The sequence below is a fragment of the Alligator mississippiensis genome, chromosome 11 (genome assembly GCF_030867095.1).
Source record: "Alligator mississippiensis isolate rAllMis1 chromosome 11, rAllMis1, whole genome shotgun sequence".
Taxonomy (NCBI): Eukaryota; Metazoa; Chordata; order Crocodylia; family Alligatoridae; genus Alligator; species Alligator mississippiensis.
The window spans coordinates 50296701-50367722 of record NC_081834.1 but is presented as its reverse complement, the minus strand read 5'-3'; the positions used below and the strand labels follow the sequence as shown (position 1 = coordinate 50367722).

The 71022-nt window shown below is 45.6% G+C and overlaps 1 protein-coding gene across 14 annotated transcripts; it reads right to left on the bottom strand.

The window, feature by feature from the left end:
* Nucleotides 1–11160: 11160 nt before the first annotated feature.
* On the bottom strand, nucleotides 11161–56849 carry LOC109280857 (butyrophilin subfamily 1 member A1-like). 14 transcript variants are annotated; one of them, XR_009455674.1, is made up of 13 exons: nucleotides 56180–56849; nucleotides 52309–52459; nucleotides 51662–51779; nucleotides 51229–51576; nucleotides 48290–48571; nucleotides 45531–45635; nucleotides 43940–43960; nucleotides 43127–43153; nucleotides 41545–41577; nucleotides 34232–35997; nucleotides 20921–21049; nucleotides 12527–12753; nucleotides 11161–11692 (listed from the first exon to the last, which is right to left on the bottom strand). XR_009455674.1 is itself a non-coding variant. In XM_059715024.1 (10 exons), exons 6-10 carry the CDS (start codon nucleotides 45604–45606, stop codon nucleotides 35477–35479), a joined length of 678 nt encoding a protein of 225 aa, XP_059571007.1. In that variant the 5' UTR covers nucleotides 45607–45635; nucleotides 48290–48571; nucleotides 51229–51576; nucleotides 51662–51779; nucleotides 52309–52459; nucleotides 56180–56849; the 3' UTR covers nucleotides 29684–35476. The 14 variants fall into 14 exon arrangements, 1 of the variants encoding a protein (XP_059571007.1); XR_009455668.1 differs by lacking the exons at nucleotides 11161–11692; nucleotides 12527–12753; nucleotides 20921–21049 and adding exons at nucleotides 29684–29882; nucleotides 30407–33914 and having other exon boundaries at nucleotides 34232–34305; nucleotides 34999–35997; XR_009455670.1 differs by lacking the exons at nucleotides 11161–11692; nucleotides 12527–12753; nucleotides 20921–21049 and adding exons at nucleotides 29684–29882; nucleotides 30407–33616 and having other exon boundaries at nucleotides 34232–34305; nucleotides 34999–35997.
* Between the last annotated feature and the right edge of the window lie 14173 nt (nucleotides 56850–71022).

The following is a 71022-nucleotide window of genomic DNA, read 5'->3' as shown; positions in this document are numbered from 1 at the left end:
CTTACCTTCCAACCTAAGAGAAAATGCACAGTGTTTTGAGTGTGCCCAGCCCTTGTAAAGTCCTCATTCTTTGGTTGAGATGATTTATATTTCAAAGGGATATTTCAGTTTCTCAAGTTGCACATCTAAGTCTGGCCATAGAAAACCAAAACAGTTTGCTTGTAGCCTTTCCACACAGCATTTAATGCAATTCTCTTTGTGTTGCAAACTGAAAAATGTCTTTTCCTCTCTCACCAGTTCCGCATTTCAAAAGCGAACATCACTGAGTCACTGAAAAGTTGAAGTCTTTTCAAATTATGTCATGTGAGGAGGGCAGGGTATATCTCAAAGCAACACTCATCTTGCTGATAAACTGAAACTGTTACCAGGAGACTCATGTATTGTGATGCCCTATAACAATCCTGAGGGTTTTTTACTTAAAATGCAAATAATAAAGTTGCCATTTGGCCCAAGCAGTAGAACAAAATTTCACATCCTGCCAGGTTGCTTTGTTGTGGGGGAAGAAAATTCACGATGGGAGCTAAGTATTTCCTGTTTCTTAAGAAGAATCCCAACGTTAGCTTTCCAGCTGCTTAAGCAGCACTTTTAGAATTGATGCACAAATTGCAACTACCCGTGTTACCCCTGTGGTGCAGACAAGTACTCGTGAGTGACTAGACTGAACATGCACAGCTGGCTCTGAACTAGACAAGCATGGCTGCAAATGCATGTCCGTTCCAGTGGTGTAAGTCCAGCTAAGTCAGGAGACTGTCGTCATCCAGAAAACCATGACTAGGGGTTGTGAAAAGCTGGAAGAGGCAGAGGGCCCTGCTGTGTTTTAGCTGTGATGGCCGGAAAAATGTGAGACAAGGGTTTTTGTGTGTGGTGGATTTTACTGTACAGCTGGGAGGGGCAGAATCATAAAAAGTGGGTGTTGGAAGGGACCTCGGGAGGGCACATCTAGTCCAAGCCCCCTGCTCAAAGCAGGACCATCCCCAACTAGAGCATCCCAGTCAAGCCTTTATCTAGCTGGGTCTTAAAAGCCTCAGAGAACATAGACAAGCTTTGTGGTATGAAGTAGCCTTCCTCAGGAAAGCGTGGTCATTTATGAGGTCCTCTCTGGTACGTTCCCGAACTGTTTCAGTGGCACAGCTGGAGCGCAGTCAGGGTATCTTCCAGCTAGAGCCAGGGGTAGCTTCTCTCCCGGGTGAATGAGGCCTGTGGGAAACTGAGCATCAGGGCATCAGTATCACCAGTGAAAAATGCCACCCGCCCCTCGTCGCAGTCCAGACAGACCCAGCTCTTTCTGGGTACCTGGCCCAGGAGAATCCAGTCAGCAATGGTGTAAGCCCGGCACTCCCCCCGCCAGTGATCCACAACCCAGATCCCATCCTCAGGACATTTCTTAGGCCATTCCTTCCTCTCCACAGACTCTCTGGCACCCCGGAGCCCACCGTTCTCCCACGTCCACCACCTCCACTTCCCAGCAATGCCTCCTTGACATGAATCCCTCAAGGCCCAGCACAAAGGGAAGATTATCAAATCTCTCAGGATCCTTGGGCAGAGAGGAATCCTTGGGCTATCATTTATGCAAACTGGTCTTTTTAAAATCAGGTCAAGGGCTGACTAATTAAAAGACATATGGCTACAAATGAACTACTTTTATACCTCTTTTTAAATGATGAGTCATTCTGGAGATGCCATTTTTACTTCTGGCTATGCTGCAGCCATTTGGCGAGTCTTTCCAGCATTTTTAGAGATCAGTCTTCCTGCTGATTATATTAAAGCCTCGCACCCTTCTCCAGTTGCCTGCTGATAGGTTTGTCACAAATGGGAAACCAAATCAAATACAGTACTAGTAAACTAAGTCTGAGGATGAGGCTGGGATTTATCAACATTTAAATTATTGATCCATGTGCAAATCTAGGGCCATAATCCTGCACACTGTTACAGTAACATGGATGATTGGTGTGAGGTATGTGACATCACAAACTGTGCAATGCACCATGAGATTTGGCCTCGTTAGTCATTCATTTCCAGACACACAGAAAGCTGAATAAATGGGCATGACAAATGTGTTTCTTCTTCATCCGTACTTAACAACATGTTGCATTTCTGTGAAGCGAGCAGAATTATCAGAGAAGCTGACAGCACGAACGCCCGCCCCAATGGTCACGTGCCCTGTGACTACAAGACACTCACTTCTCAGTGCTTTCGTGATCGGAGGTGCATCAAGTTCCTTCCTGAGAGAAAGGAAGTGCTCTGGGCCGCCCCTGCAGCAGAACCAAATCTGTCTTGTGTGCCAAGACTCATTTTCTGGCTAGGTGGCCCCATAACCTTCGATGTCTAAGGCCCCTGGGAGATGTTAATTTAGTCACACAATTGGGAGCTGACAAATGTTTTCTGGGATCCCAAAAAGCACACATCCTGCCATGGCAGACCTGTATGGCAGAACACACAAGTTTTGGGATTTCGGATAAAATCATTCAGATCACATTGCATGCACAGAAATCTTTAAAACTATGTTACGAAGCCCAGGATCATACTTTAAACTTTCTGGGGCACTGGGAGCTGATGGGCCTGTTCGCTCCCCACACCCCAGCACTTTACGAAAGGACAGCTAGAAGGGACCTCAGGAGGTCACCAAGACCAACCCTGTTCAAGGAAGGATCGTTGATCTACATAAACCATTCCAGACAAGGGTTGATCTAGCCTGCTCTGAAAAATTTCCAAGGAGAGACATGCTACAGTCTCTCTAGGTAACCTGTTCCAGGGCTTAACCACCCTCGTAGTGAGAAGGTTTCCTAATATCCAGCCAAAATTTTCCTTGCTACAGCTTTATATTGCCTTGTCCCCTGCAGCCACCATCCTCTTTATAACTGACTTTCAAGTGGCTATACATCTCCCCTTCTGTCCTTCCTTCCCTAGGTTTTCCAATCATGCCTTGTAAGGCTTTCTTCCTAGACTTTTAATAATTTTTCGTGTTCTCTGGGAGACTTGATATAATTTGTCCACATTTCTTGAAGTATGGTTCCTACAGCTGGACACAGGACTCCAAATGAAGCCTTCCTAGAGCTGAAAATGAAGCTCCAGTGAGGCTGGTCAACCCCTCCCACATCTCCATGGACATTTGCTAAGTCAGTGCAATACAGTGATCCCCACCCACTGGAGACCCTGGTGCTAATTCAGCCTGTATGTCTTTCTGCACTCATCAACATTTAAATGTACTTAATTCCCACTAATTTCACAAATAATAAAAGGTACCATTTTTCAATTTGATTCATTTTGGAACTATTATTTTGGAACTATTATTATTATTACCCAAATGATCCGGGGACTGCAGGGCAGACCCTACAATGAGAGGTTATGGGACTTGAACCTGTTCAGCCTTCACAAGAGAAGGCTGAGGGGGGACCTGGTGACCCTCTATAAACTCACTAGGGGGGACCAAAACAGTTTGGGGGAGACCTTGTTTCCCCTAGTGCCCCCCCAGGATAACAAGGAATAACGGCCACAAGTTGTTGGAGAGTAGGTTTAGATTAGACATCCATAGGAACTACTTCACAGTTAGGGCGGCTAGGATCTGGAGCCAACTTCCAAGGGAAGTGGTGCTGGCTCCTACCCTGGGGGTCTTTAAGATGAGGCTCGATGCCTACCTGGCTGGGGTGATTTGAGCCCAGTTTTCTTCCTGCCCAGGCAGGGGGTTGGACTTGAAGATGTGCAAGGTCCCTTCTAACCCGACTTCTATGATTCTATGATTCTGTGATATGATTTATTCTGCTACCTTCACGGAAAACTTTCGCTGTGTTTAGCTTTACAATCAGAATTTTAAAAGTGCAATGAACAATGCAAGATAAAAATGAACAATTGGCAGTAGAGTTTGAAACAGTCTGCTCCTTCCCGTATTCCAGATAGAGGGTGCTCTTTTGTTACAAAGCTCCTTCTAACTTTTCTGAAAACAGGATTGGGTTTTCTTTGTCTGCTTCATAGAAAGAAAACCCAATCAACCAACTATTTTTTAAATACATTTTGAATATAGAAATAACATAGATTTTTCATAGAAGTGGAAAAATGACCACAAAATCATCTAGACTTTCTTTCCACTGTTAAATTACATGGTAAAAATTATGTCTATTCAAAGGGGAAAATGGACCGTTCAGCTGAATTTCTGGCAAGCAGCTGAAATTCAATTCTCTGACTGAGCCTGCTCAAAAGTGTGGTGTGTCCTGGGTCCTTTTTTCTTAAAATAGATTGAAATATAAAATCAGAAAAATAGAATATCAAGTTCCCTGACCAATTCCAGCTATAAAGCAGCTGCAGGGTTTAATTATTCCCTTTCCTTCTAGGCAGGCATGGGAATTAACTAGTTAACTAACTAGTTAAAAAGTTAAAGAAATGGCTAACTTTTAACTTTACTTACAAACAAAAAGGTTAACTTTAACTTTTAAAAAGTATAAGCTAAAACTTGTTTTTGAAAAATTGAAATCTGGCTTTCCCAGAGTTTTTCCTGACATAACCACTCTCTGGGACTTGCATGGCATGATATTTCTTTACTGAAACTCTAGGACTTCTTATTTGAGAGACAGAGAGTAGTGTGCCTTCCTATGAGATAGGGTCTCCTAAGAACTACAAGTCCCAGAGTACCTCAGTTCATGTGGGCATTTTCTGTGCCTTTCCAGAAGTCACCGGGGCAGCCAGTTGGCTCCAGGAGTGGGAGCAAGCACTCTCTCATCGGCCCATGTACAGCGACTGTTCAGTAGTGGGGGCTTAGTTTTGCAAGACAGAAGAGGAAAATTGTCAGATGTAAATTTTGAAATGCAGTTTTTGCTGAAGTTCAACAAGCTTGTTTAAACAGTTTCTTCTATGCAAATGAACAGTCCTTTTCTCATTTAAACTGATTTTCTCATTTCAGTCTAATTTTGATTTTCAGACATTTTCATTATTTCTAATTCAGATGTATTTCATACCTTTTTGTTACCTTTTGAGCACTAAAAATTGTAACAACAGGGGTTTTCTGTGGAAACCACTTTCATTTGCCCTCTGGCTATGAATATCTCCTTTCTGTTATTCTGGTATACCTATATGATGCATTGACTTTTACAAAGTACTTCTCATGGAGAGGGTGAGAAGGATCTAACATTACATAGGTGTTGGTAAATTGTTAGTCTGAAAACTGTATGACAAGTATAACACTGTTTTCAGGTGAAGCAGCGTGAGTTGTAACTAAATTAGTGTGCTTCTGTGGGCATATGGAAAAGAAACCCACTCATTGTATTTGAAAATGAAAAATGATGCTAAGCTGCAATTCATCGTGTTTCACACGTTTCTCATGAATCGACTTAACTTTTAATGAGTTACTCTCTTTTTAACTGACCTTTTAATTAGTTGAAAGTGGAAATATTTAACTTTTAACTTAAGATAATTTTGAAGGCTGCTAAATTTTAACTTGAACTAGTTACATTTTTTATAATCTTTTCCCATGACTGCTTCTAGGTTTTACATATTTCTTTTTTTCCTTCCAGACTATGGTCTGTGCTTTCCTCTTGCAGTATTTGCTGAGTTGTAAAATGAAGCAATCAGCAATGAGGAAGCTGGACCCATTCCAAGCCCTGCCACATTGCAGTCAGCTCTTAAAGAAACAAATACATTTCAAATACACTGCGAGTCAGGGTACTTAGAAACACAGGGCTGGTAGAGCTGTTGGCTCTCTAGCCCAGTCCACTACATTCCCAGCACCTCTTTACCCACAATATACTAAAAATCACACATGTCAAACACACATTCATATAACTCACATGCAAGGCAAAAAAACCAGAATCATTAAGGATATCCTAAACATGTTTAGCCTTTTAGTGGGCTGAGGGGAAGACAGTTGGAAAGCAGGTCCTCTGCCTTTCTGAGATGTACCGTAGCTATTTAACTGTCGGTGGCAAGACAATAATTCTCCCTCTTACCATGCTGATTAGTCCAAGTTCCAGTAGTCATTGGTATTTGTTGACTGTATTTTCAGACCTTGGAGGCCATTGCATGTCCGGAAAGGACATACATACATGCCTGGCCAGTGCCTTTTGCATCCCCAGAGTGTGTAGACAGAAATAGATTTCCTACCTGTTCATAAGTGCAATTTTGGCACTTTTACAGCTAAAAATACCACGTAGACAAAAAGATATGAATGCTCAGGTAAGCAGGAGGAGAGGCAGTCAGTTGATACCCCTTATGTTTTGCTGTATTATTCTTCCAGCAGGTAGCAAGGAGCTTTTTTAAGAACACACCTGGATCCTGCTGATTATAATTGAACTTGATTATACATGGTCTTTTAACTACACAGATGGATCTTATCCTAAAAGAATTTACTTTCTTGCCATTCATGTTAAGAGCTATGAACCTGTTCAGACCCTGGGCTCCTTTTCTTCCCTTAAGTTTTGGCCATGTCTTAGATTCATAGATGATAGGGTCGGAAGGGACCTCAATAGATCATCGAGTCCGACCTCCTGCATAGGCAGGAAAGAGTGCTGGGTCTAGATGACCCGAGCTAGATGGCTATCTAACCTCCTCTTGAAGACCCCCAGGGTAGGGGAGAGCACCACCTCCCTTGGGAGCCCGTTCCAGACCTTGGCCACTCGAACTGTGAAGAAGTTCTTCCTAATGTCCAGTCTAAATCTGCTCTCTGCTAGCTTGTGGCCATTATTTCTTGTAATCCCTGGAGGCGCCCAGGTGAATAAAACCTCACCAATTCCCTTCTGTGGCCCCGTGATGAACTTATAGGCAGCCACAAGGTCGCCTCTCAACCTTCTCTTGCGGAGGCTGAAAAGGTCCAGGTTCTCTAGTCTCTCCTCGTAGGGCTTGGCCTGCAAGCCCTTAACCATACGAGTGGCCCTTCTCTGGATCCTCTCCAGGTTATCCGCATCCCTCTTGAACTGCAGCGCCCAAAATTGCACGCAGTATTCCAACTGCGGTCTGACCAGCGCCTGATAGAGGGGAAGTATCACCTCCTTGGATCTGTTCATCATGCATCTGCTGATGCATGATAAAGTGCCATTAGCTTTTCTGATGGCTTCGTCACACTGTCAACTCATGTTCATCTTGGAGTCCACTAGGACTCCAAGATCCCTTTCCACTTCCGTGCCACCCAGCAGGTCATTTCCTAGGCAGTAGGTTGCTGGACATTTTTCCTCCCTAGGTGCAGCACTTTGCAATTGCATTCTGTTGTATTCTGCCCATATGTCCAACCTGTCCAGGTCTGCTTGTAGTTGTTCCCTGCCCTCCGGCGTGTCCACTTCTCCCCACAGTTTTGTGTCATCCGCAAACTTGGACAGAGTACACTTCACTCCCTCGTCTAAGTCTCTGATGAAGACATTAAGGAGTATCAGTCCAAGGACCGAGCCCTGCAGGACCCCACTGCCCACACCCTTCCAGGTCGAAACTGACCCATCCACTACGACTCTGTGGGTGCGACCCTCCAGCCAATTCACCACCCACCAGACTGTGTAGTCATCCAAGTCACAGCCTCTTAACTTGTTCACCAGTATGGGGTGGGATACCGTATCGAAGGCCTTCCTGAAGTCTGAGTATATGACATCCATGACATCCATCTTCACCATCACTTACCATTCCAGATAGCACAGAAAGTATTATCCAACTGTTGTTGCCATGCCAGTCAAAGTAATGGCCTTCAAAAGAGTTGTCAAACCAGATGGGGCCATGTGAATTAAGAGTTCACTCCTCTTTGCTCCTTCCCCAGGTGTCAATGGGAGAGGGATTCTGGGACGACATTTTCAGCAAAAGGTATTGAATTGTGAAACTCACTTTCCTCCTTGGCCTGACTGACTGCAAACCTGCTATCCAACAGGCTGAACTGCACAGGTGTTTGAGAAAAGAGCAAGCAAAAGAAAAGTCAACTGATTTAAGGAAGACACTCAGATATGATGGTGCTGGCAGTCAGATACAGATATGCTTAGTGAGATGTGTTTTCATGCATTTAAGTCTCTTTTAAAAAGGAGCTCCTCTGAAGTGTGCATCAGCTGTTCTGCTGCACCTGGTTTGCCAGCATGACTTGGTAGAGAGACAAATGAGCTAAACCACTCTAACTTTGACCTCGTATGAAGTTGGATTCTTTTTTTCCTACACTTTTACTGATGCAAAATTAGGCAGTTGCATCATAATGGTTGTATCCATGTCCCTTGATATTGATATCATTATTATATCCCTATATACACTTAAACTACTGGGATAGGTCAGCAGCCATTAATCCTGCAGGACATGGTAGTCCTAGGATTGTTTTAAGCAATTTTGACTCAATCTGAAGATTGCTGTAGGACTTGGTTTGTGTTTTTTTTTGGTTTTTGGTTTTTCAGAACAAAGAGAAGAGGTACAATTCAAATGAAAAAGCAAACAGAGCAGGCCTGCTGAGACCAGTGCTTCTCAACTAGGATTCTGTGGCGCCCTGATGTTACGTCTCAGCTCTGTGTTCTTGGGAACCCTGGCACAGAATGCAGCCTGTCTGACTCACAAAGAATTCCCCCTCCCCTCCTCTACCTAAATGAAACTGATTAAGATGCAGTGAGAAACACACCTAAGACCCTCCAGATAAGGGTGACAAGAGTGAAACAACTGCCCTAAGTCTCATTGGCATCCGAGATGGAACCAGATGACCATTCATTTACATGGGAGATGGAGAACAGAAAGCCTGAAGCAGAGACTGCAGTGAATTCTGGGACCAGAGAAGCAGGGGAGCACTGCATGATGAGGAATCGGTGCTCCAAATGCTAATCAACCCATGTTCACACACACCCAGCTCAGCATTTATCAGACCAGTTCTAATCTGGATTTACAAAGGACCTTCCCCTTCCCCCACCAGACACACACACACGTATAAGTAGGCATCTCGGGCCGTACATTCCCCGGTCCCACTATGAGAGGCCTATTTCAACTTGATTGACTAAAACTCGGATGCCGGGTTAGGGAATGCTGAGGCAAAGAGACCGAGTCAGACGGGGTATGGGCAACATTTGAACAATGGTTAAGGGTTTATCACAGTGTCCAGCCTGTTGGAGCCCTAATCCCAGGTGTTGCCATACTTTTCCCAGGATGACTGGTGGAAGTCCTGCTGCCCAAAGGTTATGAGCACTCCAATAGTTGCCTTAAGTCTATTAAAAGACTATAGTAAGATCTGGAAAAGTCATGCTAAGCTGAGGCTTGTTCACAACGAGTAAAAATCCAAAATCCTGATGCTACAAGCTATCTATTTTTTCTGAAGAAACCATGAGATAACCCATCAGTATATCTGCTATCCATAGGAATTTCAAGCTGGCTCCTAAGTGTCTGGGTACTCCCTAACCTTATGTGTTTCCTGATTATAAGTCAATTTCTTGAGATGTTCCAAACCAGATAACCCCTTGTCAAGAGAAAAGACAATGATTTACACTATTGAGAATGCTTCGAAGCAGCTGAACTGAGGGTATAAATATCTGTAAAAAGCAGCAGCGTGTGTGCTTCAAGAAGAAAAATCATGTGCTGACACCACCCGCTGTTGTTCTTGGGACGCTGGAAGAACAGATCGTTTCCCTTCAAGGATTGTGCTAGGAACTTTACCTGTCAGCTTTGAGACCCAAGTGCCTTGGACTGGTGAGATCCCAGCACTCTCTCTCTAGGCATAAATTTCTGAACTTGAACTGTATTACTTAAGCTTGAGCTAAGTTTCCCCAAACACTTAGTGAAACCAGGGTAGTATTGTAATTGTTTGTATTTGTCTTTCCTTTGCATGTCTATTACTACTAGTACCATTATATATTTCATATACTTAGCAATAAATAAATTTATAGTCAAACTGGTAGTAACTGGGTACATTGTACCTTCTCTGCTTCTCCTTCCTCACGTGCTCTGCAGCAATGCTTCTTTTACCTAAGCTAAAGATTCCTGTGAAGCCGTAAAATACTGTGGGGTCTGCTCATCAAGACTCCAAAGATTGGGACATGCTGAGTTTGAAACACATAAGGGGATCAGCTTGTACAGGCTGATTGACCCACTTTGGCTTAGATGTGCCCTAATGAACTGAACGCTGGCCCGTGAGGGTGTCAGCTGGACACCCAGCCGGATTCAGAGGGATTCTGTTCACCTGTGTGCTTGTGTCTGACTGCAGTTTATTGTTGCTGTAATGAACTGATTTTTGGCATATGAGGGTGTCAGCCTGTCCATGCTGAGCAACCCGGCCGGGTCAGGTGTGTCACGTTAATCTGTGCATGTTTGTGTGTATGACTGATTTGGTGACTGGAGGAACTCAGCCCCATTGAAACTGAGTTCTGCAAGATAGCTCCACTGGGTGGGGTGAGGACTTGCAGAAGGCAGATGTACAGCTCCGTATAGAAACACAAGTAACACAATCAGCACATTGACAGAATTACCAAGACCCTAGAAACGTATCCCTAATAAATGAGCACACCCCAAAGTAATGGGCAAATCTGGTAACACTGAGGTGCCTTGAGAGCCTTTGAAATCCTTTGAGATCCCTTGAAAATAGTCTGCCCGGTTTGGGTCTTTCTGAGTTTTTTGCAACATAAAAAAAACTGCTTTATTATTTTTCCTTAGTCAAAAAATGTATGAAAACTTAGAGCTGGCACTTTCGGAGGGGTGCCTCGAGTTCAATAAAGGGTGCCTGAAATTTAAAAAGGTTGAGAACTACTGGCTTAGACAGATTAGATTATTAATAATGAAACTGCTGGCCCTTCCTGGTCCCTGTGCTTGTACAACCCAGCCAGCAGAGCACTCCACAAGCCTGGTAGCAATGGAGAGGCACCTGGTGAGGGTGGTGATAGTGAATTTGCCTCAGGAAAGATCTGGAAACTGCAAAGCAGCAAGTTGGAAGCTTGACCCTTGTAGCAATGCATGGAGGGATAGCTGGGCAGTTCAGGAGAAGGGACTGAGCAGCTAGGAACCAGACAGGGAGGTCTCCAGCTATGGGCGAAGCCCAGCAGTAGTTGCAAAAGGCGGTTGCCATGACGGGCCATCCAAGACAATGGTTACCAGCACCATTGACATGTCTGCTCTTCATCCTTTGCCTATAGTCTTTGAAATATTTCCCTATAATAATGCAGGTTGAATGCAAGGAAATGCTTCTGATGGATTTTTCCCCCATCAGCACACATAAATCCATCATTTAAAAGAAAGACGCTTTGAAAATGTAAATGTTTTGATCTTGGAGAGGACCATATTGTATTTAAAAGTACCTGAAATGGCTCTATTCATCGTGAAACAGAGGAACAGTGCAATGTATATCAGTGCCAGTTTCAGCAGCATTTCCTAGCCTCGCTGTCCCCTGGCTTGGACCTTCCCTGTACACTACCCTTCACCCCACCCTCCCTGGGTTCTCATCAGTCAGTTTCTGACCCTACAGTCCACCAGGATCTTCCTGGGTCACAGATAATCTGACTGACAGGCCAGTCCCTTCCCCCTTTGTATCTCAGTCCTCTCCTGCTTTCTATGGTTGGACAATCCAGCAACCCAACACTGCACGTCCAGGTTCACGATTGAAAGTCTTCAGGCAGAGAGGAGTCATGCAGGATCATGGATGGAAATATAACTGAGGGTGGAGGAGCTGTTTATGAGCTACTCTCTGCTAGACTTTCACCCCGTCTCAATGGCACAGTCGAAAATCAATTTTGTCATCATACAACTCCAGCCAGACCCAGCGGTAGATTCTCTCTCCAGCAAACGAGGCCTGTTCAAAGTTGAACAACAGGTCATCAGTATCACCATGGAAAAATGCCATCCATCTCTCATAGAATCATAGGGCTGGAAGGGACCAAAAAGGTACATCGGGTCCAGTCCCCTGCATGAGCAGGAAAGACATCTGGGGTCAGATGACCCCAGCCAGGTAACCGTTCAGTCTTCTCTTGAAGACCTCTAGGTTAGATGATTGCACCACTAGTGGGGGGAGCTTGCTCCATAGTCTGGACACCCTAGTTGTAAAGACATTTTTCCTAATGTCCAGCCTGAAACTATCTTTCAGGAGTTTTTCACCAAGCCCCGATGTATGCCTCTGATATAATAGTAAGCTGCAATCAGGACCCCTCTCAGCCTTCTTTTCTTTAAGCTGAAATGTCTGATATGCCTCAGCCTCTCCTCATATGGCTCACCATGCAAGTCCCTGATCATGTGGGTGGCCCTTTTCTGGACCCTCTCAAGCTTTAGCATGTCCTTGTTGAAATGCCTTGCCTTTGGGGCCCAGTCAGTTCCACGAACAGTTAGTGTTATCATTTTGGTTAAACTTATGACAGACAAGTTACATTTGCGGGTTACAAACTTACAAGCTTTATATTAGCTAATATTGCCTATTAGGCAAAATACCAAATGCCTCCAAGAAGCACGTATTTATTGCTTATTAATCCCTCTGGTTCTGGCCATCACAGGTCTGCCTGTATATGCAGCCTATCTGTGCGTGTCTGCACAACCCCATATCTTGGTGTCAGCCGTGAACTTGGCCAATGGGCTTTTCACCCCCTCATCCAGGTTGTTGATGAAGATATTGAACAGCACTGGGCCAAGTACCAACCCTTGGGGTATGCTGCTGTTCACATCTTGCCACGATGACACCGATTCATTCATTTGGACTCTGTGTCCTACTCTGCAAGCAGTTTTTAATCCACTTGACAGTCCTGCAGTTGAGCCCGATACCTTCCAGTTTTCTGATCAGTACCTCATGGGATACCAGGTCAAAGGCTTTTTGGAAGTTGAGGTATATGATGTCAACCACTCTCTCTTGTCCAGGTGATGAGTCACCTGATCATAGAAAGAAATGAGATTGGTCAGACAATACCTGCCTATGACGAAGCCATGCTGGCTGTCATTCAGTATCATACCTTCTGCAAGTTTGTCACAGATAGCCCCTTTGATGAATGTTTCTAGGATTTTCCCTGGAATCGAAGTGAAACTAATTGGCCTGTAGTTTCCTGGATTGTCATGCTTCTGCTTCTTGAAGATGGGCACAACATGGCCCTCTTCCAGTCCTCTGGGCTTTCTCCAGAGGCCCATGATTTTTGAAAGACCTTTGCCAGGGGCTCTGCAATTACTTCAGCCAACTTTTGCAGCACGCTTGGGTGGAGTTTGTCCTGTCCTGCTGATTTATATACATCTAATTTGATGTGTTGATATTTAAGGGCATTGTAGCTGTATCTTTATTCCATGTCTAAGCTTGCAAAATAGGTCCTAATCATAGAGAAGCTAAAATCTTTTCACTCTAGAGGTCAAATAATTCTGAGATTTTCCTAAGAATGGCTGTTCATGCACAATAATCTTGGGAAGTGACTGACTACAAATTGACAGGGTTAAATTAAATGGAAAAAAAAATCAGGATTGTAACTGAGGTTTGGGATTTCAAAGGAGCAAAAAGTGATTTTAACAAAATGAATTAGTTGCTAAAGTCAACTGAGGATATCAGAGATTGTATGCAGAAAAGTGCTGAGGCATCTTTAAGCTCAAGGCTTAGTTTAGAAGAATAGCTAGGCTTTTCTCAGTCTAGTAGCAAAACAGGCTGGAAGGGATATCTATGTTATCTATAAATATATTTGGGGAATAAAGATGATGAAGGGAAAGGCACTATTTTGGACTAATAGACAATTTTGAGGCAAGAAAAAAATAATATAACTTGGATACAAATAAGTTTAGGCTGGAAATTAGAAGGTCCTAAGCACTAAGAAATCAGGAGTTAAATAACTAACTACTTTAGAGATGTAGCTTAAAATTATTAAAACACGGACAAAAATTGACCACAAATTTAGAGGGTATAAGCTGTTGTAAAAATCATTTAACTAGGTTAGATTCCAAGCGCCGGATGCTTGGAAAAAAAATGCACCTACGCAAGTCATTTTAAAGCAAACTAAGTTAAAGAGTGGTAAAGAACAAAATATCTCATAAGAAAAGATCTCATAAGATTTCATAAGAAAGCTAACATCAGCAAAAGACATAGAAGCATACAGTTTACCACCACCAAAGGAAATTACTAATTTACAGGCAAAGGAAATAATTAATGAGGCATATGACGGCCTTCAAGTAGCTTATAAAGGGCCGTTAAAGGCTGCTGATTACAAAAGTGCCTTCTTAACGATGGCGCGAGCATTCATTGGCTGCCTATGTTTAGCCGAGTGACTGGAGGGTGAAAAGAATACATTATTAGAGGGACTAAAATTGGAAAGCGAAGAGAAGCAAAGGGAATCCCTCCCTTCTTCCGCAGCAGTAACAGAATATGCCAACCCGCTTCCATTTAATCCAGGGACGTGCACACCCACACCCTATACTGAGTTGAAAAATGAATTAAAGGAGTTGGAATTAGAAGAAGATAGGTCATTAGGAGACCCGGACACTCCTATAACAGCATACCCAATTGTGATTAGTAGCTGGAAACAAACAGGAACAGGGGCACCCCAAAGACAAAATGTGTATAGGGAAAGAATTCAAGAAGAGTGTGCAGAACTCGTCACCCGAACCAGCAGAAAAAATGGAGAGACTTGTTATGTATGGTTGGGACGAGTGATAGAGGAACTTAATGCTATGGGAGAAAGCGTCAGCAGTTTGGAAGCCCAGCAAATAATTAGGAACCCAGGCTGGTCCAGAGGAGTTCTGAGCACCAATGTACTAAACATATTAAGGGGGAATTGGCCCACCTCCCTGGTTGCGGTATTTGCGGTAGGAGTTAAAGATAACCTGGGGGCATTAGAATTCCCAACAACAGCAAAGAGCCCTGAGGACCTCAGGCACATAGTCTGGGGAATAAGCTTTCAACATTGGCAAGTGGGTCAAACTCTCCAATTAACCCCGCAGCAGAGAGGGTTGTGAAATGACTGTGTATTCACCAGTGACCCAGAGAGAATAACAGCTCATCCACTGGCTATGGAGGTATTGTCTAAAGTGTTTAATATACCCGGAACCAAAGCCTGGCTGCTTCCACTGGCAGACAGTGGGGTCTATGAGGTCTTTGATGTACTTAGTGATTTAGATAGCTACACAGGGGGAAGGAGAGGACCAAACGCACACACGGCACATGTAGCTGTCATAGACAGAACCCAAAAATTGAAACATAAAAGGGAACCTACCAAAAAGCAAACAGCGATCTCTGGATTCCTGTTAGGGAAAGGATTTGACAGAGAAAAATTCAAAGAGAATACACATAAGGAGAACTAAGATCTGGGGCATCCAATTAAGGTGGTTACCCTGGGAGAAATATAAAGGACAAAAAAGCTTTAGAAGCGAGACTGCTGAATCTCCTTGCAGAAAACGGGGAGGAGGGGAGAGGTGCTGAGAAATAAATTATGGAACACCCCTCCCCCTTCCCCCCCCATACAACCAATTGGTAAATCACAGATTGATTAACAGAGATTTTAGGCCATATATAACAATCACATGTAAAAATCCACATATAAAAGAATCAGAAAATGTCCAATTCTTAATAGATTCTGGGCCTCAAGTAAACATGATTCATAAAAAATATAACCCCCTGGTGTGTGGGTCTAATACCTCCACCAAAGTAATAGGAATAAATAACGTGCAGGAAACTTACAAGAAGGGTACATTGAAATGACCGATGGATTCCAGTTAAGGGTTCTTGTAGGAAGTCATAACATATTAGGATTCCCAAGTGTGAAGGCGGCGCGCTGCTGTCACAGGCATGAGGAGAGGCAAGGAGAGGATGCGGGGCAGACAAAACCACAGAACAGAATCCTGGGGGGGGTGGTGGTAACTTACCTCCTGGAGACCCGGCGGTGCCTGAGTTGAGACTGCGGCGGCAGCTGCAGCCGCAATTACAGCCGCACGAGCCAGCATTATGCCAGCTATTTAAGCAGATGTTCCCAGTAAGGGAAACAGCTGGGCCAATTGCAGCAGCCAATATGGCTGCGACGGGAAGGTTTAAAATTCCCAGCAGCACCCGAGGGGAGGGGGAGCCAGAGAGAAAGAGAGAGAGCGAGCGAGCGAGCGAGCGAGCAGACAGCATGTCTGGAGTGCTGAGGCTCCTGCTGAGGAAAGGCACCAGCTCGGCTGTGCTGCACCAGCACAAGAGGCAGCAGAAGCCTCTAAACTGCGAACTGAAGAAAGCAAGGGGAAACCTCCTGCACTGCAACAGATAGCGAGCAGGGAGAGGTCAGTACTCCCTTTGAGAGGAGGAAAGCAAGGGGAACGACAGGGCACGCTGCATTTGCCAGCACTGCCCCTAGGAGAAATAGAGCTGGGGACAGGTGCAGAATCCCCGGGAATCCACTGGATAAGGGAAGGCAGCTCTGGGAGCAGCCCTAGTCAAGGAGAATATTATTTCTAGGGAAGTTAGGAAGGAAGGATGCTAAGTGATATCAGAATAGTCAGAGAGACAAGAAGATGGGCTGGCAGAGCTGTACAGCTAAGTCCGAGTCGCCACATTGGTGAAGCCGAAGGCAGGAAAGCCTGCAGAGGACTGAAGGTCACCATCCCACCAGCACATGATTGGTTGGCGAGTGGACAGGGTGTAGGGATGGCAGAGCCCCGCGGAACATTGTAGGCAACAGCTGTGAGTACACCCGTGTCGGGGAACCCCTCTAATAAGAACTCCACTGGAACCCTCTCACAATAATATACCAGCAAAGTCGTGGCAGGCGGGACAAGTGGAGGGGCTACCTAACCAACAGGTGGCACTAGCCATAAGACCTCCAAAATCACACCAAGCATTAAAAGTATGGAAGAATTAAGTGAATCCCTCAAGGAATTGTTATTAGTTAATTTAAAAGAAGTTCATGTTCTGATAGTAAAGATTGGAGTGATAAAAACCCCAAAGAAGTTAAGGAGATATCCTATAAAACCCGAACTACAAAAAGACACGTGCCAATTCCTTAACGACTTACAAGAAAAAGGGTATATAACCCTTGTGTCAGAGTCATTGCACCTAAGTCCTAGTGGGACAATTAAAAAGGCAGGCAAAGAAGGTGTAAGGCTGGTAGTGGATTTCCGCCAAATAAATGAGAAGGTGGAAACTGTAGTCACCCCAATATATAAAACTGCAGTTGATATATTCAGCCATATCAGGGAGCACAATACACACATATGGGAAGCTACTGTCAATCTAAAAGATATGTTCTATAGTGTTCCCATGAAGGATGAAAAGGGTCTTCTTAACACCATACTAAATGGAGTACAATATAGGTGGAATGTACTTCCTCAGAGGTAGAAAAATTCACCAGTCCTTGCAACCTAGCACCTGATAAATATGTTAGACAAATTTAAAGCAAATTATGACCTTGGAAATACTCGACTTTATCATTATGTTGATGGTATCCTGATAACAGGAGAAAGTGAGAGTGAAGTCAACAATATGTTGTAAGCCTTAATTGAACACATAAGGAAAACAGGGTGGGAGGTAAACCACACAAAGACCACCCCAACCCAACTGAACTTTAGGTTTTTAGGGAAGGAAATAACAGCATCTGAAATTAAACCTCAACAAAAATGGATAGATAAGTTGCACAAGTACACTAATACATGGTCTGTAACAAGGACACAAATGCAAAAGGTCTTAGGTCTAATAAATTGGGTCCGAGATGAGATACCTAATGTAACAGTAAAAAACTTGTGCAATCAGGAATTCTATAAAAACAGAGCAATGGACACAAGAAAGTCATGGGGAAGTATTAAGACTTATAGACAAATTAAATCAAAGCCCTGCATGACATAAATATCAACCTGGAACCCCAAGTGAGTTGAATATTACAATAGGAAATGATTATTTAGCTGGAAAAGTAACACAAAGGAGGAAAGTCATAGACTTGTGGAGTATTAGCTTAATCAAGAATGAATTCTTGTACGAGACCTAAGGAAAGGTGTTATTAGGAATGCAACATTGTACCAACCGATATTAGCCAGGCTGGAGAATAAGTATGGTAGTACACCACCTAGCAAGTGGGGAATCACTTCACCTTAATGCTCCACCTGTAGACTTTGGTGGAAGTAACAAAATGTGGGCCAAGCTGGGAGCTAATATAATTCAAAATTGGGATCGTAATTGGGAAGGTAAACGAACCTCAAATAATCAACCAAGCAAAACCACCTTCATAATAGATGGTGGACCGTAGCAAGTGATGGGTCCACGAAAGATGAGTCAAAAACGGGAATACATTGCTGGAAGTGTAATATGATTAAATTAACTAAACACTTAGAAGCAAAAAATTATGCACAAGAATTAGAATTGGAAGCAGTGCATGAAGCAATAAATCATTGTCACCTGAATCATTCAACAGAAATATGGGAATTGGTTATTGATAGCAAATATATTTATAACATACTGCTAGGAAGGGCGGATCCCACAGTGAGAACAGAGATGTGGAATTTCATTGAAAGTATGTTGGAATTACAGCATCAGCCTACTTTTGTGCGACATGTGAATAGCCATCAACCAAGTACACCTAGCGTACATGCTGATTTAGATAAAGAACTGCAAGTGTTTATTGGGGGAGAAGAAACCATCAATTATAAAGGACAAAGAGTCTCAAGAAATAGAAAAAGGAGAGGGAAATATTGATAACGCAAAATATTTAAAATGGCTCCATGAAGAATGGGGGCATTGGAGTCCACGTAAGAAGAAATAAATTGCTACATATGAATTTGGGACATCATTGGGAAATTATCAACAGAGGAAAAGGATTTGATGAAGCTGTGAACCCTGTAATAATGTTAAGATCACACCAAAGAATGAATATGCATATAACTATTTGGCTAGTAATTACTTTCAGCCAGGACAAACATGACAAATAGATTTGATGGGACCTTTAACGGAAGCTAGAGACTTCCCATAAGTCCTGGTAGTCATAGGTCTGGGAACACGAATGGTAACATGTAAACCACTCCATCACACTAGGGCAGAAAATGCAATAGCCCCCCTAGATAGTACTTGTGGTGTTTGGCAAATACCTCAAGAAATGATGAGTGACGGAGGACCACCATTGTCTAGTACCAGGCTTAGTAAATTGTGCAAGCAAAATGGAATACAATTCCACATTCATACACCATACCACCCAGAGTCAAATGGAGTAGTAGAAAGACATATTGGCATTCTAAAAAAGCAAATAAAACTCCATTTGAAAACACCCAGCTATAAGGGATGGAGTCAACACCTTCCGAAAGTGCTCATATAGTGCAGTAGAGGGAAACAACTCTGGCTTGAAAGGAAAATAAAAATCCCAAACAAATGGAGCAACAGCTATAAAATCAATGACCTAGTTTGGGTACACCTCCCAAATGATTTAGAAGTAGTAAAAGGAGAAATCAAGGAATTAGGAAAATATCCCAACACATACCACTGTGAAGTTCCAGAAAATGGAAGTTTAATACTAGTACACTGAAGTTGGTTAACTCCTCAAAGCTATGCCGCTCTTCTGGCTTAAGCAAGGCCTTATTTTGTTTTAAAGGAGCTGCTTAGCAGTCACAATCAAAGGTGTAGCAGAGGAAGCAGAAAATTGGAAGTCACGGGGAAATGTACAGGTCCGTAATGACATAGACCCCACTGGTCAAAAGTGGACATGGCTAGCAAACAAAACCATCTGTAAAAATGTAAGTAGAAACCATAACATAACCATGGGATATAATTCAGACATAGTTAAGTTCACCATACCAATCCATACCATAAGGTGTAATATCCCATGGAGATGGAATTGGGATCAATCCAAGTTATTAAATGACAGGGGGATAATTAAAGGAGACGCTCCGTCAGGAACAAACCTTAGTAGTCGCCTAATAAATGAAACAGATTGGGACTACTACATTTGGACATTTATCCGAAAGCATCCAGCAGATGGAATGTTTGGAATCAAATTAACTCGTTACCCATTAGGATTCTTTGCAAATGAAATATTCGATCAATTTGGGGTAGTACAGTGTATTTGGAACACTACGCAGCAAAACCCATCTTGTAATCCAAGGCAGGAGTCTGACAATTGGTGTAGAGCAGTAATTCATGTAAAAAAGAGCTTGTTACCATTCATATTGATACAGAGAACGCCACCACCCGAACGTACAAGTAACACACTGTTGTGGCACCTTACTAAACCAGAGTACAGCCCAACAGGGTACAGACTTACCTTCGAGGTTAATTGCACATATCCAAGTTGATCCAAGCGAAGTATCTGGACCGACTGGGCTCAAAGAAATCAGGACTTCATGTGGCAAGCTCAAATACAACCTCATTTTGAAGACATACTAAGCTTTGCACAAAGTCATGTAATCATAACTCAACAAATTACTTCCAAAATGCAGAGCTTCATAAATATGACTTATGAGAATTTAAACAAAATGCGACAAAATGAGCAAGCCCTTAAGAATAGAGTCATGTGGTTAAGTTGTATAGTACTACATAATTCAAGCCCATTCAAGGTAAACTTAGTCAAAAATCTTGAAGCCAAACACACGGAAGATGGTAACAAACCCAAAGTTACGTGTCATAGTCAAGTAGTACCAATACTTAATCAAGTTAATCGAGGAAATGTACAGTGGTTATGTTTAGTCCAACCTAAAACCGGAACCATTACATACACAAAATCTGGAGGAAAATACAATGGGCATGTACAGCCAATTACCTGTAACATCAAAGGTAAGTGTACAGTACCCACAGAGATACACTTAGAACAAAGGTGCATAGAAATGAGAAAGTGAAATGAGACCCACGTTCGAATATGTAAGCATTGTAATTGTAATGCGTATAATAAAACACAAAGGGTAGTCGTACAAGACTTTGACATGGATTGGAAAAATCTACCCCAAGATGAAGCTAATCACTTTTATGATAACTCTGGGAAACAAATTATAACCAAACCTCCTATTCCATACAAAGTAAGTGTTATAGTCCGATGTTTTGGGAACAGAACCCAGCGTATAACATAAGTATGTGCCATACACAGAAAATAACACAGATTAGTATGTATAACCAAAGTCTTTTAGTTACCTTTTGGGATGAAAGAACAGGCATTCCATTGCAAGCAGCATCACATTGGAGCATGCAAGACCCAATAGTAGTCAGCAACCTTGTTTCATGGGATGTGCATCTAAAGGCCTGTAACTTCACACGAATCAGCTTCAACAGAGAACAAAAGTGGCTCAGAATGTTTTCCACAGAAATGACTAATCATTTTATTAAGCTGCAAAACAAAAATGCTTTGCGAGTATTTAAAGCACCTAGCTCTAGCTTTATGGAAAGCATAGCAGCACTAGGACAAGAAGTAGGAGATGCAATATCCAAAGGAGTATCAGCAGTAAAAAGTATTGGACAATCATTATGGAATGCAATAAAAGGACTTTTGTCAGGACAATGGATACATTGGATTGTTATAGCTGTAGCTGGAATCATTGTATTGCTAATATCTGTAAAAGTAATAATGTATTTTGTAAACTGTCATCAACAACGACAGATACAAAAACTCAATACCAACATACCACTCATCGCTATATAGTCACAATGCCTAATAGGCATGGGGGATGTCACAGTAATAAGTATAAGTGTGTTGCCTACTAGCCATTGTTGAAAGGAGCCTGTATATAAATACACAAAAATGAAACCTAACAAAGTAAGTGATTTATAGTAAAATGAAACTTAAGTAACAGAATGACAATTAACGCACCAATCAAGTACTGAGCATACAAGGTTACTAGGTTACTTTAGAGCAACTGGAAAGTCCTAGGAATAGGCTTAAACCAGAAAAAAATTGCTCAAAACTGGGTCAGTGGAATAAAATGGGGATGCGCTAGATGCTGCATCCACACCTGACTATGGGACTTATGGCAAGGTGGAGTAGGAGGGGGCCATGACGCCAACTCATTTCATATAAACTGAGCTTAAGTGATCCCAATTTGGAGGAGAACTCCCTTGCAGAGCATCAAAGGAAAAATCGCAAGTAGTTCGTGTTGCAGCCTGATCAACTGCGCAGAGTCCCCGAGACAAATATCTCACTTTAAGTGAATAAGTCGCCTCGCCTGAAAGCCGTGGGACACCGAACCAGCAATGTCTCGTCTGACCCGGTAACAGAATAGAATAACCAAGTATGCTACGCCTACTGGTGTGGTAAGTATGAAATATAAATAAGACAAATAATACTGAAATCAATAAAGTAGTTGGAATTTGTAACTGTACTTGTAATCCTTTTTTTGTAGTATTATTATCAGCAGAAACAGAAGCAGAAATTTTTCTCGTAATTTTGTGTTTTGTGTGTTTGTGTATGTTGTGTTTTGTATTGTTTATGAAAGCTAAGCAGTTGTACAAGCGATCTAAAGAGTGGTAAGTTAGTTCCTAAATAATTAAAGCTTAATCCCGTCCCAAGTAGCCCTTCTCAGTACTTACCCTTCGCACTCCCACATTCCGACTCCAAACGAGCCGTACCCTTCAGCCCTGTAACTTTACCGCTCCCACACACTAACAATTTCCTCTGTGGATAGTCTTACTTCAGAATAAGTGTTTTGACATGTTAACTGGGAATAGTTATTCTGGAATTACTCCCCCCCCAACACAAGTCCTAAACTGAGTGTTTTAACTTTCAGTCAATCAAAAGAGAAACCCATTTGACTTGGCTTAAGATATGTATGTGTTGTGAAGGCTGTCCATTGCTGTGCAAAACTGGTCACAGGCTTCTGCTAGGTGTCCATTCAATCCTGCACAGTAATGCAGACATCACCTCTTGTTGCCTTTGTACTGCCATAAACAGTTTATGGTGGCGCAAAACAAAAGAAAATAGACATCTATATTCTATCACATTGCAATGTGGTTGCTAAAGAAGGTAGCAGTAATTTGTGCTGCTTTATTGTGATGGATGTCTATTTTCTTTATGGCAGGAGCGCACAGGCAGCCTGGAGGTTCCCATCCTCTCCAGCCACCGAGGGCAGCAGGTCTGTGGGCTTGTGGGTCTCAGTCTCGTGTGTCCCAGGATTTCCCACGCAGGATCAGGCCTCTAACTTCAGGATTGCCTTCATAGCTTTCCCTGCTTGCTTCCAGGTTCCCTGGAGTGTGTCTCTGAAAGCTGAGAAATGTAAGGTTCCCCACTTCCAGAGACATGCCCTTGGCAATAGGTATTTTAGCATTGTTCTCAGGTTGACTCAAAATGATGTTTCGCAGTTTCTATAGGAGTTACCGAACAGCAGTAAATAGGGCAGGATGTGGGGTGCTGAGCAGCACTGATATGCTGGTGCCCTGCCCCTGTCCTTGCCCCTCACTCTCAACCCACAGCTCCGCCAGTGCCACTCACTCCTGACCCACAGCCCCTGCCTGCCCCCGCCAGCTCCCTCCTGGCAGCAGCTTCATCCCAGCACCAGGATAGGAGTCCAGCTGCAGCTGTTCCACCTGCTGCTTTATGGCTCTGAGCAGTGCCAGCCCTTGCTGTCCTGCTCCCTGTTGCCTTGCGGCGCGTGAGGTGGGTGGTTAGCCCTCAGATACGAACAGGCCGGGGACGAAAGGGACACGGACTCAGATTGAAATGATGTAATAACTTGAAGCTTTACTCACAGTTTACACAGTGAAACGTCTTAACAACTGTCTGTGATTTCACAGTTCCAAGCAGCAACAACACGAACAATGACAGGAACAACAAAAACAACACAACACAACACGAGAGCTCAGTATATTTGAGTGATACAGTCGAGTGATACGTTCGAGTGGGGGGTGTCCAAGGGGGAGGATATCGTGGACGCAGGATCCTGGAAAGGGTGATCAGGCCTCTCCAAACTGTTGCGTGGATCCCCCTTGGGCCTGTGTTCTGCCCCTTTTATAAACTACAGAGCCAATCAGAATGTGCCTCGTGTACCTGCTGACTTTCAGTCAGGAGGCTGTGACTGCTGGCCATGCGGTCACGCACCCCATGTAACCCCTGATTTGCTGAGGCTACTTGATCACGTGCTCATCATGACTCCCTCACACTCTGAGCATAGTTTACCCTCATGTTTTACATTGGACTGGCGTTTGGTCATTCTGCATTTAGACACTCCCCATGCCTGTGCCTAGGCCCCAGAAATCCCCGTGCTGTTTCTGGGAAGCCCACAACTGGGGCTCAGGGACTGGGCTGAGCAAGCCCCTTCCCTACCTATGCACAAGATGCTCTAAGGTGGCAGACAGACGTTAAGCCCAGCACTAGTGTCCTTTCCTACCTGGAGCTCTCCCTCACTCCAACCTCCATCTTTCCCTTTCTCACATACCCCTGCTGCCACCTCCACTCCTCCCCCCAGCCCATTACATGCAAATGATTCCTGGGACCAGGAGCCCCCACAGTCTGGGGCAATATGTCCCCGCACCAGTGTAGGCATGGAGCATGGCTGCAGTGTAGCAGATGCCCCTGCAGCCATGGCTCCTACCAGCAGGTCCTGTCCCATCCTATCTGGCAGTGGGAACACAGGGTGTGAGATTTGTGGGCAGGTGTGGGGTTTGTGAGGAAAAGGGTGTGGGAAGTGGGTGTGGGTTTTGTGGGAGAGATTGGGAGAGTGTGTGGGGGTGAGGTTTGTGGGGGTAGTGTAGGGCTTGTGCAGGGGTTTGGGATAGTGTGGGGCTTGTGGGTGGATTATGGGGGACAGTGTAGGGGTGGGGAGACTGTGGGTGGGGGGACTGCTTGGGAGGGGTGGGTCCCACACCCACCACCTTGCATGGCGTGCAGCCTCCTGCAGCAGCAGCATTAGTGGTCATCAGGACACTCATGCCCACTCCTGCCGGAGACCCCCAGTGGCACGGTGCCACCTCAGACCACCAGCTGCACGTGGTGCTGGCCCCTCCCAACCCACATGCCCTCATGCAGACCTGGGCCTGGTCCTGCTGTCAGGCATGGCTTCTGGCACTGCAGGCAAAAGTTGTGTGCTCTTGGGCTGGGCCAGGTCCTGCCTCCATTTCCCCTCTGCACCGTCAGGATGGGCTGGTTCCATGCAGGAAGGTCCCGCCTTCTGCTCTCAGTGCCAGAAGCCCTGCGTGAAAGTAGGAGATGGTCCAATTCTGCCCAAGGGCAAGTGGGCCTGGCTGTGCCAGCACCATGTGCAGCCACCAGTCTGAGGTGGTGTCATGCCACTGGGAGTCTCTGCCATCATGGGGCATGAAGACCCTGATGGCTGCTGCTGCTGCTTCAGGGGGCTGTGCAACATGTGGAAGGGTGGGCATAGGATCCACCCCTCCCAAGCAGTCCCTACCACCCACAGTCCCTTCACCCCGCCACACCCACAGCACCTCTACCAACAACAGCCCTCCCCACCCACCCACCCATAATTCCCTCCACTCGCACAGTCCCCTAGGTCCCCACATCTCTGCTTACCTGGGGCAGAGCCTGGGTCTTATCTGCTGCAGCCTTGTGCCACTCCTTTTTCCCCCAGCAGGCTCAGGCAGCGTGCTGGGGCAGCAGGGGCATGGGGCAGCCATAGAGATTAGGGCTGTGTGAAGCTTCAGGTGCTGATTAAATTCAGAGGAGATTCTACCCATTTGGCAGCCAAATCTCTGAATCCAAATCGAATCAAGAGACCAAAAAAAAAGGTCTGAATCAATTCAAAGCTCTCCAAATTGATTCAAAAAAGATTCAGCGAGCTCAAGAGATTTGGTCAGTGCTCACTTGCTGCCCCTGAGAGCTGGGCCCGGACTCTGTGCCAGTTTAGTAGGGGGCGTGGGGGAGGGGCTAGAGGAGGGTGGAGAGGAACATGGGGGGAGAGCCACCAGGCACCATCCCCTGCCTGCTCCCCCAGCCCTCCTGAGCACCCCCTAACTGCCTGCTCTCCCAGCTCCAACAATGGTTCCCCCGCCCTGCCCCAGCATCCCGGCCCTTTAAAAAAAAAGCCTGCACTTACCAGCTGCTTCAGCAGCCTCAGGGCTTCTGGGGGCTCATGACAGAGCACCCCCTGCACAGCACAGGACAGTGGGGAGAAAGAGGGATCACCTCCCCACCTGGCAGCAGATGGTGGGTGTGGGGCTTTTTGTTTATTTATTTTTTATGAGCTGGGACGCTGGAGCTGGGCAGAGCAGCCATTGACAGGGCTGGGAGAGAGAGCGGCGGATGAAGCCTGTTTTATTCAGAGATTCAGCCAATTCAGTGGTGACTGAATCTCCAAATCTGATTTGGCAGAATTGATTCGGGACAGTGATTCAAATCACTGAATTGAATCACTTTCCCCGGAATCGGCCGAATCCAAATCCAAAGCGAATACTAGCCACAGGCTGAATAGAGATGCTCTGGCTCGGTACTAGAGCATTTGTCTGGGGGGACGCACCCTCCGGTTTCCTCAGGGCAGGCTCCAGGAGTGTGCTGTGTGTCACTTTTTTCTGTTGTGTAGTTTTTTGATATTGGCATTTCCCAGTATTGAATTTGGAGTCTGCACTGCATATTTGCAGCACGGGGAAAAAATTTGTTGTATGAGTTTGCGGAAAGCCAGAAGGACAACTGAAGCCCATCACGGGTAATGCACGAAGCCAGATAACGGGCATCATCTACTGCCCATGCCAAGGCGGTGCGTGAGCACACCTTGGCCAGGAACTGCAGTGCGTTGGCCAGGAAGAGCGGTGAAAATCCAACTGCTAGAAGACCTCCCTCCATGTAACCAGCAGCCATGACCCCTCCGGATGTGGAGCAAAACTTGCAGGCCCTAACACAAATTCTCAATGCACAGCAGCAAATGATGGAAAGGCAGCAGGACTGGCTGTGGCACGGCTTGATGGTATTTAGGATGCCTAAGATGACATAGGAAGATGACCTAGAGGCTTGCATCGAGGCCTTTAAATGACATGCCATTATGACAGGCCTATGTAAGGGGTATTGGGCCAGCCAGCTCAGAGCCATCATGGTTGGCAAGGCCCAGGCCACATATCATGCCCTTTCCTGCAAGGAAGCCTGGGATTACGACCGAGTAAAGACCGCCATACTATACCGGCTGGCAATTAATCTGTAACACTACCGGTGGCTCTTCAGGGCCAGAAAGGGACTGGATGAAAAGCGACCCTGACTCTTCCTACAGTTGCTGTGGGACCTCTTGAATAAGTGGCTAAATCCCACGTCCTGCGACTGAGACACTCTCACAGATCAGATACTGCTGGAGCAGTTTATTAATGATTTAGAAGAATGCACACAGCATTGGGTGCGCCAACATTCACCCTGTAATTGCGAAGAGGCACTTCTCCAAAGAGTGTCAGAGCGAACCTGCTGAGTGATGGCGCCCCGATAATATGGCAAGGGGGCTGATGGAGGGACAAAAAGAACCAGACCAGTTGGAACCCGTGGACTGCAGCTATGTCACTGGGGGAGAAAGCGTGGTTTGGAGGCATCTGGTAACAAAAGCTTGGGGTAGGAAATGCCCCGTTCAAGCCATCCTGGATTCAGGGTGTGCCCAATCATTGGTAAGGGCTGATCTGGTCACCCTGCAGACACGCTCGATGTTCATGACGTGACCAGTAGCCAACCATTCCAGGAAGCACAGGAAGAGGATGCCAGCCTTCAGGAGCTAAGGTCCCAGGCTCTGACCCTCACCACCACTTCGACGTTGGGACCTGGGGATGTTCCTCAATTTGAGGTAAGACACCAACTCCTATACCGGGTTCACCCCAAAAGGGAAGGGGAGCCCGAGAGAATACAGCTCATGGCTCCCACTCACTTCTGTCACACTATCTGGCACCTCACCCATTCCAACCCCACTGGAGGCCATATGGGTCAGGACAAAACAACAGCCCATATAGCCTGATGGTTCTTTTGGTCCAGGATGGGGGAGGACATGGCACGTCACTCTCCCGCTTGCCCTGAATGTCAAAAAGCCAGGGAAGACCACCCCGCATGGGCACCTTTTTCAAGGGTAGCCCTTGATATAGTCAGGCCTCTCCCTTGCTCTAGTGTGGACCACCAATATATATTAGTACTAGTCGATTACGCCATGCGGTACCTGAAGGCTATACCATTGCAAACGGTGACTGCCCCACGAATTGCAGAAGAGCTGGTTAAAACAATGGCCAGGATGGGAATTCCCCAAGAAATCATTATCAATCAAGGATGCAATTTTATGTCAGAAGTACTGTGGACAGTCTGCCATATGCTGCAAATACAATACCTTCGTACTTCAATGTACCACCCACAGACAAATGGGTTGGTAGAGAGACTGAACGGGACCATCAAGAGAATGCTCTGTTGCTGCATACAAGGGGACCCATGGGAGTGGGACCTACTCCTCCCTTTGGTTCTGTTCATCCTGAGAGATACCCCACAGGATTCACTAAAATGCTCTTCCTTTAAACTGGTGCTAGGTCACCGCCCTCGTGGTCTGCTACAAGCACTGAGAGAGGATTGGGAGCTCGGCAGTGGAGAAACAAAAGACCCGACATCATACCATCAACAGTTCCAAAGACGGTACAACCAGCTGGTGATTTTGCTAGGAGTAACCTTCAAGAAGTACAATTCCACCAAAAGGAGAGATACGATGCCCACACCAAGGAGTGGGAATTTAGACCGGGACAAAGAGTGCTGGTATTATTACCTACATCCTCCAGAAAATTGTTAACTCAATGGCAGGGTCCCTTTGAAGTGATACACCAAATAGGCCCAGTGGACTAAGAGGTACACTGCCCTGGCCACCTCCAAGGAAAACAAATATATTACATCAATCTCCTATGAGAGTGGCGCGGGCCCGAGGGGTGGGCGGCCTTCTCAGAAGCTGAGATGGAAGACCTGGGACCGCAGAGCGTGATGCAGGGGAAGACTGAGGAGGCACCGGAAAGACAGGTCCAGATAGGAAGGGAGCTATCCGAGATGCAGAAATCTGAAGTAAAGGCTCTAGTAGAAGAATTCCACGATGTGTTTAAGGAGGAACCAGGATGGGTCCAAGGAGTCTACCACTCCATACAAACACCCCTGGGCACCGTAGTGCGAGAAAGATGGTGACCGGTGCCTCATCATCTTTCCGGTGAGATACGAGATGAAATCAGCAAAACGATCAAACAAGGAATTATACGCCCGTCCCGTAGTCCATGGCATAACCCCCTGGTCCCGGTGCCAAAACCTGACAGCTCCTCACAATTGTGCATTGATTACTGATGACTAAACAACATAGCGATCTTCAACGCATTCCCCATGCCTAATGTCATGGAGCTGGTAGACTGCATAGGCAATGCCTAGTATATCTCAACCTTAGATCTAGCAAAGGGATACTGGCAGATCCCGGTAGTGCACAGTGATCAACATAAAACCACTTTGGGGACACCATGGGGACTATACGAATGTATTTGTATGCCATTTGGGCTCCACGGGGCAGCCACAACGTTCCAGCACCTAATGGATCGGATATTTGCCCCGCATACTGAATATACTGCAGCTTACATCGATGATATAGTGGCATTCACCCAAACATGGGCACAGCACAGAAAAGCCTTACGGGTGTCAACAGAATTAAAGATGGGTCTGACAGCAAACCCAAAGAAATGCATACTAGCCCAGAAACAGACTAAATAGCTCAGGTTTCTGGTTGGACACAGCACAATACAACCATTAAATGATAAAGTGGAAAACATCCAAAAATTTCAGGCACCATGAACCTTCAAGCAACTACAATCCTTTTTAGGTTTAACCAATTACTACAGACGGTTCCTTCCCCAGTTTCCCAAATTAGCAGCACCCCTTTCTGAAGCACTAAAGGGACAACGAATGGGAGGGATAAGGTGGACAGATGAAATGAGGTGAAATTTTGACCTATTAAAAAAGGCCTTATGTGAAGAAGTAGTGATACATACCCCTGACTTCCAAAAACCTTTTATTTTACAGACTGATGCCTCTGAAACAGCAGTGGGGGCTGTGTTGACCCAGAAAGACACTGAAACGGAGAGGCCAGTCACCTATGCCAATAAAAAGCTACTGCCCCCAGAAACAAGGTACACCTCCATAGAACGGGAGTGTCTGGCGATCCGCTGGGTTGTGGAGCACTTCAGGTATTACCTGATGGGGAAAGAACTCACATTAGTAACAGATCACGCCCCCTTGAAGTGGCTGAGCTCAACTGAAATAGATAATGCCTATATCACAAGGTGGGCCCTAGCACTCCAACCCTTCAAATTTCATATATTACATCGCCCAGGAAAAAATAACATAAGGGCGGACTTCCTATCCAGGTGCGGAGAGGACTCCAGAGATGAAGTTGGTCCACAACAAATTAAAGAAACAACCGTTGACGCAGGTAGAAACCTAATGCAATGGAATGAAATGCCCCATGGCTGCTTGGGCAGGGAGGGAGGGTTGTGTCCTGGAGATAAGGAGAAGCGGGACCTATAGGATCCTATGACCCCAGCTGACTTCCTGCCCTTCGGGCAGGGGGCTGGACTCAATCTTCCAAGGTCCCTTCTAGCCCTAATGTCTATGAAATCTATGAAATCTATGAAAACTATGACCGGGAAGCCCCATCTGTGGGGCTCGACACTGAAAAAGATCCCAAAATGGAGGAAAAAACCAAAACATTTACTTACCTGTGGCAGAAGAAACTCTGGAACACTGAAGGGAAGAGCCCACGTGGTTCACAAGCCATGCCTTTTTGCAATTAAGGCTGGCAGATGATGTCATGAGGATGCACCAGCCAGCAAGAATAAAAGCAGCTGCCGGCAGCAGGGAGGGGAGAGCAAGTGAGGAGGTGGAGGCTCTCTGCGCCGGCAAAGGAGGGAGCCAGCGTGATCAGAGAGTGCCTGGATGGCGAACGGCAGCAGAAGTTGCAAGGGATCTCCCCACCTGGGGTATTGAAATCGAGCCCCAAAAGGGGTGGAGCATTTGAGGTGACTCACCCCTGAAATTGCTGGGGATACTCGGTGGTGGAGCCATTGAGCTATGGTACACGGAGGGAAAGGCTGAAGCACACCTGGAGTCCACCGTTGATGGCCAATTGAGGCTTCTTTCCGTGTGATGTTGCTCCAGAAGGGAGTCCCCAGCTGGACCTTCTGGGTGGACAGGCGGGGTGCTGGTCACGTCAAAGAGGGGGCCATTGCGGCTCATTCTTTGTTCCCTTTTATTCCTCTCTGGCAGACTTTGGTGACTCCCCAGTTCTCCGGCTTACCCAATCCAGGGGTCGTTGACCTCGAGGGAAGTCCGTCTTGATAGCTGCTGGATGGCAGCTGTCAGCCCCAGGGGTCAGGTCTGCAGGTATGTGCAGTCGTTAGAGTCCATTGATGAATTTTGATTGATTCACTGCCGTGGTGAATAGAGCTCTGGAACGGTTGATCAGGGGGCATTTCAAGGGTCTGTTTCCAGAGTTGATTAGTTCAAACCGGGGCTTCCACGCCTTTAACAGTGAAGTTTCAGGGAGTTCCTGGCTCTGTATTTGTTTATCCAGACTAGCTACTGTGTTACACAGTCAACCATGATTCATTCCGGGACCGATATTTTCACTACAGTTACACCTTATATAAAAATAATAATAATATAATAAGAGAAAAAGAGAGGAAGGAAGAAAAGGTAGAAAAGAGAAAGCATCCCCAAAAGGGGGCAAATACTGCAAAAGGGGCTTTTGCCATATGGAGGAGCTTCACATTTGAGGGGTGGGGGCAGGTAAAAAGGTTTCTTGCTACATTATTCCCCAACTTGACATTGGCCCTCAGGGTGATGTCACTGTAATATTTGGCCTAATGCTTTAGCCTCATCTATTTTAGCACGTACAGTACGTAGGGTGTCAATGAGTTTACAGTACAGGAATATAGTTAGGAATGTTAAAATTATCATTAGGGTGAAGAGTATTACAACAGGGTGGATTTTTCTTTGATTTTGGTGAGTTCCTGGGTGACTTGGTGGTTATTAGTTTGGATGATAGTATAGGTTTTGTTGGCTTGGGACTGTAATGCTTGCAGGGCTGGTTGGAGTTCTGGGTGTGTGGCAGCATGTCTGAGGGCTTGGGGGGATGTACCTAGGTGGATTGGGGTAAGTTTAGATTTCAAAAGGCTGTACTGTGGGGTGATTGACTGAGGTATCATGGTCCTCTTTCTGTACTGAATGTCACACCCAGTGATGGATCTGACATCACATAGACAGATGTTGTGTTGCAGGCCAGTAATATTATAAAATTCATTCACTGTAATGGATTGACGAAGGGTATGGAGACAAACACATCCAAAACCAATGCTGACAAGTAGGGATTGAGCACTGGGGTCTTTGAACATTACATAGGGACAAATTGAAAAATCAGGGTCAAAACAAAGGGTTTGGGCTGTAACATAAGTTCTTCAGAAAGGAAACTGGAGCCAACATCCTCACAGTTATTGACTGCAATGGCTTCCAATTGGCCATTAGGTTGTTTTAAAGCCCAATGTTTGCCTGTTTGTGGGATCATGAAAGTGTCATTGATCTGGCTCCCCAATTTTATTATTGGGAATACTTGATTTATTTTACCACTAACCACCCCCATGATTATAAGATCGATAGACCACAAATTTGATCAAAGCTGAATTGTGTTAGCCAGTCATAAGGGGTTAAATGTGGAGACTGCCTGGTTTCCTTTCTTAACAGATTTTGTAGTTCTAGGGGGATGTGTCCTTTCAGGAATTGCAGTATAATACCCTTAATTACGTCCAGGTACCATACCTGGACCTGGGTACACATGAGGGCAAGAGAGGTGTTTTGCCTTAGGGCTATGTTTGCTTCAGTTAGGGTGTGGGAATCCTGGGAAGCTACTTCAGTCATCCACTGCATAAGGGAGGCAATAGAGACACTTAAGTGAATAGAGGTTTCAAAATTGTCCCTTGTAGGTCCATCCAAGTGGTGAAGCAGATTTCCCACAGGTACCAATCTGTTCCGGAGCACCTCTGTGTTCATGGTATTAAAGATACCGGTGCCAGTACCCATTGCTCCCAGCACTGCATATAGCGATCATTGGTGTCATGGGCCACTGGATCCAGAGCTGTTAGAAGGCTCATATGTGAGCTGCTGAGTGCAAGCCTGCCATCCAGCACTTAGCAGGATGACATAATTGGCACACTGTGGATACAACTGGGTGATGCTGTGGGATTGCAGATTGAGAGTGGCATTCCACAGGGATTGTGTCATATTAGTCTATAAAGGTTTACTGATATCCTGCTTTACTAAGAAAGGTCCAATCACATGTCTTTGTGCTTTGTCATGGATTATGATTTCTGCGGCTAGGGTTGGGGAGTCCTTGGAAGTAGAAGCTTCCCACAGTCCAGAGCTGGATAATGAGAAGTCATACACTAGGGTGCCACAGCTGGATAGGGGACGCTCCTCAGGGCAGCTGGTGGCATTGAGGGTAAAGTCTATGAGTTCAGATTTTGGATGGGTGAAGTTGACAGCCAACTGTCCTTGTGGAAAGCTGATGATCATTCATGCTGGGATGTCTGGACTAGTACTATTGCTGCCCCAGCACACCTGGATGGTGTGTTCCCCAGCAGGCAGGGGACTGGAAAGGTTCCACGCTATACAGGAACAGGGGGGGAGGTGGTGGTGGAGAGGGTATGGTTGTGGACACCATGGGGGCAGGCGTGTGTCTGGGTAAATGGAGCAGTCTAAAAACACAGGAGTGCCCAGTACTCCCAGTCAGTCTATCCCGCATCCACCCTGGCATTACCCTTCCTTCTGCTGGAATGGGAATTCTGTTGGTTCTCCAGACTTTACCACCCTGGTAATCCTGGATTTCTCTACCAGGATTCAATCCTACATGAACACACACTGCATGGGGATCGCACCTAGATTTGAGAAAAATGACAAGGTGGGAGGAATCATGCAAGTTAAATTCATGTATGCCATTCCAAATCCAACAGGAGTGGGCTGCCCAATGTTTGCAGCCTTTCTGCTGAGAGGTCGGCCACTGTAGGTCCTGGATGCCTTCCAGGCTAGTATCACTGCTAGCCACCTCCAGACAGCATTTGACACCTTTGCTTTGTAATGTCAGTTCACTGTTTGAATCACAGTGAAGGCTGGCAGTAAGCAGGAGGATCCACATGGAAAGGATTTCCCGCAGACCTAGGATCTCCATGTTGAAAGCTTTAGTATTAAAACAAAACAAAAGAAAACAGAATTGGCTCGAGGGGTAGGGGAAAGGGATCAGGTAAATTAGTCAGATGTGTGCCTGCTTTAATGCAAGTCTTTGTAGACCAATGGGGTGACTACCTATAAGAGGGTGGTCGTCATAAGTCAAGGACTTCTCTGGCCTTTCCCTGCCTCAACATTGGGGTGAGCACTGATCAGCTTGTCTGATGCGTATTTTCCTACACATCAGACATGGATCCTATGCATTTCCATGGAGCCGTTCCTTCCTCCTAGCCAAGAAGGGTGGCCAGCAGGGTTAAGAGATTGTTTACCTGGTTCCTCACAAGTCAGGCAGTTTTACTCCTTCACTTCTCAAACCTCTCTTCTCATGATGAAGGGAAGTATCCTATTAGGACAAGGTTAGATTCAAGGTTAGGTTTATTCTGCCCCTTTGAACAGTTTCAGTTGTGACACATGCACCCCTTTCCCAGATTCTCCTTTATCAATTTGGACCACAGTTGGGCTCAATCAATTAATGATAGTGAAGGGTCCAACCCATTTGGACTCTAGGACATGTGCCTTTGGGGTGGGTCTAAGATACATGACCAACTGTCCAATTTCCCAAAGCGGTCGACGCCCCCACCCATTGGTTTGATCCGACTAAGTTCGACCTCCGCCACTACATCGGGGGGCCGGTACAGGACAGAGGGGCATGACAGGAGGCACCCAAGCGCAGTGGGATTGAGCCTGGACACCACCCATTCCTTAGCTGTCCTGGGCTGGTGTGTGAGGGTGTCGGTTGGCTGGATGGACAAATAGCCCCCTAACTTTCCATTCTGTGCGACCTGGTGGTAGGCAATGTGGGCCCAAAGGCCGTCCGCGTCGGTGGACGGAGGCCGCTGATGGTTCGCCCACAGACAATACTTTACTAAGGGGTCTGCATGTGTTTTCCCTTCTCATCTCAGAGTTCCCATCCTCATCGCCATTTGGCGGGCAGTGTGAGTAAAACGCCCTGGGCGAGAACGAAGAGGTAATAACACAGAGGCAGAGTCCCTTGGCACTTAAAGAGTAATGTAAAAAGTTTTATTTTTGTACTCACGTTGGCAGTGAGGCTCAGTTCTCTTAAAGCTGTTACAGAAACTGCAGTTATTCACTCCCCTGGGAGAGATCACTCGTTCGGGATACGGAGGGGTCACCCTGGGTTTTGGATATCGGTGGGCATTCGCGAGACTGAGATAGAATTGGCCAGATTCCACCCTGTTCGCTTAGTCTCGGACTCCTGAGTGATTTCTTCCGGATTCCTTGGTTGTTTTATAAGGCTGCCACAATTTTCAGTGTCCCCGTGAAACAATTGGCTTGTATTATTCTGTAAGTTCCCTTATATGGTGGTCTCCCCCTGGGTTTGAGGGAGTGCCCAACAGTTACGGCAATAGCGTGACAATATACGCAATGGCTGCGGCTGCTATCTGTGAGTTAGTACATGGCGGCTGCTTATCTGTAAATTAGTACAGTCAGTACTTTCCTAAAAATGACAGCTGGTCACTCGGGAGCAAGCAGCAAATATTATACAACACCTCTCACTGGTGCCGCCTGAGATACATTTCACTAACCTCCACCCGGAGCCAGGGCCGGATCCTGCCCCCCGCGAACGAGGCCGGCGGGAAGGTGAAGATCGGGGCCCAGGTGTCAGCATCGAGAAACGACACCCGCCCCAATGTGCAGTCCAGATACACCCCCACCCTGCTGGGCGCCCGGTCCAGGGGCAGGGGGGTGGGAACAGGGGCAGTGAGAGCCTCGTACTGATCCCCATTGCACCGCACAGCCCAGACCCCCTCCTCGGGGCTAAAGTTGATCCATCCCTCCCTCCTCACAGACTCTCTGGCCACCCCCACGGCCCACCATCCCCCCTCCCCCACCTCCACCTCCCACCAGTGTCTCCCGGAGGTGAATCCCTCACGGCCCAGGACACAGCACCAACTGTCAAATCTCTCAGGATTGTAGGGCAGGCGCTGCCGTGTGTGTGTCCGTCTCACACTTTTCCCATCCTCAGAGAGGTCGAGCTCAGGATGAGCCGTGTCTGGATCCAGAGTTACGTCGTCTGCGGGGAAAGGAGACAACAGGAGCGTGAGGAGCAGCGCTCAGCCCGAGGACAGGCTGTGATCAAGGCAGGGGCAGCTTTGGCTGCAGCTGGAGGTGAAGCCGGGATTGACCCGAGCAGGAAGGAACCCGGAGACCTCAGCAAAGGGCAGGGCCGATTCCCCCCTGGCAGGAAGAGACGGGCCAGGGACAGAAACACGCCGGCTGGGCCAGGGCTGGGACATGGGATCGTTCCCCTCCTGCACCTGCCGGTCACAGGCAGGGATGAGAGACCCTGGGGGCTCAGGAGAGCCTGGCAGAGGGTGTGAAGGGGAGAGCATGGATACAGCTGATCTCCCTCTGCACTGTCCACTGCCTGTCTTCAGTCCCACAATGTTAAACCTTTCCCTCTCTCATATTTTGGGGCCATTTCCCAGGGAGACATTCCCACTCCAGCAACTCACAGCCAAAGAAATATAAAATTTGGACCAGAACAGTCCTCATATCACAAAGATTAGTTGTGTCCCAGGCTTCAAGTGCAGGTCCAATTTCCCAAGTTTCCAGAGCTTACCCAAAAGGAACAACATAGCAGATGGGAGGGAGTAAAATATATATACAAATAGGAAGGGTTTAAGGCAAAAATGGAGAGATAATGTGTGGGGAAGAGGGAGTGAGGAAGCCGTAAGTGACTCATGTAAACAGAAGGTAATTGTGTTAAAAGCCAGGAATGTACGTGGTGCCATAATAAGGAGAGCTGGAGTATTGCTGGAGCTCTGCCGGGCCAGGAATGTCCAGGAGGCAATGATGTTTTGTGGTATCTCTTACTAGTCTGACAGTATAGCTGGAAGAGCAGTTGGATAAACTTTTGGGCATCAACTGCCCTTTCTCTCATAAATGAGGAAAGATGAAAGATTATATCATGATGGTTGGATGGAAAAGGAAAGCAACCCCAAAAACGACTGAAATTATAGCAGCTTGCCCACTCCTCCAACTCATGGTAAGAGATTCCTTGTTGGAAACGTCTGCTCCATCTGTCTGGGCCTGCAGGAAGTAGAGTCTAGAGGAGTAGTCCCCAAACAGTCTCTACAAGTCAGTGGCTGAATCAAGAACAGCTGTGTCCCCAGCAGGGAACAGTGGAAATAAAAGGAGAGTCACATCCCCTCGTGGACAGGGTGGATGACTGTGGGAGAGAAAAGCTGGATGCTTCCTCTCTCTCATCATCACTCATTGTAACTGCAATCAAACTTTGGGGAAGAAAAAGCAGGAGGAAAGGAGTGAAAGCTATGGGAGAGTAAACAGACACACGGGAAGACAGCACAAAGAGGAAGAGATAGCAGTACTGGGTAGGAAGGAGACAGCAGAGAAAAGCAAAGGGAAGGAAGCAGAGATAGACAAAGGGAAAAGGAACCAAAAACTAGCAGCTTAGACAACGTTGTCTTGGTGTATGAATGTTCAAACAGGAGCTCACACAACTCCTCCACTCAGCCACCCTGGCCAACTCCAGTCCCTTCCAACGCCCCTTTGTCCAGGTCTGTTCAGCAGGCAGCTTCCTGCTCTGTCCTCCGACTTTCTGGTCAGCCTCAAGTCCCTTTTCATTGTTGTTCCACCCAAACTTATTCTGATCCTGGCCCCACAATACTCAGACCTTCCAGTCTTTCCTCCTTCATATTTTCTCACGGAAGTGTCTTTCTCCCTGGTACCTTTATTATGGTGTATATTTTAAATCTCCTTTCTCACCTTAGTTTGTTGCTTGAAATACCAATATTTTTCATGCTTTCTTCTTGATTTAATCTTAATTCTTATTTTCCTCATTTCCAATTTCTGTATTTGTAGGGCTGTTCTTTCAGACAGAAAGTTCACTTTGCCTCTTTTCCACAGATCAGGACTTTGTCCTGCCTTGTTCCTAACAGGCAATAAGGGAGGTAGGAACAGCAGCAAGTATTGGTTGAGGCAGAGCAGGCCCGGCTTGTGAGAGTGGCTGGGGCACTTTGCTGGCTGTGTAGCCAAACATGGCAGGAAACTGCGGAGAAGGGGAAGATGAAGAGGAAGGGAGGAAGGACCTCTCAGAAAGCTTTCCAGGAGACAGGCAAAGAAAGATCTGAAGGAGGAGGAGGTGCAGTCCCAGCCAGATCCATTATTGTCACGGGCTGCCACATCTCATGGTGTGCTTTGAAATGCATGAGGATTCATAGATTTCATAGATTTCATAGACATTAGGGCTGGAAGGGACCTCGGAAGATCATCGAGTCCAGCCCCCTGCCCAAGGGCAGGAAGTCAGCTGGGGTCATAGGATCCCAGCAAGATAAGCATCCAGTTTCATCTTGAAGGTGTTCAATGAAGGCGCTTGAACCACCTCTGGTGGCAGGCTGTTCCAGACCTTGGGGGCTCGGACAGTAAAGAATTTCTTCCTTATGTCCAGCCTGAAACAATCTTGAAGTAGTTTGTGACCATTTGACCTCGTCATCCCTTGGGGCGCTCTGGTGAACAAACGTTCCCCCAGATACTGGTGGTCACCCCTGATAAACTTATAGGTGGCCATCAGATCACCCCTGAGCCTGCGCTTTTCCAGGCTAAAGAGCCCCAGGGCTCTCAGCCTGTCATCGTAGGGTCTGCTTCCCTGACCTCTGATCATGCGCGTGGCTCTTCTCTGGACTCTCTCAAGCTTCTCCACATCCTTTTTGAATTGTGGAGCCCAAAACTGAACGCAGTACTCCAGCTGCGGCCTCACTAAGGCCAAGTACAAGGGGAGAATGACGTCCCGGGATTTGCTTGAGAAGCATCTATGGATGCAAGCCAGCGTTTTGGTCACTTTACTAGCCGCCACATCGCATTGCAGGCTCATGTTCATCTTGTGGTCAACGATGACCCCCAAGTCTCTTTCTTCCATAGTGCTAGCCAACATAGCACTACCGAGCCTATAAGGATGCTGCGGGTTTTTTTTCCCAAGGTGGAGAACCTTGCATTTATCGGCGTTGAACACCATCAGATTCTCGTCCGCCCACTTGCTGAGCCTGTCCAGGTCAGCCTGGATCATCCGCCTGTCTTCTGGTGTGGATGCTTTGCACCAAAGTTTGGTGTCATCGGCGAACTTGGCCAGTCTGCTTCTGACTCCAGTGTCCACATCATTAATGAAGATGTTGAACAGTATGGGTCCAAGGACAGAGCCTTGGGGGACCCCACTGGTCACAGGGCATCACGATGAGTGACTTCCATCAATTACTATCCTCTGGGTCCGACCCCGGAGCCAATTTTCCAGCCAGTGGATCGTGGAGGACCCAAGGCGACAATTGGCCAGTTTCTCCAAAAGGCGATCAAGGGGCACCAGATCGAAGGCTTTTTTGAAGTCAAGATATATGACATCAAGCTCTTCTCCCTTGTCCAGGTGATAGGTCACCTGGTCGTAGAAGGAAAGGAGATTGGTCAAGCAAGACCTACCCGCAACAAACCCGTGCTGGCTAGCCCTTAAGATGTTGATGTCAGCCAGTCCATTAAGGATGGCCTCTTTAATAAACTTTTGTAAGATCTTCCCCAGGATAGAAGTCAGGCTAATGGGCCTATAGTTAGCCGGATCCACTTTCCTCCCTTTCTTGAAGATAGGCACCACATTGGCCTTCTTCCAGTCTTCGGGCACTACACCAGAGCGCCAGGAGTTTTCAAAGATCCGCGCTAGAGGCTGGGCTATGGTGCTCACCAGCTCCTTGAGTACCCTGGGGTGAAGATTGTCAGGGCCGGCTGACTTGAAGGTATCCAGTTTCTCAAGATGTTCCTTCAAAAAGTCAGCATTAATGGAGGGCAGGGGATCACCCTCACCCGGATTTCCCTGTCCTGTAGCGGGCATGGGCGTCCCGTGGGGCTGATGAAAGACTGACGCAAAATACCTATTTAACAGGTTGGCTTTTTCCTGGGCGTCAGTTGTCAGTTGCCCCATCTGGTTCAGCAGGGGTCCAATGTTCCCCTGCTTCTCCTCCGGCTCCCCACATATCTGAAAAAGGACTTTTTATGATGTGAGAGTCCTGCCATGAGGAGTGACATCCCCACCCACTGGCAGATTGGTATGTATCGTATGGGGCATGGACACACATAATGCTCAGGGCAGAAACACATTCTCCACCCTGGGCAGGTGCTCTGGCAGCTTGAGGGAGCTTGAAGGGACCAATCCTGATCTCTTCAGGCCTCTGAGGGACTCAGCTGGTTTCTCCATGTATAGAAAGGCCTGGGGCACATCACTGTAAGCTGGGAAACCAGTGTGTGTCCCAGTGTGGAGGCATGGGACTCAGGGAATACTGTGTGCCTCATGCCTTCGCTCCAAGATTTGTCTGACCTGAGGCCTCCACCCTGGGACCTGTGCTGGGTCCTGCACTGACCCATGCCTCGTGCAGAGGAACAGATCAGTGTGAGTCCCAGTGTAGGGGGGCACAGGAGCTGAATAATCTCCACTGCCCTACGCCCCTAGGCCTGGACCATGCTGACCCACACTGGAGATACCTCGGCTCCTGCCCCCACCTCTCCCTCCAGCCCATCCTGAAATGTGCCTCTGCCTGAAGCATGGGTCAGTGTGGATCTGGACGAGGGGACACAGGACACCAGGGATTCCCTGGCATCTGTCATTGCAGGACCTGACGTGAGGCAGAGGGGGACAGGGAACACAATGCCTGTTGTCCCCCATCAGGCAGGAGACCCAATGTGGGACAACGGGCAATGTGTGTCATTCAGTAAAGCAGATCAGTGTCTAACGTGATCCCTTTCAATTTGGAAATGTCTGTTTCTAGGCTTAGACTAGGTGAAATGCATCTTAATTAACTTAAAACAGCCTGTTACAGTGGTTTTAAAGCCTTGTGGAACTGATTAATTTTGTACCTAGACAATCAAGTGTTCTTTTGAACCAGTTCACTGTACTTTGGTTCAGCAGACACCAAATGGTCTGTGACATGGGTCTGGTCAGTCATCCAGACATCCCACATTGCATTGTTCCTCTCACCTCCACCCTGCTGCCCACTGCTAAAACTGGCTACTGTGGTATTTGGCCAGAGTACTACTGTCCCCCACTTTTTTCCCTCCTTTATTGATTAGCTCCATTGAACCCACTCACTGTGAGACATCCTGGGCTGGGTGCTCACTCTGCCCCCGCCCTGGTTGTCAGAACCACTGCACTTCAGTGCTTAAAGGATAACCATCTTACCTTGAATGCTAGGGCACTGTACGTGTGGGCACCTCTGACAAACAACAGTTGTGAACCGGCCCCCAATCCGTGACATTTTGGAACTGTTCAATTGTTATGTGTCTGCACACCCCATAAGAACATAAAAACTGCCATACTGAGTCAGTCCAATGATAAATCTAGTCCAGTATCCTATCTAGAGTGATCTTGTACTTATTCCCATATTCATTATCCTCCCTGCCATCCACCAGTACTGGTCTAGAAAACCCAGAAGACCCATCTCCATTCATTCTGAACAGCAGCTATTAATACATATATTAATCTCAATAGTATTAATCTATTAAAGGATCTAAACTAATAGGTTCCCAGTGCTGGAGATATGTGGCAATTGATATAATCTGAACATTGTACCTTTTTCCAAAGGCGGTGCAGTTTGCCTCAGCCCTGAAAGCAACCACAGAATCAGATATGAGAATTCATTAGAAGAGATGTATAAACAAGACATTACTGCATGCAATGTCACATTGGGAAAAAAACATCTAAAATTTCAGTGTGTCGAAATTAATAACCAAGACACAGACACTGTGATGGCTTCTCTGTCAGAGGACCACACACTTATCAGTCTTTGATATTTCTTAGGTCTCTATTGCTGACATAGTTGTTGATACTAAAGAAAACTTTCCCTACAGACACTCTTTAGAAGCATGAGAAGACTATTCATGAAGACCTGTTCCTGCTGCCTTTCATATAATGGAAAATCCCACCTTGAGTTAAATGCAGGAAGACGCCTATGGAGTAATTGTGGCAGGAGGCAGAAGTGTTTCCTTCTACTTCCAGGTAATACGACATAAACCTTCTGGGAGAACTGTCACATAGGAGGGGATTTGGACTTTCCACTTCAGAGTTGCCAGCTCTGGCAAGTGTTTGTCCATGCAGATAGGACACCACTTTGAGGAAAGGGGGTCAACAGACTTAAACAACAACACAGAAGAGACAAGAAATTATGGGCTGTGGGTCCAATGTTCAGAACTATCCAAGTGACTTAGGCATGTATGAGTCTAAGACTAAACGACAGCCTCCCATCAAAATTGTGCTCATATCATTATTGACCTACAGGCCTCTTTGTCAAGTTTCTATTATCTCTTCATACAACCTCTACTTGGGCCAGGCAGGCTTTCAAAGACAAGACAGATGCTGCTTCTAAGTGACTCATTCTTTGCAGGAACCAAAAGCTGAGGATATATTCAATGTGTGAGTGATTTAACATATTCTTATTATGTACCCATCTCCTGGACAGCCACAGAGCAGAGAGATTTTAGACCCATTGGGCATGTCCAGACAAGCACGCACGTGCATATTGCCCCACCTCAAACCCCTTTGAGGCGGGGCAACAGGCACGTGTGGGCACGAAAAAATGCAGCGCGGGCAGAAAATTGGACCCTTGGCTATCCAGGGGTCTAAAAAAAACCGTTCCACAATAGAGTGGAGCAAGGCACGGTTCAAGACTGTGCCTAGAGCCAGTCCTCCAAGAGAGACGCTCATGTTTTGGCCAGAGCATCTTTTTTGTGTTCCTGCTGCCCCTGACACTGTGGCAGGCAGATGTGGGGGGTGGTTTGGAAAGTGGCGGGGGGTGGGGGGCGAGGACTTGGCCCACATCCCTGAGGCTCACTGATCTGGCTTTGCACTGGAACAGGTCACGTGGCTCCGGGAGGCGCGCACAGGAGCTGTGCCTCATAGATTCATAGATGTTAGGGTCGGACGGGGCCTCAATAGATCATTGAGTCCGACCTCCTGCATAGGCAGGAAAGAGTGCTGGGTTCAGATGACCCCAGCCAGATGCCCATCTAACCTCTTTTTGAAGACCCCCAGGGAAGGGGAGAGCACCACCTTCCTTGGGAGCCCGTTCCTAAGTTCCTAAGACTTTGACTGGAAAGGAAAAACGGGAATTGGAACAACAGGAAGAGACCACTGATTCAATATGAGCTTTCATTACCTGGACAGATCACAGCTCTTTTCCACCCTGAAACAAAGAGAAATAGCGGTGAGCATTTATCTCAACAAATGCAGGTGTAAAAGGATTCTTGGATGAGGAGCATCTGGCCAAAGCAAAAGTCAGGGAAGACCAGAGTGATGCTGGACACAAATGGGGCAACATGTGGAAAGACATGCTGGGACACTGTCCTTCCACGTCAATAAATCCATGCAGACCTCACCCATCAAAGTGATATTAAATCTCTAGGTCACTCTCTAAACTGCAGTGGCCAGGGCACCTCAGTATCCAAAGACATCACTGACTTGGACCTGCTGTACCATTTCCTTTGGGTGGGCCTAGCTCCAGAGATACTCTCGTTATTGCCATATAGGGTGGATTGCCATTAGTCATTCTCTCTGACCTGACCGAGAAGTTTCTAGTAGGCACAGAATAAAGATGCCTATCTTCTCCATGGCTTGAGGTACCTTGTATACATGAGACACATGTTCAAGTACCTTCAACGATTCCCAACCACATTGTAATGCCACCTTAAGCTTTGGTTCAAACTAATCAATGGCTGCATCTCTAGTTACATTCATGTTCCAATTTCACTCCATGAACTGCTACAACAGCTGCAGCGCTCTGGGCTAATAACGATGACAAGGGCCAGGAAGGAGTGCCTGAGGGCTCTGAGCAAAGCATTCATGACCAAGGGCATCTCAGTGTTGCTGCCAGGTTTCTGTTCTTTCCAGCATGGAGAGACTGAATCTAACAGCTAGCTCTAGCTACGCTGAATATTGCAGAAAAAGCTGTGTTGGACACAGAAAAACTTACCAAGGTCTCGTTGAAGATTTCCTGGATTGGAAAAAAAAAAGATATAGCGATTAAGTTCTTCACTACGACTTTCTAAGTTTAAGCCTGGCACTTTGTGTTCTGTGCAGCAACCTCTCTGTGGTGCTTACCCGCATACCGCCAGTAGTATCCAGGGTCCAGCTGCTGACAACTGTGTCCCTTTTCTGCCTATCCTCATTGGTGTGCATGGGCGAGAGAAGTGGGAAACTCTTTTGCGCTTACTTCGACTATGCTAAAATTTTTTTTATCTGCTTTTAAAAAATTTGAATACATTTGAATATATGGGACCAGGTGAATCAAGACTGTGTGCACGTTCACTGCCTTCTAAAATGGTGAAGTTTATAAGAGTTTTGATGCTGTAAGAGAAAAGTAGGTCGAAAGTTGCTGAGGTGTCCTGTAAGGTACCATGACTGGTGTAACAGCCTAAGGTGGATGAAGCCTGTGCTCAAGAGCTCCAGGGTAGAAGGGGCAAGCTCCATGTAGGAGTTGTGTCAGGGGATGGTATTGTACTTTTCCATCTAGCTGTGTAGGGAGATGTTTTGGTAGTACATAAATCCCTCTAGTGGTTTCAGGATGGGATCTTGTACCCACTTGTCTCTAAACAATGGACATCTTTGGAGTGCCAGTAGGTCAGGTAAACACTTGTACATGCTAGAGTCTAAAGACTTGAGATGCTTGAGTTTTCTCAAGGTCTAGAAAAGCTCATTTGCTTCTGAAACTAGAAAAAGTGGAAAGTAGCCCCCAACTGCCCCGGGCTTGCTGAGCAGCTGTTTACTTACATACATTACTCAGCACGTGATATTAAATATTCCGTAGTTTCTAACTAACCATGTAAGTGTAGAAATGTGTGTCAAAAGGCATATACCTATTTAAAGGACATAAAATTATTGAAGTTTTAACAGAATAACAGCTCCACTTTTCCTTAATGGGATGTTTAGACATTTGGGGAGGTCAGGAGGCAGTTAAGAGTTAAAAATGGCCACCTGATCTAAAGTAAGTTTGGATGGGAGGGGTAGTGGTGAGGTTTGGGGGACTGATGGGGCAGGCAGTGTCCACAGGGGGCTGGGGGGAGTAGGCAGGGTGTGTAGGCAGGTGTCTGGGAGATTGGGGAGGGAAGCAGAATGCACGCGAGGCATAAGAGGGGGAAGACAGTGTCCACAGTGGGGGATATGGGAGATTAAGGGGGCAAGTAGGGTGTATGCAGGGGATCACAGGGATTGTGGAGGCAATCAGGGTCCATGGGAAGGGATTTGGAGGGGTCTGAGAGGGTTTGGTGGAATCAGGGGTGCCTGAGGAGGCATGGCGTGTGCTTGAGGAGGCGTGGCGTGTTGGCGGACTGTCTGCGCCCCGACCCCTTAGGACCAGGGGCTTTTTTTAGTCCCTGATTCCCCCCAGCCGCAGACAAGCAACACCCCTTGCCAGTCGGACTTTGGTGTGCTGAAGATTTGTTGTGTGGCACAGTGCCTACCTGCCTCCCTGTGGTTGGCTGCAGTAAAATCTTATTCCTACACTTTTTGATTTATTAGAATAAAATTATTCACTAACTATACTATATATCCCCCACTGTATTTACCATTTATTTTGAAGAGATATACATTCAGGATTGTGAAACTTAACACAACCACGAGGAGTACGCTCAGTGCCACCATCCAGGGATTCACACTGGGAAAAAAGAGAGCTGAAAAACAAGATGCCCAGGGCTTGCTTTAGTTTGTTATTGGTGAAAAAACATCAAATGTATTTATTCCAAGGCCATCCATTAATACTTCCTCTCGGGAGTTACCTGAGGTATGAACGACAGCAGCAACTCCTAGAGCTGCAAAATCTCAGAAATGTGCTTTAATAAGCATCAAACTGACTTTCCATAGTGATTTGTCATGAAGAAACAGGAAACATGCTATCTCACCTTTACATGGCTAAGTGGAAACGATTTAGCCATGTAACTGCAATTTTTGGCAATTATGCCGCGTTTGGATAGTTTTTCTATCTGTAATGGAAGAAAATCAATCTTTATGTGAACCTGCTAGAAACAAAATCCAGAAATACTTTAAATCCTCCTCCATGTTCTCCATCATCAAACAACTGGTAGCCGTAGGTCTTTTTTTTTTTCAGTAAAGCTTTGGGATCTATGTGGAATCACATACATGCTCCAATATCTTCACAGCCATAGTATGGGGTACTGAGCATGCTGGGGTAAGGGAGCTGGATCAGATGCGAATGGTGTGGGGGAGGGGGGTGGGGGAGCACCCTCAGCGGGGGAGAGGGAATGGGGAGCGGGGTTGGACAGAACTGGGGGCGGGGGCGGTCAGACCAAAACTGGGGGGAGGGAGCAGAGTCAGAACAGAAGTGGGGAGAGTGGGGGGAAGAGGGGTCAGACCCAAAGCAGGGGGTGGGAAGTGGGATAGGACCTGAAAGGGGGGTTGGGGGGCGGGTTTTGAGCCCTACCAGGGGGGTGGGTCACACCTGAAACGGGGGAAGTGGGGAGCGGGTTCAAACATGAAGTGGGGGGGAGTGGGGCACTGGGATCAGACCTGAACTGGGGGAAGCGGTGTCAGACCTGAAGTGGGGTGGAGGGGTGGATCAGGGTCAGACCCAAGGGAGGGGAGGGGGGTAGGGCTGGACCTGAAGTGAGGGGGGAGGGTGGGAAATGGGGTCGGACCTGGACCCGCTGGGGGGTGGACCCGAATCAGGGGGGATGGGGTTGGACTCAAACCGGGGAGGAGGGGGGGTGGGGTCGGACCTGAACTGGGGGGGGGGTGGGGGCAGGATAGGACCCTTAGCGGGGTGGGGGGAGCGGTGTTAGACCCAAACCGGGTCTGACAAACCCCAAACCAGGTTGGAGGTGGGGAGCATGGGTCTGCACCGGGTCTGTCAAACCCCAAACCAGGGTGGAGGTGGGAAGCATGGTACTACGCAAAGCGGGGTGGGCAGTGTCAGAGCCAAACCTGGGTTTAGGGGTGGCGGGGGCAAAACCGAAGCAGGGCAGAATAGGACCCAAACGGGGTGGTGAGGGGAGGGCTGGGTCAGATCCGAACTGGGGGGCTGGGTTTGACCCAAAGTGGCAGGGGAAGCAAGGGGGGACTGTGGTCAGACCCAAAGCAGGTGGGAGGGCTGGGGTCAGACCTGAAGCGGGGAGTGGTTAGGGAGATGGAGCAGGGTCGGACCCAAAGTGAGGGGAGGTAGGGACACAGGGCTCTATCCCCACCTACCCCCCATATCATTCTTGACAGGCAATTTGCTAGTACCATTATAAGCACTTTTAAACCACAGCCACAACTATGCCAGAGGCAAGTGGTACAATTGTTGTGTATGTTGTACAGTTGTTCAATCACAGGTCATCTTTACACAACCTCCAGAGTGGGGGGAAGGGGGCGGGGGTGTTTAATTAAAGTTGTTGGACAAGCTTTAATTAAAGTACCCTCACCACCATTTTGCAACTTGGGGACACTGAACACATGTGACACGGAGGCTGTGGGAGCATCCTAATTAGAACATACCAGCAGACTCAGTTAATTGACTCGGCTCTGATGCACTCTAATTAGAAAGCAGAGGAGCAGGTATTGGGTACGTGCATAGGTGTGCACAGAAAGGCAGGGCTGGAAGGGAACTCGAGAGGGTCTCTAGTCCAGCCGCCTGCATGAGGTAGGATCTTCTCTATCCACATTGTCCTGTACAAACCCATTGTCAAGTCTTTAAAAAAAAAAAAAAATTATAATATATATATGACACAAAAACAAGACCAAAACAAGACAAAAAGTCCTAAACAGCCACAGATAAAACAGGAGTCAGGGTGGCACAGCACTCAATGTCTTTTGGTTTGAGGGTTGTTATATTATGATTGAGAGACTCAAGATAGAGGGTCATCCTCCCCTGCTACAAATGAAGATAAACTAAAGCTCGGAGCTGAGCTGCTCCACTTAACAACCTTTAAAAGTGGAGCAACGACACACAACTTCATAAACTTTACATGATAAATAATGAACAATGGTGCAGAGCACTGAAAAGTCTTTAACAATTCACAAATAACTCGATACTGGTAGATAGATACTATTAAAATACCCATGAAATACCCCCTAAAAATTCACTTAGGGAAACCTGAGAGTACAGAAACATCCTGCACTGATATTTTGAGTGACTGTGTCTGCCAGTTTCTTTAAGGTAAAATTTCAGAAGTTAGAGTGAGATAAAATCTGGATTCTGATGAACTGCATATACACAGTTCAATGGATTTCTATTATAACCCTGTGGAAATGCTAGTTGTGTGTGTTTGCTTCATGTTTCACTTGGTTTCCAGCGGAGGCGGTTCACTGGAGGGTTTGGATAGAAACTGACCTGATATATGAATTGCTGATTCCTTCTCTCAGTCGAGGAGGCTGTTCCTGATCCAACAGGACAAGTTCGGGTTTGAATGTCCGTTTATGACAACAGAAATTTCTGTTTCAAACAGGCCATTCACCTTTGGGGATTTGATTTCAGAAAGCGATGCTATATGATGCCCCTGGGCATTTCTCCACAGCACCTGGGGCTCTGGGTACCACTCAGCTGATCGACACGTCGCGCGGATCCCTCCCTTCTGGTAATCCTCCACAGAGATGATAGGATTAGAGCCTAAAGCTAGAAAAGAAAGAAATTACATTTATTAAATCTGTGAGTCAATTCAGCAAAAGTCCCAAAAGCCTGTTTCTGAGTAACCACAGAATGAACCTTTGCAGACATGACATCTAGCAAAGGAAAGAAAGCAAATGAAGCTGAAGCAAAGCACAAGGACTTAAAGCAGGTAATCCAAATATATTAGTATATATATTATCCAGTCCCAGGACAGAGTCCCCCAAGGCTCTGTCCTGGTACCAGTACTGTTCAATATCTTCATCAGTGGCCTGGATGAGGGAGTAGGAAGCACTCTGTCCATGTTTGCAGATGACACCAAACTGTGGGGTGAGGTACACAAACTAGAGGGCAGGGAGCAAATCCAGGTGGATTTGGAGAGGCTGGGGAAGTGGGCAGAACAGAACAGGATGCAGTTTAACAAAGACAAGTGCCGTGTGTTGCACCTAGAGAGGAAGAATCATCAACACCCCGATAGCCTGGGAGGTGCCACTCTCGGTAGCACAGCAGCGGAAAGGGATCTCGGAGTCATAGTCAACTCCAAAATGAACAAGTAACCAACGTGATGAAGTAATAAGTAACAGGGCTGTGCGAAATTTCCCCAGCTGTTTCGTTTCGACACTGTTTTGACCCATTCTGAGGTCGAAACAGCAAAATCGAAAGGAAACAAAGGGCATTGAAACAACCTTGAAACAAAATGAGGCTAGTCGAAAGCTTTCAAAAGTCAAAATGTTTCGACCATAGCACTAGGGATGGGAAGTCGGTCCAGATGGGCTGACTTCCAATCCCTGGGACAAGATCAGTCAGGGGATGGATCAGCTGGGCTGACTCCACATCCCCGCCCGATCTAGCGTAACATCGAAACACAGTCAAAACAAACTTACTGTTTCAGCGAAGCAAAATGGAGAAGCTGTTTCAAATTGAACTAAAATTCGATACGAAACACTGTTCTGTCGAAACCTTGAAACTCAAGTGAAAAGGAGCGGTGCCATGTTGCACAGCCCTAAGAAGTAAAGCTAACTGCACTCTTTCTTGCATGAGCAGGTGCATCAGAAACAAGTCTAGGGAGCTCATACGTCCCCTCTTTGTAGCATTGGTCAGGCCGCAGCTGGAGTACTGCATGCAGTTTTGGGCGCCACACGTCAGGAGGGATTTAGATAACTTGGAAAGGGTTCAGAGGATAGCCACCCATGTGTTTAAAGGCATACAGGAAAAGCCCTATGAGGACCAATTGAGGGACCTGAATCTCTTCACCCTCTGCAAAAGAAGGCTGAGAGTTGATCTTGTGGCCATCTACAAACTCATCAGGAGGGGGCAGCAGGAAATAGGGGATACAATGTTTACCAGGACGGCCATTGGGGTAAGTAGAAACAATGGCCAGAAATTGTAGGAAAGCAAATTTAGATTAGATATCAGGAAAAAATTCTTCGCAGGGAGGGTTTCCAAAATATGGAATACGATTCCAAGGGAGGTGGTGCTGTCCCCTTCCACGGAGGTATTGAAGAGGAGACAAACACCTAGGGGGTCATCTGACCCCAGCACCCTTTCCTGCCCAGGGCAGAGGGGCAGAGTCAGTGATCTGATAGGTCCCTTCCGACCCTACACTCTGTGATATCTATGAAATTATATTATTGCTTTATATTACAGTGATGATTAATGTAACTAAATGTACTGAAAATTGTTTTATAATAGATATTCACGTTCAAGCCTCTTAGATGTGAAAACAAAGCAGCCTCATCAGTGAAAACTCTCAATTAGGTGAAAAGAAGGGGATAAGAAATCCTCCCTTCCCAGAAGTGTACATTTCATAGGAACATAAATCCCAAACAACTGACTGGTTTGGTTCAGCTTCAGAAGTTTCCAGGAAACAATGACATTTGAACAAAGGCAATCAGACAGCAGTTAGTAGATTATTTGAAAATGCCATCTATAAAATAGGTTAAAGGCTGGAGGGAAAAGGGGAGAGGGTTGCCCCTCCCATGACTGAGTGGTGGTAATTAAGGGGATTGTAGGTGTATGTTAATTCCATGTCTAAACGTGCAAAAGAGGTCCTGACATAGGCTAAAATCTTGTCTCTCTACAGGGCAAATGGTTACAAGGTTTTGCTAAGAAGGGCTGGTTGTAGAAACTTATCCTGGGAATTGACTGACTAAAGACTGACAGGATTCAAATTTAATGGAAAAAGAAGCAAATTAGGACTGTAACTGAGGTTTGGGATTTCAAAGGAGAAAGATTTATTTTAAGAGAACAGCTGGGCTTTTTCAGTCTAGAAAAACAGAGGTAGAAAGGGATACGTTTGCTATCTGTAACTATACTGGGGAGTAAATACGATGAACGAAAAAGCACTGTTTAGGCTAAAAGCCAACATTGGTCCAAGAAAAAATGGATATAACTTGGATGTGAATAAATTTAGTCTGGAAATTAGAAGGTCCTAAGTACTGAGAAATCAAGAGCAAAGAAAAACTAACTGCTTTCGAGATGGTGCTTAAAATGATTAAAATACTGACAAAAATTGAAATATGTCTGAAATGTGAAAATGGCTGGATACAACTGAAATACAGTGTCTAATTGTAAAATAATTCATACATAGGTTCCAAGAAGTTGGCATATTTTGAAAGAGAAAAAACCTGAAACCATGCAGAGATAAACTGACACAAGCCACTGACCTGTTACCTTCAGTTCTATTACAGCTTCTTTATAAGTAATATCATCTTCAACAAGGCAGATGTATAGCCCTTCATCTGAAGGCCCAATATTGAGAATCCTCAAGGAAACATTTCCATCTGTGAGGCCATTTTTCCAAAACTCTGTCCTTCTCTTGTATTCTGGCATCTGTCCTCCAAACCGATCTCTCCCACCACGGTACAGATGAACATCATTTGTAGACCCAGGTCGGAACCACCTCACGTCCATGTTCGCAGCGCTCATGTTGGGGGACAGGCGGCATGGCAATACGATCTCTTCCCCCACAATGGCAGTGATTGGCTGATCAGGTCCAACAACTGTAAACAGGGCTGTAAAATTTACCAAAAATACCCCAAAATAAGCTCAGAAGTAAAAAGAGAAATCTGAGATACTCAACATGAGATGGATACCCACCTGGCAGAGTTTCAGCCTGGACTGGGAAAATGACAAACAACTGAAAACACAGGCTTAAAATAGAAAGGGCTGAGCAACTTTAACTGCAGCTGATTGTCCAACATTAGATATTCAGTGTCTGTGAAATGATAGAATATCCTGAATTAATACAACATATGTATTTTCTTGTCATAGAAATTGTCAAAATTTTTAATGGGATATTTTCTGAACTATGTATCCCATAAAAATTTTTGGTGCCTTGATGATTTAATCATATTTTGTTATTCGATACAAATATCAAATGATTGAAATGTCACGTAAAAAATAATTTTCCTCCTCAATATTGGTTTTGAAAAGCCAGTGGAGTGACGAGGAGGATGTGAGGATACTGTGGTAACAAGTAATATAGGGGCACATAGAAATATGGAAATATGATCAGGTGATAGATAAAGAGCTATTCTTCTGTATGCTTGGAGAGAAAGAGGAAAACTTTTTATTTTATAGTTTTTGTTTCTTCCTACACAATGATGTTGATGCAGTCTGGAACTTCTCACAAATTCTTTTCCATTTGCCAGGAAAGACTAGGATTGGTGCAATGTGTCAATAAAAAAACTAAATAAACCTTTCAGTAGCAGGAGAACACACATGAATTTGGAGCAGATATCTACCTGATTCCACCTTGCAAGTATGAAAAGTAATGAAGAGTGTGAGTAAACCAGGCAGTGATGTGGAGACTCTGGAGATTTGGCACAATGAGGAAGGCATCTTCTTCACTGAAACTTTATCCAAAGCACAAGGGGAAGGCAGAAAAGTATTCACCTGGAGAACATAGAGCGCTGGTTACCACCTTTGTGTACTGGATGAGATAGCAGGAGGACAGCACGTACAAGTATACAAGGGGAAAAAACTTGGTTCGAATAAACTTATGAAAGTGCACAATTAAAACAGCCGCTGAAACAGAAATTCCAGGGTTATCCCTGATATCTCCCTCCCTCTTTTCCCCTCACTGAAAAAGCATGTGTTGAGTCAGGTGACGATAAAGAGTTTTCATTACATTTTAGACCATGTTAAATGAATGAGATCTAGAATCATAATATTGTGCACTGTTAAAAAGGAAACACGGGGTCCAGATACAGTTACATGCCAATAGAGCTGTTCAAGGCAACATGAGATTTGTCTTCTTCAAGCTCTTCAGAGTACTACATCCATGGCTGCGGCAAATGTTGATCAGTACTGCATAATGAGCTGAATGCTCTGCAGTGTGGAGATGGTGTTTTGCAATGTCTGAGAGTTTCAAACACTTTCACAATCCTTCACTATTTCCAACAGGCCAAGCAGCCTAAAGGAGTTTCACTTACAGACAATGATGCAATTATGCCAGGGGCCTAGCGTTAGACAGTCTTGTGGGATAACTCATGGAAAACAAAGACTCATCAGAAAAAGCTGCTGAGATATTTGGATACTGAGCTCGGCCATGGAAAGGGAAGTTGTGGTTTTGACAAAATGGAATGAGTGGAAATTAATATAGAATAAGATTATAAATTAAGAGTGGTCCTGATCAGTTCCTCTGTGGATATTCTTACTTCAGAATAAGTGTTTTGACATGTAGAGTTAATTGGGAATGGTTATTCTGGAGTTACTCCCCCTGAACAGAAGACCTAAACTGAGTGGTTTAACTTCCAGTCATCAAAAGAGAAACCCATTTGATAAGGCTTAAGACATATATGTTTGGGAAGCCTGTCCACTGCTGTGTAACACTGGGCACAGGCATCTGCTAGGTGTCTGTTCAATCCTGCACAGCAATATGGGCATCAACTTTTGCTGCCTTTGTGATGCCATACACATTTTTATGGTGGCACAAAGCAAAACCAAATAGACAGCCGTACTCTATGTCACACTACAATGTGTTTGCTAAAAAGGTAACAGTAATTTGTGCTGCTTTACTGTGGTGGACATCTATTTTCTTTATGGCAGGGAAGCACAGGCAGCCTGGAGCTTCCCGCACTCTCCAGCCACCTCAGGCAGGAGGTCTTTGGGTTTCGGGTCTCAGCCTTGTGTGCCTCGGGATTTTCCACGCAGGATCAGGCCCCTCAACCTCAGGAGTGCCTGCATGGCTTTCCCTGCTTCCTCAATCTCTGGGGTGTGACTCTGGAAGCTGGGAATCTTAAGGATCCCCGCTTCTCGATACGTGCCCGTGGCAATCTCTATTTTAATACTGTTCTCAGGTTGACTCAAAATGACATTTCACAGTTTTTATAGGAGTTATAAAACAACAGTATGTAGGGAAAAATCCTGTTTTGCCGCATAGACAAGTAAGTGGCACATAAGTGTCTCTTTTATGAGTATGAATCTAAATGTCATTCTACTTCACTTTTTCCATTATAAAATCACAATTATAATAATACTTAAATCCACTATATGACAACTCTGAATATAGATAAACTGCAGGTAAATTTGGTTGCCAGGTAGATGTAGCTAGATGCAGTTAGATTAGTAAAGCAGGTAGATTCAGTTGCCACCATCTCCACACACGGTTGCTATCACTACAGCTATGTATTCACAGCTGTGGTCATGACAGCTCCCGAGTGTAGACAAATCATTGGTGGAAGTCAGTTGAAGCCCAAAGCAGTCTTTCTTCAAGCTAACCAAGTAGCAGAGCAATCTGCACACCAATGTAGCTACACTGTTCCCGTACTCAAGGTAACTTATTTACAGGCAGACCGGGTATCTTCATGCTCTACTACAAACTATGGTGTAGACACACCTTGAGTTGCTTCACATTTCAAGTGAGTCTGGGGAACAACCACTGCATCAGGCTCTTGAATTTTGCGCAGCTTTTTCCTGTGCTGTGCAGGAACTGCCTTCGTTTAGCTGGAGACAATATAATGCCCAGGGGCAGGTCTGGATCTCTATCCCCGCACATAAAGGGGCAACCCACGGAGCTGCCTGCCCTCTGCCCAAGCCCTGCACAAGCTGCTGTGGGTTCAGTGCGAGATGGGGAAAGACGCCTCCCATGTGGACCTGCAGGCTCCTAACACCAAGTCTTCACAAAAGCATGAGTCAGGGCCCCAGACCTGATAGGACTTGCCTAAAAATAATAGAGTGTAAAATGCATTTTGAATTCTGCCACTTCAGACCTTCATTAACCCTGGGATCATATTCTCGAGGGTATGAAAGAATACGAACAGGCTTTTCTCTGAAATAATGGGGATGGGAAATTTCTTCAGAAAACAAAAACACCAGAGAAAGAGCAGTAAATACAATTTAATAGCAGGAATCAAGCAACTTAGGGCTTTAAGAAAAGCATTATCTATTTCTACATTAGCGATGTAGCAGTGGAAGTGAACAGCATTACAATACAGATTCATAGAAGATGGCAATTAAAACAATTTTAAAATTGTATACCAAGTATACCTGCAATTTCCCTCCTAATATTGTCATGCAATGAAGTCAAACAAGTTCTTTTTTCAAATAGTTTCAAAGTGAAAAATATGCATTGCCGGGAATCTATAGATTTTCACTGTTTATTCTCTAATGATTCTTAAAGGAGGAAAAAAAAAAAGAAAAAAACCCTTAGGAACATTTTGTTTTGTTTTGTTGTAATTTCCTTTTAATTTGTGATAACACAAAAATATGTGTTGTAAATTGCTTTCTAAAACAATTGGAAAAAAGTCCAGAAAAACCTAAAATAAAGGCCATTATGTTGAAAAGTTTTCATGAAAAATTGTTAAAAATTTTACTCTCCCCAAAGACACTCCAATAAAACTTTCTGTACTTCATTAAAGACTGTGAAGAATAGACTAATTCATCACTAGTAACAAGACTTATTCCACCAATAGGTCATCAAATCTTCCCTGAAGCTATATCATAATTATCCCTGCGAGCCAGTGCTCCACATCTACTACATGGACATTTGTTAAGTCAATGCAAAATTATAGTATCTTTGGAAATATTGGTCCCAATTCAGCATATATGTATTTCCAAATTGATTAATATTTAAATATGTGCTTAATTCCCACTGATTCTAGTATTAGTAAAAGATACAATTTTCCAGTTTGATTAATTCTGGAAATACTATTCTCCTGCTTCTTTCAAAGAAAAATATTAAAATAACTGTACAATCAGAGCATGAAAACAACACAAAGAAAAGGTCAAGAGAATATAATGAAAAAAGAAACCAATGCAAGTTGAGATTGGAACAGTCTTTTTTTTCCTGGACCCCAAATAGAAGAGGTTCTCTTTTACAAAAGTGTGTCTTAACTTAGAGCAAGATGTGTCTGTCTGTTTTCTTCCCGTTTGGTTTGGGTGGTTTGTGGGGGATTTGTGTTCTTTTTTGAGGTTTTGGTTTTGCTGATGTCTGTAAAGTATTTTTAATGAAATGATTTGTGAATGTACAAATAATTTAGTTTTTGCCTAAATAATAAAACAAAATGTCGAAGGATCATCTGATCTCTGTATTATTACATAACCTAAAATGGGGTGTTTTAGTGGGTATAAAAGGTCTCCTGAATGTTTCTCGGTCAAGCGAAGGTCCCCTACCTGGCTGGTCCTGCTGAGCAGTGCTGTGCTGTGTTCCGCCCCCGAAACACGTCTTCGGTTTTCTCAAGTTGGAAAAAGTCGTTCAGATTATGAAATAGCAACATCCACATCTAATTCCCATAGTAAATGAGCTATGGTGTTTAATTGTAGCTTTTCTGTCCAGTTCTTTCTAATTTCAAACTTCTATATGCGTTTTCATCTTCCAGCATTTGTTAGCTTGAAAAGTGAAAGGAAGAGCAGGTTCCTGGGCAGGGCGCAGCCGGCTGCACATGCGCAGACACCAGCACTTACATGTCCGGAAGTGTTGTGAAAGTGGTGGGGACTTTTAGATGCCTCCAAAAAAGTCTGGCCCTAAGAGCTTTTGAGTGCTTTGATGTTAGTAACAAGCATTTCCTGCCACTAACTCTTCGGGAGCCTAAGAACTTGTCTGGAAAGGAAAATGGGAACAGAAGTCCCAGGGAAAGACAGCATTGACCATTGACCTAATATAGTGCCGATATGCGTACTCAGGTAGGAGCACCACAGCCAAAAGTGGTTTTCTTTCTTTATATTATAAAGAAAGTTCAGGACTCTGCAGAGTTGCTCATCACCGCTCATCACTTCCTCTTCCTGCTTCCAGATGCCTCTGGGATTTGTAGTTCAGCAACACAGCCTGCAACACCCTGCAGGGTTGCTCTCCTTCTGCTATATACTAACATTACATGTCCTAGGCACACAATACATTACAATACGCAGTGCATACACTACAGTATGAACTTGCATTACCTGGATAGATCACAGCTCTTCTCCAATGAAAGAAAGAGAAATTGGGGTGAGAACGTATCTGAGAAAATGCAGCTGTAAAGGATTCCTGGATGAGGAGCATCTGGCTCAAGCAAAAGCCAGGGAAGACCAGAGTGATGCTGGACACAAATGGGGCAACATGTGGAAGGACTCGCTGGGACACTGTCCTTTCGTGGCATTAAATCCATACAGACCTCATCCAGTAAAGTCATGTCAAGTCTCTAAGCATAGGCAGACGGAGAAAAATGTATTTGCAGGGGGCTGAGTGTGCATGCGTACCCTCACGCTACCCTCCCCCAGAAAGTTTGCAGGTGAGGGGCCGGGGGACAGGAAGGGCTGCTGGGGGAAGTGCATTCCCCTGCTTGCTCCCCCGCGCCGCGCCCCTGGAGGAGCAGCTGGGATCTGATTCCCCCATGCTCCGGCCAGGCTGGAGCCCCGTTCATGGTGTAAAATATTCAGTTTCACAACTAACTGCCATTATAAACTGGATGCAGGGTTTATCCTCAGCCATTCCTTCCACAATTAAATAGTCTTTTTTTTCCTTCCAAACTGATATATGAGATTTCCTCTTGCAGTGTTCCCTGGCTGGAAAGTGAAGGGATCGCATACAGGATGTTGGAGCAATTTCAAATCCAATCAAGTGAGAATAGAGTCCGCTCTTAAAGAAACAGCCACACTTCCAATAAAATGCAAGTAGAGGTACCTAGGAACAGATGTCTAGAAGGGCCTCAAAGGCCATCCAGTTTAGTCCAGTCTTCTACTGAAAAGTTGTTCATAACTGTTTTCACACTGACCTGAAACAGACCTCCTTCTTCTTGCTGCCTTCATAGAGGTACAAAGTGAGGATAACTGTAGCAAAGTATGAGAGAGAGTCCCCAAGGGCATCTCCTTTAGATGTAGTGATTGTACTTTCTTGTGCTGGAGTACAGCTGGAAGGGACCTCCAGAGGTCATCTAGTTCGATCTCCTGCCGGAGTCAGGTTTGCCTCTATCCAGACAGCCCAGCCCAGTTCTGTGCTCTCCTCTCAGGCAAGTGTCAGACTCATGCAAATGCTTCAACAGGTCAAGGACACCCAGGGCTCTGCTCAACATTCTGGCTGCACAGTGCGGATTTGGCGACAGAAAGTAACTGGCTCAGAGACAGTGTGCCCTCTACGCTGCAGGGCCCTTGCTATGCAGGGTCTCGGGGCAAATAGCAGCAGTTTCCCCTCACTTTGGGCAGCCTGTAAAAAGAAGACATTGATCCATGAGTATCTTTCAGTACCTGGATGGCTCATGATTCTTCTCCACTCTGAAAGCAAATGGAAACAGGAATGAAAACTCCTCCTAGCAAAGGTTGCAGCAAGAGGACTTTTTCATGAAGACTGAAGTAATGCTGGATAGCAATGTGAAAACTCTTAAAGACCAAACCAAGCCATTGTCCCTTTCTACCACTGCTTCTATCCAGACACCATATATCAAAGTGGTGCTAAGCCACAAGGTCCTGTTTGACTTCTCACCAAGTTTAAGTGACCAAACAGCATTTTACCTCATCCTCCTAGATGAGAAACTGCCTGAGGAATTCCTACTTTGGTCACCTCCCAGTTATATTATCTAATCCACTATATCAGAGCCGACAATGAACTCTCTTGAGTAGTACACAATGCCATTGCCACTCTCTTTTCACTGCTCAGGCTATTATGAGCATGAAAGACATGCTCAGGTCCCTATTCCAAATCACAGTTGGTTTCCAATGGCAGTTTAGGATTTAGGCCTTAATCAAACACCAACTACATTAATGGCCATATTTCAGCTGTGAGGGACCGCAACAGCTGGTGAGCACCAATCCCAGGAACAAACTGATGACAGCTGTGGGCAGAGGCAATGTGGTTGAGGTGATCTTACTCTAAAACAAAGTTTAGAAATGAACTTAGAGCCTTGGTCATCCCTAGAAAGGTCTATAAAACCTTGCTGCCCAGAAAGTCTTTTCAGTACAGCAGGACCTGAACTCAGAGTGCTGAGGCTTCCTCCTCAAAAGAAACAAGGAACAACACTGTCTTATTACAGGGGCGGTTATACCCATAGAAGAGACAGAACTAGGTAAAGTATGAAGTCCATAAGTGTCATCATTATTTAGCATTTACACATAAGGAGCAGACAGTCAGCTTAGGGGCAGAATAACAACAGGACATGGAGAGATTTGAGAACATGGATCTATTGCATTAGGGAAAGAGAAAAAACTCACCAAGTTTGTGTTGAAGTTCACCTAAATAAGACACAGTCAGAAAGAAAAACACACTGGTTGAGTCTCACAGTGGGTGGAATTAACACCAGCCCTCTCAAGATAAAAGCTATCCAAAGACTACAAATGTCTGGTCTACAAAGACCAGGTATCCCAGCTAGAAACAGTGAGCTATGAGGTCCTAGGGAAGGATTACTTTTCAAGGATATGGGCTGGCTTCAGAGCAGCATGAAGTTCCTCATGACCCCAGGTCCATTTGTGCTGAGCCGGTGGTCACTTTGTCATCACACTGACCCTGATATGAACACTGAAACCCTGCACATCCCCTATATGAAATTCTGCACAGTCTAGATCCTGATGACTGCACTCCTATGTTTCTGCTACACTGATACTTCTCGTAGGACCACAGGAAAGCATAACATCATTTTATTTCAATGGACAAAGATTTTCCCTTTCACATGGATAGAGATGCTGCAGCATGTGCTAGCAACAAGGGTATTTTTTTAGAGGCTCTGAAAGGTTTGTATTGTGCACATGGTAAAGCTGGTTTCACCATTTCTTAATGGGTATTATTTCCCATATAAGCTAGATTAAAGTATTAAAAGAAAGCTCCCTTACTAAATAGATCATAACCACCCTTAGAAAACTTACGCTTTATCTTGAGGAGATATACAGTCAAGAGAATGAAGCCAAATAAAACCACTAGCATCACACACAGTGCCACCATCCAGGGATTCACCTTTGGGAAAAAGGGATCTGAAAAACAAAATGCTTGGGACTTCCATTAGTGTGCAGCTGGTGACAAAAGTCAAGTGTATTAATTCCACAGAAACATATAACTATTCTCCAACTATTTTCCAAGTGGTTTTGCCTGAGGGCAGAATGAGAGCAGAATCTCTTCAGCTCTCCTCAAAAACCAGAAACTGATTCCAAATATGCCTCTAACTGAGCACGTCTGCATTGGTATTTCAGTATCTAACTGCTATTCCCCTTGTCACCTCATGGGGCTCCTATAGATGTGCAGGGAGCTGGCATGATGAGCTGGAAATCCAGTGTGTTGGAGCAGACTCAATTAATCAACTCTGCAGGCGCACGGACATTAACGCACTCCAGTGGACTCTAGTGTCACATGAATCGTCATCCTGCACCCTGAGAAATGGTGGTGAGGTGTTTTGAAAGAAAGTCCATTTGAGGAACTTTAGTTCAAAGCACCCTGCTGCCATTTTTCAGCTTGGGGGACACTGATACATGTGACACATGGGTGCTTTTAATTAGCTTAGCTTGCTAATTGAAGTGCCCCCCCACACCTCGTGGAACACATGTAAAAATGCCCATGGAGCCCAGAGTCCAAGCTAGGTGCTTCAGCTCCCTTCCCACAGGATAGGGAGAGTCAGGCACCTAGGAACATGATCCATAAATGCTACTTGCTAAATGGTTAACTTGGTTTTGGGCCTGGTCTGGAAAGTCGCCTAGATTGGGCTTAAGGTGAAATGGGCAGAAGAATGTCTCATTTTGAGTGCCTGCATCAAATAGACAGGTCTTATTATGTCTAGTGGCAAAATCCTAGAGCCAAACCCCATGTCACTATACATGGCCAAAAGAGTTTTCCAGACTCGTAAGAGCCATTTCTGGTACTTACGCTTCATTTGAAGTGTTAGCAGTGGTGTGGTGTGGATGCACACACATCCACATAGCAACTGCACATGCTCAGTAGGCTGCATTCTGGCCAGGCCGGTACATGGCAACGAGTGTGCATACAATGTGTATTAATAAGTCACAAAAGTACATCCCTCAAAAATTCTCTGGCTCTCAGATTTTGACAGAGAAGAAGGAGGCTTGTCCTGTGTTTAGGACCCAGTAGTTGAGAGGTCAGGTCACTTGCCTGGAAAGAAAGAGACATGGATCCTAGGCCTGCCTCTCCTCTGCCTCTCCTATGCTAGAGGTGACCAAAGCCAGCTGTCTCCTTCTGCAACAGGTGCCCATGGCCACATGCATCCTTCTTTTATTGGCCTCAGGTGCAGGAAGGCTGCTGAATGACCAGTACCCCATGGGTAACATTGTCTTTCTACTGGTTATCTAAGTGGCCACTTTTTAGTTGTCATATTATGAAAGAAATATCTGTAGGTCATACGAAAATGGCACAGATACAGTCACTGACCTGCTACCCTCAGTTCCAGTATGGCTTCTGCATAAGAAATCCCATCTGTAACAGAGCAGTGATATGGCCCCTCATCCGACGGTCTAGTATTGAGGATCTTCAAGGAAACATGTCCGTCCATGAGGCCATCTTTCAGCAGCTCTGTCCTTCCGTGATATTCTGGCATCTGCTGTCTGTACTGATCTTTCCCATTGTGGTAGAGGGGCACAAAAGTCTGAGGCTCATATTGAAACCACCTCACTTCCATGTTCTCCGCACTCGTGTTGAGGGACAAGTGACAAGGCAACACAGTTTCCTGCCCCACAATGGCAGTAACTGGCTGATCAGGTCCAATGACCCTAAATTGGGCTGTGAAATGTATGAAACAATAATTCAAGGGCAGAAGGAAAAGGAGATTTTCCACATGAATCACCAGGAGGCAGATACCCACCTTGGAGGAAATCAGCCAGAACTTGTAAAAGTACAAGCAACTGAAACAGTTTTACCATGGAAAGCATCATGGAGCAGACACAAGTACCTTTCAAAATATTTCAAGTGTAATGGGCTTTTCCACTGCAGTACTTCTGTGCAGCACCTGTGGCACCTCTCTCCGCAGCCAAGAGCAGCTGCAGGAGGCTGCACAGACTTGTGGCTCCACTCTCCACCCGCTGCAGAGAGGGGCTGTAGGGTTGTCTGGGACAGAGAGGAAAAGAGTGCAGGATTTTGACACTCCAGCCCCAAATCCTCCCAACCTCTTCTCTAAGCATCGCAGCAGGAAAGACAGGGACTTGGGACCGGGGCAGGAAAGCACAGCTCTGGACGTGGCAGCAGCTGAGGTCAGAAGCTTTTCGTGGTGATGTAGGGCTGTGTAATGGTGGTGGGAATGTCCTGCCACCCGGCTTCCAGCTCTCCCACCCCCATGGCCCAAATCTCTCCTTTTCCTCACTTTACTGGAGCACAAAGGTAGAGTGGAGATTGGGGTCCAGAGAGTCCAGCTCTGGCATCAGCAGTGGGCAGTAAGCAAGTGTCTGCTGGGGAGGGTGCTGGCTCTCAGTGTGAGTCTGGGGCTCCCCGTGGGGACACAGCAACAGCGCAAAACCCAGGGAGAACCTGGCAGCTGAACAAGTGTCAGGCTCTCTACCCCATTTACAGAGCACGGGGAGAGTTCAAAGGCATTTGAAATGTTTCAGTCATTACGCCTGCTCCCCTCCCCTGCCCCGCGCCATCACAGGTAAACTTAACGACAGCTATAGCTGACACCTGCGCCCTTAGCTAACATTACCTGGAGCTATTCAGTGCCTGCACTGGCAGTTTGTGTGCAATACTGCATGCATTTTTTCATTTAAAAGTGTCAGTATTTTTCTTTGGAAATTTTCTCAAACATTTGCTCCACAAAAATTATGATTATTTTGAATTGTCTGCTTACTTTGCTATGAGAACACATTGGTATATTGGGAAATGTTTTTCTCAAGAGCTTGCTTTTCTTGACCGCTGTGCTTCCAGGTGTGCAGTGGGGTGATGGTGACGTATGTTCAATAGGATGGTGTTAAGGACCATATCCGTACCAACATAGAAAATGAAATATTGTTGGGGGCACAACAAGTAGTATACCTCTGAGGAGCTTGGTGGAAAAAAAAACATTTTCTGTATGCCTAGAGAGGTGTGCATGCGTGTGTGCCAATTTCTGCTCAGTTTTCACAAATTCCTTAATATGATACAATCTCTATATCAAATAACTAAATAATTCCCAGAGGAAACAAAGGGACATGAATTGATGAGGGGATTCCTCCTACCAGATGTTGGGTTGCAGATATGAAAAGACATGAAGAGAACGATCGCTCCAGGAAGAGACATGGTCACACTGAAGCATTGAAATGAGGAGGCCTTCTTCTTCATAGTGAGCCAAATACAAAAGTAAAAGGAGCACGAGGAAGAGTATGAACCTGGTGGGTAAAGCAGAGAAGATAATGATCAGTCCCAGTCCCAGAATTTGTCTTATTCCGGTTATGTGTATTCAAGATAAAGAAGATGATTTCTTGTAGGTGACACTTTGCCTTCAATGTGTCCAGGTTGGGGCTCCATGTTCATCCTGCAACTATATTATCCTAGCAAGCAATATAAACAATTGCAAATGGTGATAGATTTCAGCTAAAGGGTGTTTGAATTGAATCTCCAGCTTTTCCGCTTTCCTGAGTCCTTGTAAGTTTTTTTTTCCTTTAACAATCCTGCTCTTCCAAGTATTTTTTATACACAAGGAGTAATAACTGCCCTGAGAGAGAAAGCTGTCACAGAGCTTGAGTGGATACTTGTGGATACTTGTAACAGCTCCTAAAGCAGGATGACGGACAAGAAGTGCAGACACACTATTGGAAAAGCTTTGGGAAGAGAGAACTCGATACTGGGCAGCAGAATTATTTCTTGGCCTCTCCTCCAGCTTCCACGGCCTGTCTCTGCCCCGGCATGGCCCACAGGACTAGGGGATCCCATGGCCATTGCACTGAGTGGGTCCTGGGATGCTGGCATGCCACAATGGTTAAGGACCAAGCAGCACAGCGTTGGGGCATTGGCATGGTGTGGCAAGGGGTAACCCATGGGTTGTGGTGCAGCATGTGGCCTAGGGACTGTGTATCCTGCACCCCCAGCCATGCAGAACTTGGACAGCCCTGATTTAGACATCTGAAAACTGACAAAGTATAACTTAGGTGTCTAAACCCTGTGGAGCCTTGCTGACCAACCAAGGACTACAAACCCCAGAGGAATCTGGAATCAGGAAGTGAAGGGAGAAGAAACCCTGCAGAGCCCTGCTGCTGGACCGCACATACCAGAAAACCTTGGGGGCTGCAGGAAGAGGTCGGGGATCTCTCTGAGCCCGGGCTGGCTACGTGCCAGAACGGCTGGAGCTGATGGTGCTGTCCTGAGCTGAACCGAAAGGGAGAGAAGCCCCTGCACAGCACAGATGAACCCCAGACCGAGTGTACAGGATCCCCGACCTGCAGCCCTGCACAGAGCAACTCTGGACTAAAGGCTGGTTCTTGGGGACATCCCCAGAGGTGGGCATGGGACTCTACGTGCTGAGTGTATGTACCCCAGCGGTACTGACCACTACCTCTTTACTTGCCCCCTAAGTGTATGTTGTTATACTGTGGATGCCTATATACCTGTATTTGTCTCTTGCCATTGGCCTGTTGGCCGGTGACCCTAATCCCTAGGACACTTGATATAAAGTACATCCCTCACTGGCTGTAGTGACGGTGCCTGACACCGCAGGGGTTTGTGACACACTTCTCCCTTCTCCCACCAGACTGGGGGGTTCCTCCTCTTGAAAACATCCCCGCTCTAGGAGGCCACAGCCAGAGGGATTGGAAACTCAAGTAGAGGAACAGTCCATTCAATACAAGGTCTTGTCACATCCCAGATTTTACTCCTAAAAAGCAGGTACAATTTCTAAAGTCCCAGGTGCCCAACAGAAAGGAGGAGCTTTGCTCTATGCTGAAAGGGGAGAGAAAAAAAGGTATACACAAATGGCAAGTAGCAATAAGGCAGTAGATTGTCTGCATGTTTGTAAGACACAAGAAGTGACTGACTTCCTCCTTCTGCTCCTAAGGAGAAAGGACAACTGTGGATAAATAAGGGTGATAAACTGGTGGTGCCATTTCCTTAAGCGGCTGTTTTTAGTTACTTAAGTGCCAAAAATGCCAATTACGTGGAGATAACAGTTGTGTTAGGGATTCAGTCTCAGAGTCTTAGATGACTATGCAGGGTTTTGTTACTGAATGTGTAGATGACCGTGTAGCACCTAAGTCCCAAAAGCAAGATTGCGGATGATACTGATTCTCCCATTTTTACCTCTTGTACCTAAGTGGTTAGACCACTGGCATGGGAAGCTGGAGGTCTGGTTTCCAGGTTTTTCCTGTACAGAGAAGCTTTGAACATGTATTTTTATCTCATTTTGCAGCACCATGGTCTAACCACCATAAGTCAGGGATTCCCCAGACCTATTTCTGGTAGTCCTTGTGAATCTTATCCACTGCCCCTTGCATTAACTAGTGACTGGAAAAACTAGTAGAGGCCAGTTCAGAGGCTCAGAACTTTCCTTGCTATGTGGATTGCATTAATTAAGAACAAACTTCATTTGCCATCATGAACCCCATTCACCTAGCCTAGTTTTTTGTTGTCTTTTTTTTTTTCTCTCTGAAGCTCTTTCTAACCATGTTCAAAAAAAATCCTTCAAGATTAGAGAGCTATAACTCTCCTTGGTCAAAATGGGGCTACTTGGACACATTCAGATCAGAATCTTCCAGATATTTTGTGCATCTCTCCTGTATTATCTTTTGTGCCAATCTACCCCATGAAGGGGTAAAACCCACAGCTATATGTGGTGAGCATGTTTGTTATTACCCTGAAATAAAATAGTTTTCTGATAGTGTACTGTTAGGTTAACAATAATTTAGATTATTAAGAAGTATTAGTTTTACAGCTGAATACAAGGCATGGCCTGTGGCCTAGCAATGCCGCTGACCACAAGGCAGAAAAATAGCTAAGCCTTTGCGTATGTTAAGTAATCATTTTAACTGTGTTAACCATTTTCTGAGTAAAATGCAGCAAGTTAATCTGTGTCTATGTGCTGTAAACCAGATACAACAAGGAACAAGATAAGACAAAGAAGCCATTGTTCTAAGTACAGTGATCGTGTCCTTAACTCCATGAGGCATGGTGTGGAGCGAGCTGTGGGGTGTGGTGCAAGGGAGGGAGGGAGAAGCACAGCTGGGGGTGTGGTGCAGAGCATGCTGCAGGACATGGTGGAAGGGAGAGAGGAATAGGCATGGCCACAGGGTACGGTGTGGAGTGCACTGCAGGGCACAGTGGGAGGGGTGCAGGGTGCAGTGCAGGGCACGGCAGGAGGGAGGGAAGTACATGGCCATGGGGCCTCGCCCCACACTGCGCACTCTGGGGCAGGCAGCACCCTGGCAGTGAATCACCCCTCCCACCCTGACTGCCTGCCCCAGTCCCTGGCCTTGTGGCTTTTAAAGTGCTCTTCCCAAGTGGGTTGTTTTTCGTTCTGTGAAGGTGGGGCAGAGGGAGCTGCCACAGCAGAGGGTGGACGAGGAGGCTGGGCTGCTGAGAGGGGCTCCCACTTTTCCTCAGCTGGCCCGGACGCTTGTAAAGTACCCGTGGCAACTTCTTTTTTTTGGCCTCTGGGGCGGTGGGCAGAGGGAGCTGCTGTACGGGGGAGATTCTGTTCCTTGATACCTACGCTGCACGTGTAGACACCCATGTACATGCATACCTGGCTGCATGCACCATGAACAAAGTGGTGGAGCAGCCCCCTATAATTGACCCCAACAGCTGAGTGGCTCCAGTCCTTTCCTGGGAACGGGAGGACTCTGGTCCCAGGCCCCTCTTGGTCAGTCTGTTCATAGCATCCAATGAAGTAAGCTGTTGCCTGTGAAAGCTTCTGCCACTCTGAACCAGTTAGTCCCAGTTGCCACCATCTCCACTAGTGCGTGCTATCACTACAGCTGTGTCTTCACACCTGCAGGGGCAACATCTCCACAGCGTACACAAATAATTGGTGAGAGTCAGTTGAAGGCTGAAGCAGTCTTTCTTCAGACAAACCAAGTAGCAGAGTCATCTGCACACTGATGTCACTACACTATTCCCAGTACTCAAGCTAGCTTAATTATAACTGGGTCTGGTATCTTCACCCTATATTACAAACTATGGTGTAGATATACCCTGAGTTGTTTCACATTCAAGGTGAGTCTGGGAAACAATCACTGCATCAGCCTCTTGAATTTTGAGCAGTTTTTCCTCGGTGCTGTGCAGGAACTGCCTTCTTTTAGCCAAAGACTGTATAATACGCAGGGCCCAATCTGCATCTCTGTCCCACCACACAGGAGGGGCAACCCACACAGCTGCCTGCCCTCTGCCCAAGCCCTTCACAAGGCGCTGCGGGTTCAGTGCGAGAAGCTGGGGAAGAGATGCCTCCCACATGGACCTGCAGGCTCCTGACACCAAGTCTTCAAAACAGCATGAGTCAGGCCCCAGAGCTCCTGTGACCTGCCTAAAAATCATGGGGTGAAAAATACATTTTGAATTCTGTCACCTTAGACTTCACTTTACACTGGAATTGTATTTTCTAGCTTTTCTCTTGAAGTAAGAAATACGCACTGCTGAGAATCTCTTTGTTTCCCCTCTATCCTAATATAATAAAAGCCTTAGTCTGTCTGTCCATTCATAATGCTTTATGAGCACTCTGATTGGATGTCTTGGCAGCCAATCACAATGCTTACTGAAACAACCAACCTCCTCCCTGCCCACCCCCCCGACCATTCATGACGGACAATTTGCTAGTTTATTCTTAAAGGTGACAAGAAAACAAGGAAATATAGAAAAAACTTTTTAGTGTTTTTAACTGCCATTTAATTTGTGACAACACAAAAATATGTTGTGAATTGCTTTCCAAAACAATTGAAAAAGTCTGTAAAAAGATTAAAGAAAAGTCCATTTTGCTGAATAGCCCTTATGAAAAAGGATTTTTTTTTTACTCTTTCTTGCGATACTCTAATAAAATCTTCTGTCTTTTTTTTAAAAGAGTGGAGACTACTCTAAATCACACTTGTAACATGACTTATCCTGCCATTAGTTCAGCAAATCTTCCCTGAATTTACATCATAATCATCCCTGCTAACCGCCCCTCCACATCTTCATGGACAGTTGTTAAGTCAATTCAAAACGGTAACCTCTTTGGAAATATTGATCCTTATTCAGCATAGATGTATTTCCCTCCTTATTAATATTAAAATATGTGCCTAATTCCCACTGATTTCAGAATTAGTCAAAGATCGTTTTCTAATTTGATTCATTCGGGAAAGATTTTTCTTCTCCTGGCCTTAAAGAAAAATATTAAAATACTTAACTCTACCATCAGACTATGAAAACTGGAGAGAGAAAAGATGAAAGAAAGGAATAAAAATGGAACATGATGTCAGTTGAGATTGAAATAGTCTTTTCTTTCCTGTACTGCATTTTTTGCAAAACATTGTATAACTTAGATCCAGTCCATTTGTTTATTTTCTTTCCATTCAGTTTGGCTGTTTCGGGAGGGCAGGGGGTTGTTCTATTTTGAGGTTTTGGAGTTGTGAAGGTCATTGCTATGACATCTATATTTAAATTATTTTTAACGTAATTGATTTTGAATGTACAAATGGATTATTTGAATAAATAATAAAACAAATTGTCAAAGAATCATCTAGTCTTTTTATTTTTAACTTACCTATAAAATGGGGTTTCTTCAAAAGCATAAAAGGTCATATAAATGCTGAAACCAAAGTTCACCTACCTGAGTGATCCTGCTGAGACATTTTATGTTGTGTTCTGCCCTCCAAAGATATCTTCGATCTTGTCAAGAAAGATAGAAATAGTTCTTCAGAATATCAAATGTCTAATTCCATGTCTAAGTCCAGCAGGAAAATAGCCATAGGGTTTAATGGTAGCCTTTTCTGTCCAGTTCTTAAATTATTCTTGTTGTCTCAAACAACACACACCCTGCTGCACATGCTCAGACTACACATGTACACTTACCTGCCCAGGCTGCCAGGGAAAAAGAATTTCTACCTATGGCAAAGGGACATTTTTGGCACTTCTATGATTAAAACCATCCATATGCACTCACAAGGGAAAAAAGAGTGTGATATATGTGTTGTGGAGAGTTTTAGGCTCCTCCAAGAAAATGTGGTCTGAGGAGATTTTGAGTCCATTGACTTCAGTAAAAAGCACTTCCTGCCACCAACTGTTAGTGAACCTAAGAATTTGACTGGAAAGGCAAAAGAGAACAGAAGTCACAGGGATAGAGAGCATTGACCACTGATTCAATATGAGCTTTCATTGCCTGGACAGATCACATCTCTTCGCCACTCTGAAAGAAAGAGAAATGGGGGTCAGAACTTATCTTAGCGAATACAGCTCCAACAAGATTCTTGGGTGAGAATCACCTGGCTCCAGCAAAAGGCAGGAAAGACCAGAGTGATGCTGGACACAAATGGGGCAGCATGTGGAAGGATTGATTGTGACACTCTCCTTTCATGTCATTAAATCCATACAGACCTCATCCATAAAAGTGATGTCAAATCTTTAGGTGCTGGTTGGCCACTCACTAAGGGTCAGACACATGTAAGGGCTGCAGGTCAGGAACCTAACTGAGCTTTACAGAGCTGGCCCAAGATGTAGCACAGGAGCCTTATGTCAATTATTGACTGGGGAATAAATAATCTTTGCATTTATAACAGGAGTGTATAGTGTTGATTGCTTTTTTAAATTGCTGTGAGTCCAACGGTTGCAGGCCAGCCCAGCTCTGGTGTTAGATAAGAGTCAAGCTGAGACATAAAAGATGAATGCTAAAATGACATAAGGAACATGGCATTAGGCAAAGTTCTCTCTTGCTGTATTTCAATGGAGGCTCGTGCTTCCTGAAACCCATCAAAAACATAATATCTATGTACTCTGAGTAAAGTCTTTGGAAGAGTTGCTGCATTGGGCTGTCCGTGAACGAGTACACATGTTTACATTTAAGCAATTCTTGTCTCATTCAAACCCAGAACAATTATATGAACCCAGAACAAAAGAATGAGGATTGTTTTTCTGCACCCAGGGCTTTCTTGTTTCCCCTGCTTTGCTGCAGTTCAGTGTCCGTACTGTAATTTCAATAGCTCACGTACTTTGTACATTTTGGCTGTAGGGTGGGGATCTGGGGACTGGCAGAGGAATTGGAGAGATTGCAGAGAATAGCATACTGAATATCATGAAAGCCTCATGCCTCCCAAGGCTCGTGGGGCACGGAGACCACCTGCAGGCATTGGCGGTAGCGGTGGTGTCGGTGGTGGGGGAGGGGGGTGAGCAGAGACCAGTAGCAGACAATCTCAGGGGGTGCACCACTAATCTTAGGGGGTGCACATGCACCTGTTTGCACCCTCTACACATTGCCAATGCTGATTATCCAAAATGCATGTATCAAATTTAGGCTTGATTAGTTAATGTGTAGACATGATCTGGTACTAAGTTTAGTGCTGGGTCTGCCCTGCTACTAGGCACTTGGGACTAACTTTTGTGCCAACTTTTGTGCCAAGTTTCACATGTAGACACCTGCCAAAAATCGCTTCATGCAGATTAGCTTAATGCACCTTATATTTAATCGCACTTATTTCCATGTGTAGACACACCCAGAGAGAAAGAGATTGAAGACTGTGGAAGGAACTGTATTAGGGAAAGAGAAATACTCACCAAGTTCTCATTGAAGGTCACCTAACTCAGTGGTTCTCAACCTTTTTTGTACCAGGACCCATTTGTAAACATTGATGGCTGCTGTAATGGTAATGGGGTGTAGGTTGTAGCCGTGTTGGTCTAAGGACATAGGCAGACAAGGTTCCTTGGGTGAATCTGATATCTCTCACCCATTGATTCCTTAATCTACATGTTCACTGACTACCTGTCTTGTACGCATACCAGCCCAGCTGCTGGCTTCTTTACTTTTCACTCCATCCAGGAAGAGCACACACAAACTGCTGAAACTTCCTTAGCCTGACGAAGGGTTTTTGAACCCAAAAGCTTGCTGAATAATTATTGTCCAACCATTTGGTAATGGTAATGGCGGTTTTACAAATGCAGGTCCTTCTGCTATGGATGTGGCTCTGATGTCAGAACTACA

Bases quoted from the DNA above. Each gene is read 5' to 3' on its own strand.
- LOC109280857 (XM_059715024.1), bottom strand. From the start codon at position 45,606: ATGGTGGCACTGAGCGTACTCCTCGTGGTTGTGTTAAGTTTCACAATC. The intron at 43,961-45,530 runs GTAAATACAGTG...TTTCCAATCCAG, and splicing joins ATATCTCTTCAAAATAAATG to GAAATCTTCAACGAGACCTT. The intron at 35,998-41,544 runs GTACAATGTTCA...CTTTCCCCGCAG, and splicing joins TGCACCGCCTTTGGAAAAAG to ACGACGTAACTCTGGATCCA.